Source organism: Ranitomeya variabilis, chromosome 2, assembly GCF_051348905.1.
Source record: "Ranitomeya variabilis isolate aRanVar5 chromosome 2, aRanVar5.hap1, whole genome shotgun sequence".
Taxonomy (NCBI): Eukaryota; Metazoa; Chordata; class Amphibia; order Anura; family Dendrobatidae; genus Ranitomeya; species Ranitomeya variabilis.
In genome coordinates, this window is record NC_135233.1 from 488,787,445 (window position 1) to 488,859,533 (window position 72,089).

At 44.9% G+C, this 72,089-nt stretch overlaps 2 protein-coding genes across 2 annotated transcripts; both read left to right on the forward strand.

Annotated features, from left to right (window-relative positions):
• The first annotated feature begins 12,237 nt into the window (after positions 1-12,237).
• Positions 12,238-28,557, forward strand: LOC143806896 (cathepsin D-like). The gene is made up of 9 exons (XM_077287886.1): positions 12,238-12,409; positions 18,546-18,702; positions 18,855-18,978; positions 20,375-20,493; positions 21,635-21,834; positions 22,599-22,721; positions 23,139-23,283; positions 24,377-24,475; positions 26,687-28,557. Exons 1-9 carry the CDS (start codon positions 12,342-12,344, stop codon positions 26,846-26,848), a joined length of 1,197 nt encoding a protein of 398 aa, XP_077144001.1. The 5' UTR covers positions 12,238-12,341; the 3' UTR covers positions 26,849-28,557.
• Positions 28,558-37,688: 9,131 nt separating this feature from the next.
• Positions 37,689-59,287, forward strand: LOC143806901 (cathepsin D-like). Its single transcript, XM_077287906.1, has 9 exons — positions 37,689-37,856; positions 45,668-45,818; positions 51,195-51,318; positions 53,237-53,355; positions 53,566-53,765; positions 54,744-54,866; positions 57,591-57,735; positions 57,843-57,941; positions 58,022-59,287. The coding sequence occupies exons 1-9, from the start codon at positions 37,786-37,788 to the stop codon at positions 58,181-58,183; spliced, it is 1,194 nt and encodes a 397-aa protein (XP_077144021.1). The 5' UTR covers positions 37,689-37,785; the 3' UTR covers positions 58,184-59,287.
• The last annotated feature ends 12,802 nt before the right edge of the window (positions 59,288-72,089 follow it).

Sequence of the window (72,089 nt, forward strand, 5' to 3'; positions counted from 1 at the left end):
CAACTCCACGCCCTTCTTCTTCTCCTGCACTCCTCGTGGCGCTATAATGGTGGCAATTTTGGCGGGAATTTTGGCAGCAAATGGCAATACACAGTCTTTAGGCAAATCACAGTTCCAGTACAGTTCTGACACAGTTCTTAGGCACACATGACCCGATTTTTCAGGCTTAAGTAGATCCTGTTCGTGACGCCAAAAGAATGGATCGCCCCCACATTAAGGGCAATGGGGTACTCGGTACCGGGTCTGTCTCTCGGTTCTGGGGATGTCACGGTGGCTCGACCCGGTCCGTGGCCCTTTGAGGGACGTCCAGTAAAAGAGTTTATAGATAAGGGAATGGTTCGTGACGCCACCTGTGGTATTCGGTCAGGGTGACCGACGCTGCTTGGGGTCCGCTGGGGTGATGGAGTGGCAGCTAGATGGTGTACCTTCCCACAGGTTAAGTATGTCCCCAGGGCTTCCCAGATGTGTAGGTGGTGATGGTGGACGATGTAAGGCGCAATGAATAACGAGGACACAAAGGTTGCAGACTCTTTACCTTTTACTGAAGACTTCAGCGTCCACAGTCCAGAGTACCGTTCACAGGGCAGGCAGAGTCCAGCCGGTCTGAAGGCAAATCCAGAGCTCTCTTAACCAGGTGGACATCAGTAGCCTTCCTACTAGCGTCTGTGTGTTGTAGTACTTCCCTGCTGAGCACCACGGGATAGTCCTCACAACTTTCATAGATGTTTCTGATGTTCTCTCTCTCTCTGTCCCCCAGATGGTATGGATAGGAAACCCGTATGACTGGGATAGCCTGGGGCTTGTTTGTAGGGACCCTAGAGACGGCCCGACCCCCACAATTTGCCACCGTGTCTTCTTAGGTATTAAGGTCGGGCAGCCAACTTGGAATTGACTGTCCTGCCGGTCTCTGAAGTAAAGCGTAGAGTCTATTACTCCCTCGGTGTTCCGGCCACCGGCTACGAGCCTCAGAAGGAGGCTGCCGATCTTGGGGCAGGACTCCTCCCGGTATTATCTCCTTGTGCTTTGACTTCGTTTCTCACTCTCCACAATACAATTCCTTTCTTGTCCTTTCTTAGGATGCTGCCGCATGGGGTGCAGGCGCAGCTCCGTGTCTTTCTGTCTCGTGCTAGGCCTCTGTCAGGATCCCACTCCTGACAGGGACCCTCTGTCTGCAGCTCAGATGTTCCTCCTTTCCCTCTGTCTGCCTGACAGGTCTTGCCTGGGCGAAGCCCAGTCACCTTCTGACTAACTTCCTATCCAACCCACCAGTTTTACCCTATTGTGAGGAGTGCTCTAATAGATAGGAGCAAGGCTCCCCCTGGTGAACTGGAGTGTGAAGTGTAGTGTGTGACTTGTGATACCTGGCAAGGTGGACTCTTTTAGTGCCATCAGACGTAATATCACTCCCCCTGGTGGAAGAATGACATTACTGCAGCAACCAGGACTCTGGGGCGCTGCACTATGGCAGCTAGATGGTATAACTTCCCACAGGTGAAGTATATCCCCATGGCTACCGGTGTGTAGATGGAGGATTGTGAATGGTGCAGTAAAGAACGAGGACACAGGTTTGCAGTCTCTTTACCTGGTTTACTGAAGACTTCAGGTAGCCGCAGTCCAGGGTACCTGATCACAGGGCAGGCAGGGTCCGGCCAGCTTGGAAGCGAATCCAGAGTCCCCTTTACCAGGTGGAGTTAAAAGCCTTCCTCTAGAGCGGTGGTGTTGTAGTCCCTTACTGCCTATGGCTTCAGATAAGGTCCTCACAGTTCTTCTCTCTGTCCCCCATATAGGATAGGACAATACCTGTATGACAGGTAACTCGAGCCTTTTTACAGAGACTCTTTCACGCCCCCGGCTCTATGTGTTACTGTGTCTTCAGGTGTGTGTGGCGGTCAGGTAATTTGCAATTCAGCTGTCCTGCCGGTCTCTGATGTAAGTCTTAGAGTCCCTTACAACCTCGGTGGTCCGGCTACTGGTTATCTGCGCTTCAGAAGGAGGCAGCCTGCTCGTAGCTGGTCTCCCCTGATATCTCCTCTCCTGTGCTTCGCTCTCCTGCACACTCACTGAATGATGTCCTTTCCTTCTGTATGTCCCTTTCTCCAGGGGCTGTAGTACTTCAGACTACACGGCCCATTCAGACCTTCTGACACTCTGTCGGTCTGTTCTCTCCTGTCTCTCTGACAATCTAATCTCTCTTTCCCTCCAAACCACAATATATATAGGGGAGTCACCTAGGAATAGGATCTAAAGCTCCCCCTTGTGGCCTGGAGCTGGAGTGTGAACATATTGTGTGCATTGTGATTATCTGGTGAGTGTTATCTTTCATCGCTTCCAAATGTAACATCACTCTCCCCGTGAGGAAAGCAATGCTACTGTGACGGCCAGGACCCTGGGGCGCCACAGTTACATTTGGCCTTTGTGCTGCCTTTCTGATTAATGCCCTCCTTGCCCAGGGCTGAGAGTTTTGGTGGGTGGCCCTCTCCTGGCAGGTTTGTTGTGGTACCATGCTCTTTCCATTTGATGATAATGGATTTGGTGGTGCTCAGAAGATCATTAGAGATTGGGATATTTATGTAAAACCCAACCCTGACTTGTTTGGAGATCTCCTTGGTCTTCGTGGTGTTTGGTTAGCTGTGCCTCTTGCTTAATTATGTTGCAGGCTCTGTGGTCTTTCAGAAAAGGTAAAGTGTATATACTGACCGACATGTGACACATTGCACACAGGGGGACGTCCTCTCACTAAGCATGAGACTTACGAAGGGAATTGCTTGCACCAGAAATTATTAGGGGCTTCATAGTAACAGGTGTGAATACATATGCACATGACAATTTTTAGTTCTTTGATCCTATACATTTAATTTAAGACTGTTTTCTCACTTCAATTCATCAACTTAGACTTTTTAGTGCTGATGCATCACACACAAATTGGATTACAAAAATATTTAAACATAGGTTGTAATGTTACTGTACTGGGTTCTGCCCAGGAGTGGTACCTGGCGGCTACCTTCCACACCAGCCTGACCTCACCACTAGAGGCTCCAGTGAGCACCAAGGTAGCTGCTTAGTTACGCCCCTTCCTGGCTAGGCCCCGTCCTGTGGTACAATGGGTCCTCAAATCCACATGCGCCACGATTGGGCGTAATATGAAGTCACAGCTGCACAAGACGTGGCTCTGTTATCAGGATTTCTATGGGAGCTGATTTTTCTATTAGATACCCTAAATTAATTGAAACCTCTCAGTCGATTCATGTTGCCCATGCCACCGAGTACATGAATCAGAGGCTGGCAGCACAACTGCAACAAGGTATATTTTTCTCAAAAATGTATTTCAGAGAAAACACAGTTTGAAGGACCCCCAGCTGGTTTCTCCCGCACCTCTCTAGTTGATTCACAGGTCCCTAAAGTGGTGCAGGGCAGCACCGGGCTACTGTAAAAAATCTATATATTTTTTGCCATTTAAATAAACAAAAATGTACAATTTTGTTATTGCTGTAGTCGCGCTGACTTGGAGATTAATGTTGTCGGGTCAGTACAATTATGACTGCAGAATTGCAAGGTGTTTTTTTTTTTCTACCAATTCACCGCACTTTTTCCCACTTTGCTGTACAATATGTGATACACTGAATAGTGTCAATCAAAACTACAACTTTGTCTCACAGCCTCATACGCCAATGTTGATAGGTCTTGGAAGAAGGGAAAGAGAAAAAGGAAAGGGCAAAAATGGAAAAACCACCGCTCATGAAGGGGTAATGTTTGATTGTTGGGACCACTCTCAGTAAGCACATTGAGGCTATCACAGCCCCTTACGTGGGTACAGCGCCTGGTGTCCCCTGATTGCGCTAACTTGTAGGGTGTCCCTGAAGCCGGACCCATCAAATATAATATGGCTACTATATTCATAGGTTAATTACAGACTATCAATGTTCCAATCTGATGTCTACAAGCAGCTGTTTGTCTGATGACTTCTTATTTGTGTCTTTCTCTTAAATACAGAATTACTAAAAAAACTGCCTTATTGCATAGTGTTCATATGATTCAGCTAAAAGCACAATAAAAATGCAATTCTTTATATTTTTTTGCCTTTATGCTGGCATTTTTAGATGTGGTTGCCAATTACGGTAGTTAACTGCCTCCCAAATAATTTACAAATCTCAATAATGCATATGAGTCAAATGTATATGCATTTACTGGTAAAGTGGTGCTGAAGAGGTATTTCTCTAACATATGGGAAGGTGTGTATAATCTGAAATATATTTTCAATGGAATCTGTCAGCAGGATTCTGACAGCAGCTCTATTCCCCTCCCAGCGCCGCCTCCTCCTACTTGACTGAAAGTTCCTTTGCCTGAAGTCAAACAGCATAGAGGCTGTCAGTCAAACAGGAGGAGGCAGTGCTATGCAGGGAATAGAGCTGGAGTGACAGAGGCTTCAGATCTACAAATAGCTCTTTGCATATCAATTAAAATACAGATTTTTCAGAGGAACGGACCAGCCATGTAAAGGTATTGCTGGACTTGTCTTTGAAAGAGCTACATGTGCATGTAAATACTTTGTGGGGGGGATTATGGTCAGTTATACCGACCCTGACTCCACCAAAATGGACACCGACTCCACAACTGCGACTCCACAGCACTGCAAGCCAGACCTAAAAAAATAAAGCTCTTTGGGATGGGCCACACAAAAGTGTCTCCACACCTAAAGGGCTCTCTCTGTCTCCAAGAGAAAGTCATAAGCTCCATCCTTTCTACCATACAAACCCATAAAAGGGTTCTCCGATTCTTCTCTCCTAGTTCACACATCTGTACTATGCTAAACAGTAAAGGAAGGAGGGTTTAAAGGGGTTATCCAATCCAAGAATAAAAGCCAGCACTCACTTTATGTGAATGTTAACGGCCAAGTATGTGACACGCATACTGTCATGATTATCCTGTATTCCCTGTGGACAATCACGTAACCTTGTGTGTGCGATTTGTATACTTGCAGTCATGTGCCAACTAGACTTTCCTCCGCTAGATCATTGAGAAACAGAGAAAAGGCTAGTCGGCACATGACTCCAAGTATACATGTGTATCTACCCATTCACATGCGGAGTAGAGAGGAATCGTGACAATGTGCAAATCACACGCTCGCCAGTATGCTGTCACATAGAGTGAGTATAGGATTTTCTTCTGCAAAGGGGTTGTTCACTACTCCTCAATTGCTATATTCCACCGTGTAAAATAAAAGCAGTCTATACTCACCTCAGGTACTGGTGCAGTTCCAGATATGTCAGCGCTGGGTCTCCCATGCCTTGTAAGATGTTGCTAAGCCATGTGAACCCTACAGCCAATCAGCGGCCACTCATGGGTTGCTTCACTTTGACTTCCTTCCGTCAAAACTGAAATCTGGAAGAATAGAGCAGCTGTTACTCTTTGCTTCCACCGAATGTCAGTTACATCCAAAGGAAGTGATAGGGATGCAACCCATTAGCGCGCGCTCATTGGCTGCAGGGCTCATTTGGTATAGGTTGGCTCATCACTATTGGCAACCCCTTTAAGACTGGACAACTCCTTAAAGAGCATGAAGAAACTAACCCATTATTGTCTATCACATGTTCTAAATCTCTTAGAAAAACAATGTTTTACTATGTTACACTGCCTTGCGAAAGTATTCGGCCCCCTGGTACTTTTCAATCTTTTCCCACATTTTATGCTTCAAACATAAAGATACCAAATGTAAATTTTTGGTGAAGAATCAACAACAAGTGGAACACAATTGTGAAGTTGAACGAAATGTATTGGTTACCGGTATTTTAAATTTTTGCAGAAATTAAAAAAACTGAAACGTGGGGCGTGCAATATTATTCAGCCCCTTTAATGTAATACTTTGTTGCTCCACCGTTTGCTGCGATTACAGCTGCAAGTCACTTGGGGAATGTCTCTATCAGTTTTGTACATCGAGACACTGAAATTCTTGCCCATTCTTCCTTGGCAAACAGCTCGAGCTCAGTGAGGTTTGATGGAGATCGTCTGTGGCAGTTTTCAGCTCTTTCCACAGATTCTCCATTGGATTGAGCTGAATACTTTCGCAAGGCACTGTACATTGGTAAAGTGTAACAAAGCATATCATGTTATGATGTAAGTTACTATTCTGTGATACAGAACATTATACAATAATAACATTGAGAGGTACATCCACGTACTACTTTTAATCCTCTGTCCTCCATCAACAAATTGCAGAAAAACAAAAATCTCTTAAATCTTTTTACCCAGATTCCTCCACTTTTTCTAAATCCATCTATGGAGAAGGCAGCAAATTTGCATCTCTCATATGTGTTACTAGAAAATGAGAATATGGCTGTAATGTAGTCAGTAATCTGCTGGTGTTAAACTTCTATGTTTCCGATGACGCAACACAACAACCTCTATGCACGTGAGTGCAGGACATTGAAATTACTCAACATATTTTCAAAATCAGGATCCTGAAACAAGAAGTATTTGGAATTAGGTAATCAATCGTAACTGCCTCAACAGATTGGCCAACACCACGTCTCACCATTAACCCCTTCACTCCTGAGTCTGTTTTACACATTCCTGACCAGGGCCTCAATGGATCCTGGTGATTCTGAGTTTGGTTTTCCGCAACACATTGTACTTCATGTTAGTGGTAAATTTAAGCCTATATTTTTTGCGTTTATTTGTGAAAATATCGGAATTTTGGACAAAATTTTAAATCTTTCGCAATTTTATACCCTTAAATAGTTAATAAATAACATTTCACACATTTTTTTTTACATCAGCATCATTTTTGATTTTTTTTTTTTTTTGTTAGGAAGTTATAAGGGTTAAAAGTTGAAAAGTAATATCTAAATTTTCCAAGAAAATTTACAAAACAATTTCTTTTTAAGGGACCACATAATATTTGAAGTGATACTGAGTTGCCTATGTGACAGAAAAGTCCCAAAAGTGACACCATTCTAAAAATCACACCCACAAATGAGCTCAGAAAAGCCATCTGTCCTCAGGCCTCTTCGGTACTTGACTGCCGACGAGTGTCTCCTTGGTCCATATCCATGGGGCTAGGCCTTGACTGTTGACCGGCATTTTCTGGGTTGGGGACCTTGACTGGCATCGTTCTGGCCTTCTGTATTTGACGGTCGATGGGTGAAGTCTGGACCTTGACTGGCATAGCCCTGGTCTTCGGTGCTTGGCCATCATCGTCTGAGTCAGGGCTTTGCTGGTACCCGCAGCTGCGGCCTAGTGTCTCGGCCACTGAAGCTGCAGTTGGAGCACCTGCTACTTCCCTTGGCGCCAAATCTCCTCCCATTTTGGTGCGCTGGCCCTTTATATCGAAGCACAGATTTCCACTGGTCTAATGTCCATTCCTTGTGTTCTTTAGCCCAAACAAGTCTCTTCTGCTTGTTGCCTGTCCTTAGCAGTGGTTTCCTAGCAGCTATTTTACCATGAAGGCCTGCTGCACAAAGTCTCCTCTTAACAGTTGTTGTAGAGATGTGTCTGCTGCTAGAACTCTGTGTGGCATTGACATGGTCTCTAATCTGAGCTGCTGTTCACCTGCGATTTCTGAGGCTGGTGACTTGGATAAACTTATCCTCAGAAGCAGAGGTGACTCTTGGTCTTACTTTCCTGGGGCGGTCCTCATTTGAGCTAGTTTCTTTGTAGCGCTTGATGGTTTTTGCTACTACACTTGGGGACACTTTCAAAGTTTTCCCAATTTTTCGGACTGACTGACCTTCTTTCTTAAAGTAATGATGGCCACTCATTTTTCTTTACTTAGCTGCTTTTTTCTTGCCATAATACAAATTCTAACAGTCTATTCAGTAGGACTATCAGCTGTGTATCCACCAGACTTCTGCACAACACAACTGATGGTCCCAACCCCATTTATAAGGCAAGAAATCCCACTTATGTAACCTGACAGGGCACACCTGTGAAGTGAAAACCATTTCCGGTGACTACCTCTTGAAGCTCATCAAGAGAATGACAAGAGTGTGCAAAGCAGTCATCAAAGCAAAAGGTGGCTACTGAAGAACCTAGAATATAAGACATATTTTCAGTTGTTTCACACTTTTTTGTTAAGTATATAATTCCACATGTGTTAATTCATAGTTTTGATGCCTTCAGTGTGAATGTACAATTTTCATATTCATGAAAATACAGAAAAATCGTTAAATGAGAAGGTGTGTCCAAACTTTTGGTCTGTACTGTACATGCATACAATGATATATGCACATCAATGTTTAGGTTCGCATTATATCATAGTAAAGTCATTAGTGCATTGTACAAAAGTTATATAAATCATGACCAGATGTGATATTTCATACTGTTTGTTTCCAGATCTGAAAATAAATGACATTAGCACTTCATTATGGAAGACGAAAACATGACAATCTCTGGGGACACCAACACCAAGTCGCACTGCTCGTACCCTGGGGAAGCACTCCATATTATGTAAATGGAGCTGCAAAAAACTATGTGACATTGAAAGGCTCTGAAATTTGTATTAGTTAATGTATTTAGTACAATATAAGTATCACTGAGTCATAGTCTATCACACCGCTAGATGTTCCCAAGTCTATGGCTGGCCCTTAGGGCACATGGTTGGATTCAAGCTTATTTAGTGACTGCCTGTCGTGTCGTTTCTATTAAATACTTGTGTATAGTACCTGTGATTTACATGGTTAAAATTTCAACAGTCTATTTCGTGCAGGTCTAGTATCTAATTTTATTTACTGGGATCTTGGGCTTGAGATGTAGAGATCGAGTACTGGTTGACCTCCAAGACATTGTACAAAAGCAGAAGACAACATTATATTGCTGAGTGTAGATACATCTTATTATGAAATGTAGTATTTAGTTTGTATATTTAGGGTCATGTTTAATAATAAATAAATACACTTTAGATCAAAACATAGATCAACTATCTGCAGTATATGGGGTCTTCACTATAGATCATACATCTTGTGGCCAGAAAAAAAATAGACAATCTATTTTGTTTGTCCAGATGAGTTTATAGATGACCTTCCTCCAAAATGGTCACAATCTGTCACCATTATTTTCAAGTCTGCACAAAATGAGTTATACCATCCAAGTACAGGCGCTCGGTGCACCCTTGCCATGGCCAGACAGTTCAGTGCACCCTGCCATTTACTTGTTTTGGATGCAGTCAATCACATTGGCATCCTTTGTCCTCAGGTGTAAATGGCAACCCCAATAATGTTATTTTGGGGAAATGTTATGCTGTCACTTATTCAGTCCCAGAATTCTCATCAGCTGGTACCGCTGCCCCTTTTCACAGTTACTGCACCTTATTTAGTTTTTTTTTCCTGAGTGATAATGTGATTTTCTGGATAGGTTATTGCACATTTTATTGTGCGCATGTTTATATTGCTTTGATTGTGTTGTATACACTGGTCAGTGTGATCCCGTGTTCTCATTTACACTGGCCAGCAATCAGCTATGAGCGTTCGTAATATCTCTAGTTTCCTTGTATTTGTGCCTTGTAAACAGGCAGCCAGTCACCCGATGAACGAAAAAAACACATTCGTTGGGTTAAATTATTTTCAAGCTTGCATAGAAATCGTCATTTTTGACAGCACATCATCCTCTGCAAACTGAGGGCGTGCTGCCGAGAACAATGATATTCTCTGTGCCAATTAATCATCTTAAAGATTGTTCTGTGTGCATAGAAGTTGCCACAAGGAGGTTTTCTCAAACAGCTCCAACTGTCTTGGAGGGGTCAGGGTCTGTGGATTCCACAGGTTCAGACAATCCTCCTTGTGACTCTGTAGATAACTATGGTCAGCACAGAGTGACTCACGTGTCAACTTCTAGAGCTGCAGCTCCTAGGCAGGATAGAAGAAGTTTTATATTTTTTCTGGACATAGCTCGTAGATTTCCGGTGGTCACATGTGCAGGAGAACCAGTCGTGTCTGCTCTTTCCCTGTTTAAGCTGGCTCCACTGAGCACCGAAAACCAGCAATAGTTTCTCTATACTGGTCTAGGAGAGGTGGACATGTTCTGATATACTGGTTATTACCACAGTTGTTGCGCGCAGTGTTTGGTTAATCCTTTCCTTGTCCCATTAATATCTTTATATTACTTTGTTGCCTCTAGAGCTTTAAACTTAACGTACCTTTGTGTAATTCCCAGAAAGTGTGTTGTGTGACTGCTTCAGGTCTGTCCTGCCTGTCTTGTTTTGTATTTCCCCATACACATTTCAGACTAGTGCTGCTTAGGAGCATAGTAAGGAATGAGGCCCAGGCATCTCCACCTTCAGAAGTAATCCCTGGTACAGGGATAGCTAGGGACCCCTAGCATTAGGGTCAGACTACGAGCACATTTGCTATCCCACAGTCCCAAAAATTCAGTCTAACCAGGCTGCTAAACGATTGCTGATTGGCTTGCATGTAGCCGATTGGAAGCCATTTAAACAGCTGTGATGGGGCAGTGGAAATTAAGTTCAAAATATAAAGAAGAAAGAGATGGTGATGAAAGAATGGTAAGAACCATGTGTCAGCCACATGACATGGAGGCATGGATGAGAGGTCTTGTTCTCTATTGTGCAGTCTGGTGTAGTGTTAGGTGTGACCTGCTTAGGAGACTTGTTAAAAGCTCATACCTATAGCTGAGTTTAGGGTCAGGGTCTGAGAGGGAAGCTACATGGAGTGTTTCCTGGGGGTGTACCTGTCTTTGCCCTGTACCGGGAGGACATGTGGTATAGCAACAGTGAAACCACCTGTCACGGGGAGACTAGGTAGGCTAAGGCTGGTTACCCGGGCCCCTGCGATATCCCTCAGACTAGGGAAAACCCTGTCTGTCCCTCTCCCAGAATTTACACTATTGGTGTGCTTGTCTGGGCCACCAGGCCTGGCCCTGACTCCTGTTTCAGCCCTATGCTGAAACCACCACCCGCCACCCAGTGAAGAGACCACACACCAACCCCCACAGAAAGCACAGACAGGGAAAACTAAAAAAACGCACCATGCCGCAGACACACAGGAAAACACAATAATGTGCCCAGTGCAAAACAAATATAAATATAGGAAGGAGAAATATGACAAAGGATAATACACCACCAGATACGATATTTCTTCTCCAAGACCACTACTCCAGACCAGAATCACTAGGCATGAGGCACAAGCTATAATTGGCGACGCCCAAAGTCCAGCAATATTATTTAAAGGCCGTGGGCGTGACCAAGCCTCCAACCCGAGTACCAGCTAGATTATCCCTGGGCAACCTGGATATAAATCTAACCGACGCCACTGAGCGTATAGTGAACGAATGTGGAATTACTGCTGTCTGTCGGACACCCTAGTGTGAATAGCGTCCGACATTTCACAACCCCCGCCAAGATGCTGTCGCCCAGAGGAGGACATACCATAGGTGCAACCACACAGAGGTCCAGGTGGTCCACTGCTACCTTGTAAGCAGAAGAAATTTGTCATTATTATAAGCTATATGGCTGCAAAGGGCCCAGTTCTATTCTTGTTCAGGGACCCTCTTTAGTCTGTGTCCGCCAGTGCTGCCACCTGTTACTGAACTGCCAAGAATCTGTGCTGGCGTGACCTGCTAGGAGATTACATCTCATGGACGTGAAGTCGCCTGTTGCTTGCACAAGCCGGTGTCATGTACTTGTCCACAGCTTGGCCATGAGTTAACCCTTAATGTTCCATACACAGCAGACTAATATCGGCAGCACCTGCCGATATCGATGGGTTCAGCAAACGGTTTAATGTGTATGGGGCCGCTGAACGACTGTTGATCGGGAGAGCTGACGATCACGCATGTCTGATTTCAGACTACTGATCAAATTGTTCTGCTGTCGATAAATCGCCAGCAGAGATGTCAGGAGGCAGCTTGCTCATAGAGAACACAGGAGTGTGCAGACGAACAGGCTCTCCTGTGTATGGGTGAGTCGGCTAAGATCGGACAATGCATCATTTGGCACGCCGATGTCTAAATTATATAGCTGGCTTTAGAGATCTGGGTAAATCTTACAACATCGGCTCCAGAATGTCACAATGACACTTTTACAAACTTATAGTGTTGCACATGAATTGAAAGAAAGGACAATACTAAACATATATAAATATCAATGAAGTCAGGTAGGAAGGCGTGAAAGAACAGAGACCATACAGTTATCCTGCAGAGAATACCATTACCAGCACACCAGTACGAGGAGGATTAGCGAGCCTTGTGCCCCCCTCCTCCTCATCACGTGATGGCGGGATCAGCTGACACTTCTCATGAGATGCCTGAGACTGCTGGGTCATTGCTGACAACAGAAGAACCACAGCGGACATAAGTATATATACAGAACAAAGGTGACAACACACCCTGTCACTATGGACGTGCCAGTAGTGTGGGCTCTTCTGCTCTGCATCCTGCTCCACGATGGATCAGCGCTCGTCAGGTGAGAGATACATGGAATATACATCAATTATTCTTCACATATGTTTCTGCATGGCACATTGTAACAATATTGAAACATTGTTTTCTGTCCATTGTTTATCTAATATATCTCACATTTCATCCTATGTGATGCTGTACAGTAGCATGTAAAAGTATGGACACCCCTGGTCAAAATTACTGTTATTCTGAACAAATAAACAAGTTGAAGATGAAATGATCTGTAAAAGGCCTAAAGTTAAATATGACAAATTTGCTTTGTATATAGGCACAAAAAATATACATATATTTTTCATCTTTTCATAAAGAAAAATGGGGCGATGCAAAAGTATGGGCACCCTGTATGGATAGTGCCTAGTAGTACCACCTTTTTCAGGTATCACAGTTTGTATTCGCTTTTTGTAGCCAGACAAGAGTCTTATAATTCTTGTTTGAGAGATTTTCATCCATTCTTCCCTGGACAATTCTTGCAGTTCTATGAGACTCCTGGGTCGTCTTGCATCCTCTGCTATTTTGAGGTCTAGGCACAGATTTTCAATGATGTTCAGATCAGGGGACTGAGGGCCGTTGTAAAACCTTCAGCGTGCACATTTTGAAGTTGTCTATTGTGGATTTTGATGTGTGTTTAGGATCATTACTCATTTGTAGAAGCCATCCTCTTTTCAACTTCAACTTCAGCATTTTTACAGATGGTGTTATGTTTGCATCAAGAATTTGTAAAAATTTAATTGAATCCATTCTTCCCTCTACCCGTGATATGTTCCCCGTGCCATTCGCTGCAACATAACTCTAAAGCGTGATTGATCCACCCCCATGCTTAATAGTTGTCCAGATGTTATTTTCCTGAAATTCTGTGCCCTTTTTTCTCCACACATACCTTTTGATCATTATGTCCAAAGCATTCTATTTTAACCTCATCGGTCCACAGGACTTGTTTCCAAAATGCATCAGGCTTGCCTAGATGTTCTTTTGCATACTGCTGATGACGGATTTTATGGTGAGGACACAGAAGATGTTATCTTCTGATGACTCTTTCATGAAGGCCATATTTATTCAGATGTCCCTGAACAGTAGAACAGTGTACCACAACTCTAGAGTCTGCTAAATCTTTCTGAAGGTCTTTTTCAGTCATGTGGGGTTCTGATTTGCCTCTCTATCAATCCTACAAGCAGCTCTCACTGAAATTTTGCTTGGTCTTCCAGATGTTATCTTAAACTCCACTGTTCCTGTTAACTGCAATTTCTTAATTACATTTCGAACTGAGGAAAGGGCAACTTGAAAACTCTTTGCTACCTTCTTATAGCCATCTGCTTTGTGGGCCTCCACCATTTTCAGTGTGCTATGCAGCTGATTAGAAGAACCCATGGCTGATTTTTTTGTCACAAGATTAGAGGAGACTGGGTTTTTATAAAGCTGGGAAATTTGCACCACCTGGCCTGTCCTAACAATGATAGTGAACAAGCCATAAGTCTAACAGGCTAATTAAGGTCTGAAACCTTGGTCAAAGTTCTCTGAGCACACAAATCTCCAAGGGTGCACACACTTTTGCATTAGCCCATTTTCCATTTTGTAATTTTTAAAATGTAAAACAATTTTTTTTTGCCTAAAATACAAGGAAATGTGTCATTTAACTTTAGTCCTTTTAGAGATCATTTCATCTTCAACTTGCTTAAGGGCCCCTTCACACTGTGCAATCAAAGTCTGAACGAGCGTTCGATTTGTGACGTTTATCCGTCCTCGTTCCGAGGTTGCAAAGTGTGACATGGCGTTACGATTTGCGACGCAGCCCAGCATCGTACGATGTGAAAGAAAGAGCAGAACTTTCTTTCGTCGTAAATGTCCCGCTGTGGCGGTCGAAATCGTAGTATGTGACGGCGGTCATACGAGCTCGTAATGCGACTACGTGGGTTGGGCTTCCGCATACCTGTCTCCTGATTGGGCGTGACGTTTTAGCACGCCCATGCTGGTAATACGTCACGCTCGGAGTCGTAGGACTATGGCGGTGTGAAGGGTAGCGTACGATTGCGACGCGTGACGTTCACATCGCAACTACGTCAGAAAAAGCGTTAACATCGTAGAGTGTGACCGCTGGCTACGAGCTCGTACTGCGATGTCGAATATGACGCAAATGCGTCGTAATCGTAGCAGAATCGACCAGTGTGAAGGTACCCTAACTGTTCACAATAACAGTAATTTTCACCAGGGGTGCCAAACTTTTACATGCCACTGTATATGTTCTGGTATGTGTGCAGAAAGCCACAGGGATTTCTGATTGTTTGGTTTTACTCCACTTTAAGGGGATCAAGTTACTTTACAAAGCTCAAATATCTGATCATATCTAATGGGCATAAATAATAGCCTTACCCACAGAAAGGATCTGAAGATCAATGCTTGGGGATGTAATATTATTATATCTGGATGCATATCTGTCAGAACAACTACTCTGGTTTTCTTTCTTTTGTTGCACAAAATTCCCCACTAAAAAAAGTTGATCATCACAAAAATATATTGACATTGCTATGTTAGGGATAGGATTTACATGCTATTAGAGCTCAGGTATATGGACTATGTTGTAGAGAAAAAATGAAACCGTATCAAATACTGTATGTTACACATTGTTTTATAAATAATGTTACAAATATTTCACAAAAAAATACAAATATGTGATTTTTCATCCAATACTCAGTGGGCAGAGCAGATAAGCAATTTTTTAGGGGAAAAAGGATTCAGCTAGTCGGTTTTTAATCACATGATGTCATAGACCTAATGGAAAAGAGAAGAATTAACTGGGTAGAAAGGCAAAATGAGCAATTGTAAGTACACATTACTATATAATATGGTGGTTTCAATATTGTATGGGTAATTATGATCTGTGAAGCCAATAAAAAAAAATTGGACATATCTCCCTAATTATTTTGTGGACACGCAGCGCTCCAAAAAATGTGCACATATGAGCAGCTCCATAGATCACAATGAGTGTGTTCTATTCATCAAAACATGGTTAGAAGATATCCATGAAAAGCGGACGTCTGAATAAGGCTGGATTAACGCATCCGTGTGTCAGTCATAGACCGGTCGTGGGTCTCCAGACCTGAACTCGGCAGACTCATAGTCACAATCTGTGCATCGCAATGTGTAACATGACACACGGAAGTGTGAATTCGGTCTAAGGGTACTGTCACACTATACGATTTACCAACGATCACGACCTGCGATACGACCTGGCCGTGATCGTTGGTAAGTCGTTGTGTGGTCGCGGGAGAGCTGTCACACAGTCAGCTCTCCAGCGACCAACGATGCCGAGGTCCCCGGGTAACCAGGGTAAACATCGGGTTACTAAGCGCAGGACCGCGCTTAGTAACCCGATGTTTACCGTGGTTACCAGCGTAAAAGTAAAAAAAACAAACAGTACATACTTACATTCCGGTGTCTGTCCCCCGGCGTTCTGCTTCTCTCCACTGTGTCTGCGCCAGCCGGAAAGCACAGCGGTGACGTCACCGCGTTACCGCTGTGCTCGCTTTCCGGCTGGCCGGCGCTCACAGTGCAGAGAAGCAGAACGCCGGGGGACAGACACCGGAATGTGAGTATGTACTGTTTGTTTTTTTTTTACTTTTACGCTGGTAACCACGGTAAACATCGGGTTACTAAGCGCGGCCCTGCGCTTAGTAACCCGATGTTTACCCTGGTTACAAGCGAACGCATCGCTGGATCGCTGTCACACACAACGATCCAGCGATGACAGCGGGAGATCCAGCGACGAAAGAAAGTTCCAAACGATCTGCTACGACGTACGATTCTCAGCAGGATCCCTGATCGCTGCTGCGTGTCAGACACAGCGATATCGTATGGATATCGCTGGAACGTCACGGATCGTACCGTCGTAGCGACAAAAGTGCCATTGTGTGACAGTACCCTAAGGGTATAAATGACAGCCAGACTCCTCTTGCTGAGCTTATTATCAGGAAACAAAGAACTAATTCAGATCTAACAGACTCAGGACTGGTTTCTGCTATTGGCGACTATATGGCTGAAGCAATAGAGATCAGACTGTTTATGGTTCCCAAATAAAGTCATTCTCTCATGTTTGGAGCCAATCTTAATTAGCCATTCTGGGGGAAAAAGTATTACACCAATATGCAATCTGAGAGCTAAACAGATGCCAATATTAAAGGGAACCTGCCAGCAGGATTGTGCTCGGCGCCGTCATACTGATTACAGTGATACCTGGTGATGAAATCCGTCTTGTGGTTGTTGTTGTTTAATCTTTATTTGCAGTTTTCAGTTAATGAGATTCTCATTCCTGGGGGCGGCCTGTGGGGGGTCTTCATGTGCTGCTCTGATTAGGTATTCATACTGATCGCTGCTGACAGGTCACTACTCACCACTGACCTTCCCCTAGTTTACATACTGAATATAATATGTTTTGACAAAAAATAAATCTCACATTCAGCAGGCAGGCTCCGGTGCCTGCGCTGTAGCATGATCACATCTATAATGTCCATGTAATTATTTTATTTGGTGATATACATGTATTCGGAAAAAAAAATCTCTCTCAAAATGGCACAGGCGGTGCCTGCACATCCAATAGATGCTACTGTGCAGGCACTGCTGGCGCCATTTTGCTAAAGGAAAAAAAAATTGTTTCCACCAAGATGGCGTCGGCGGCGCCTGTGCCATAGCATGTATTGGATGTGCAGGCACTACCGGCGCCATTTTGAGAGATAATTTTTATTTTTATGAATACATGGTGAGATGACACAATTTATATATAAAAGCAGCATTAACAACCTCAATACTTTGTTGCCAGGAAATAGCCATAAAGAAATGATTTCTCAGCTGGCTCAATCATAGATATTACTGTATCACATCAGTTCACAAACACAAGGTTTTGTCCTCACATACATGAACCATACAGGTTTTTAAAGGGGTGGTCTGAAATCCAAATTAATTTTCATCTTAAATCCCTATCTAATTCTATAGCCTAAACTATTTTCTAATATACTTGAATTAAAATCCCCCTATCCCTCCCTAACAACACTATCTGAATGCTGTTCTTTCTTTTTTCTACTTCCTGTTTGAGAATCCCAGTGCATGCTGGGATACTGAAATGAAGCGCCATCAGGGGGCAGAGGCTGCGGGCACTCCCGCTGCCTCTGCCCCCTCCCTGATACAAACCATCATCAATTATGCTCATTTAAGAGGCTGGTCTAGTCCCTGCGTGATGTGCACAATGACAGTGCACTCAATTTCTAGCTCTTTATTGCTGATTTGAGCTGGTTAGAGAACGCACTATCAGTACGTTGTGTCAGAATACCCGGCGTGCGGAGATCAGCGCCGCCCCTGCAAGTGACGTCTGACACATGCACTCTAATGCCAGGCAACCCATGCAAAAGGAATCTACCACCTTATCTGAGAACATCCTAATGTAGAGGCAAATACCCTGATTCCAGCGATACTTCACTTACTGGACTGCTTCCTGTAGTTTTGATAAAATTGCCTATTTATCAGCAGGAGATTATTATTAGAGGACTAGTAAACCTGCTGTCAGGTAGTCCTCCATATTCATGAGCTTTGGATAGCCCTGTCCCCACTGCTGATTGGCAGCTTTCTGCCTATGCACAGTGCACAAACAAAGCTGCCAATCATTGATGTGAGTGGGGTTATACAGAGCTCAACATTCAGAGAACTGCTAGATCTGCAGCAGAGAAAACATTGTTTTTTTCAAAAACCTAGTAAGTGACACACAGGTAGAATCAGGATCTCTGCCCTTACATCCCCTTTATTATACGGGTATTACACTTTGGTTTTCCTTTGATTATGGCTTTACACCTGTTTGCACATCCAACACTAACATCTGGGGTCTTTCACCTAGGTAAGAGCGTAGATACCATACAATGTGGTAGTACTATAAAGTCCTTGTAGAGAATTGGCTCAGTCCAAGTTGGTTCCAAGCACTTGCACAAACATGTCCATGACTCTGATCTACCTCCAGCATTGTAGGCAAACAGTGGAGGAGGGAAAATGGCAAAACTTAGTACCATAATAAGGTGACAGGCATAGATGATCACCAAGAAAAATGCCATAATGATCATCTAAACACTGTTTCTAAACTAATGATCGTATCTATCACCTCGACCCAGGATACCATTAACGAAGTTCACCTCCATCCGTCGGACGTTATCTGAAGCTTCTGGGGAAGTGGAAAAACTAATTGCAAGTGAAGGATACAAAAAATATTACTCTGGATTTCCACCAAATGGAGGTCCTACACCAGAGACGCTGAAGAACTATTTGGATGTAAGTCATAAAGTATATATAGAGTTGGTTATTATGTAAATCTTCCATTGTGTACAATGTACTAGACGCAGAAGCATGTGAAATAAACCCCTCTTTTATATGGTTTAGAAAACGGTGTGAATTCTAGTTTTCAATCTCGACATTTCTTCTAGGCTCAGTATTATGGAGAAATTGGGATCGGGACCCCTCCACAGATATTCACTGTGGTATTTGACACCGGCTCCTCTAATCTCTGGGTACCATCCGTACACTGCTCCTTTCTGGATATTGCTTGCTGTAAGTACTTTATGTCCTAAAATATTGCACCATATCAAAAAGATGATCTGGTAAAGGGTTATTCCCATGATCATGTTGGATACTGCTTGTAAATCTTATTTGGTGTTTATTACATTAACTTTTTTTTTTGCTTACAGCTAGTTGCTTTGGAGACCAACCACCGCTGCTAGACAGCAGAACATGCACAGAACTTACAATCTCTTTTCTGTTATCCTTATAAGCACCCAGGATTGCTGGAGAGCACTGGTAGTTCCTAATCTTGGCCAGCTGGAGAGCACTGGTACTTCCTAATGTTGGTCAGCTGGAGTGCTCTGGTACTTACAAATCTTGACCAGCTGGAATGCACTGCTACTTCCTAATCTTGGCCAGCTGCAGTACATTGTAACTTCTTAATCTTGGCCAGATGGAGAGTACTGCTATTTCCTAATCTTGGCCAGCTGGAGTGCACTGCTACTTCCTAATCTTGACCAGCTGGAGTGCACTGCTACTTCCTAATCTTGGCCAGCTGGAGAGTATTGGTATTTCCTAATCTTGGTCAGCTGGAGTGCACTGCTACTTCCTAATCTTGGTCAGCTAGAATTCACTGCTACTTCCTAATCTTGGCCAGCTGGAGTGCACTGCTATTTCCTAATCTTGGCCAGCTGGAGTGCACTGTTACTTCCTAATCTTGGCCAGCTTAAGCACAGGGCTTTCATTTTAGACAGCAGCCGTGGTCGGTCTCCTAGGCATTATGCCAAAAAGAAAAGTGTTAATATCTTAAGAAAGGCTGAAAATTTTAATAATCAGTAAATTGCAAAAATGCTTGTTTTTACAAGCTCTATCCAACAAAATTTATTTAAAGATGTGATTAACCCCTTAAATTTGTGATATCACAAGTTATGTTTTTATGTAAAGGGTGACAAAATCATGAAAAATGCAAAAATGAGCATGTTTGTGTGAAACACTTAATGCAAATGGCACAGGCACTTGTGTTGAAAACAAGAGGTTATTGTATTTCGTCTCTTGAAGCTAGACACAAGCTTAATGGTCACACATTTAATGGGAAACAGTTTCTTCAATAAAAGAACCATTAACTGAATGCGGCTTACTAGTGCCTTTGGTACAAGAGACACACTGCACACAGAAGTTTAATGGAGCGGTATTTAACTATACAGATTTTCTTTCCAGGAGTCTACGGTATTTGGGTAAATGTGAAACTCCGTATTATGGTTCTGTGCCAGATTATCGGATTTACTGGATTATCAGATTAAGGGAAATTCACTGGATATGGGACAGTCTGTAACATAAAATAAAAGCTTGTTGTCTACAGTACATACATAACACAAAAACATGTTTTTGTGATATCTCAATAAATAATTCTATGCTATAGACAATAACTTGGAAATCTCTTTTTCAGTACTACACCACAAGTACGATTCGTCCAAATCTTCCAGCTATGTAAAGAATGGCACCGAGTTCTCTATCCAGTATGGCAGCGGCAGTCTGTCTGGGTACCTGAGTCAGGACACACTGACGGTACGTTTTTAGGCAGAATTACGCATGGTATGCGTAAGGCTACGTTCACACGCTGCATTTTTGGCAAAACCTGATCTTTTGGCAGTAAAGAAGCTGTTTACAAAAAGCGAGTTTTTCCAGCTGTTTTTTGTTGTTGTTGCATTTTAGCTTCTTGCATCATTTTTGCTGCGTTTTGTGGATGTGGTTTATATGTAATTTATCTTCAGTTTTAGTTTTATTCACCAAAAATGGAACAAAAATGCAGCAACAATGCTTGGTTGATCTCATTGTTTTCTATGGTTGAAAAAATGCTGCAAAAATGGTGAAGGAAATGACGTGCTACAGATTTAAAATAACACAGCCGTTTTCCAATTCAGTCAGGGAAACAAAAAACAATCGTGTGCATGAGATTCCTAAAATCTCATAGCTTATACTATTACTGCAAACAGCAGCTTAAAACAACTCCGAAAAAAAGCTGCAAAAACGCAATATGTGAACATTGCCTACGTGTTATTGTTCTCCGCACCTTTGAGCATAACAAACCACAAATGCTACTGACATAAGAAAAATGTTACGAAATAATAATTTTACAATGTATAGACATTAATAATGTTAAAAAGTCCCCACTAAATGTATCCACAAATCATAGACCTAAGATAGCCCTGATGTACTGACATGAAATCACTTTTAAAGGGAATCTGTCACCAGGTTTTTGCTACCTCATCTTAGAGCAGCACAAAGTAGGGGCTGCTTGCTGTCATTTTGATAAAATCCCTGTTTTCTCTGCTGCAGATCTAGCAGTTCTCGGAATGCTGAGCTCTGTATAACCCCGCCCACACCACTGATTGGCAGCTTTCTGTGTGCACTTTGCATAGACAGGAAGCTGCCAATTAGTGGTGGGGGCGGGGTTACACAGAGCTTATGACTATGGAGGACTACATGGCAGCGGGTTTACTAGTCCTCTAGTGATAATCTCCTGCTGATAAAACACTAGAATAGCCTTTATGACAATAAAGTAACATATACATAATACTAATATATACTTCATATAATATAGGAGCATTGGGTGCTGCTGCAGACTTAAGGAATCACTAAAATCTAACTATTTGGAGAAGTAGTGATACTATGATCTGTCTCATGCATCTTCTCCACCACAATCCAGATTGGTAACCTGGCAGTGAAAGGACAACTTTTTGGGGAAGCCATCAAACAGCCCGGAATAACCTTTATAGCAGCCAAGTTTGATGGTATTTTGGGAATGGCTTACCCACGAATCTCTGTGGATGGGGTCACTCCTGTTTTTGACAACATGATGCAGCAGAAGCTCGTGGAGCAGAATATTTTCTCCTTTTACCTGAACAGGTAAGAACAGTATCCTTACCAGAAAAAGATATATTTACTTGCAGCTGGTGACAAGAAGTTCTGTGATTAGACTTTTTGGCACAGCGATGGGGTCAATGTTCACCTTCTTTGGTTGGAACAATTACTTTACCTTTTGTAAATTGTCTCTTTTGTAATAGTCACTTCGTTAAATGTCACACTCTAGTTTCTAAAGGAACAGAGATGAATTGGAGCTCACGTGGAAATGAAAAGTAACTGTGGAATACAACGTTCAGCATCCAACATATGAGTAGAATTAGGAAAGTTCAGTTCAACCCAATTGCTCAGGAATAGGATTCACAAACATTTCAGATGCAACATCGACTTCATTCGATTCTTCCTAGCCACATTTCTGTAGCTTTATATCTAATAAGGTTTATGTTAATCAGCCATGTTATATAAACCCCAGTAACTGGCTCAAAAACTTCAACTCCAAATAGGTTCATCTCTTGCTAGACCTTTTAAGACCCATTTTTGTGCCAGAGTTTGGCCTGACTGGTTGATCCTCTGGCACTTTGGTGGACCAGTATGACCCTTCACAACGCAGCCCGTGTTCCCTTACCACCCAAAGGAGGTTCTCATTGGCTTCAGATCATCTCCTTTTACAAAGTAGCTGTGGACGAAGCTCTTATTTCATGCCCTAATGTGGCTAGGAAGCAAGAAGATGGACACCATCAGCTCATGGAGACAGTGGACTCCTGGCAAACCTAATGTGATTTGATCAAATGTTAATTTATTTTTTCTAGGAACCCAGAATCACAACCTGGTGGTGAGCTCTTACTGGGTGGCACCGACCCTAAGTATTATACAGGAGACTTTAATTACGTGAATATCACCCGTAAGGCATACTGGGAAATTCACATGGACCAGTAAGTAGTAGACAGAGTGTTATATGGCTATGTTTTTCAACTGAAACTGAATATTGGCATTTTATGGAAGCATGCAAATTCTAAGGGCTCATTCAGAAATCAGTCTCTCTTTGAAGAGTGCTATGTATGTTTTTGATGGATAGTACTTGTACCTATGATATTCCATGGTGCTGTCCTCATGTCCATTTTTTTTTTCCTCTGAAAACTGAGACATGTCCGATTTTGATCTGAAGGTTGGACCAAAATTGGCAATGTGAGTCTATGGGTCCATGAAGACGCACCACCATTTTATTAAAAAAAACACATTATACTACTCTTCCTCCCCAAAACTTATGGTGTGTCTTATGGTCTGGTGCATCTTATAGTCCGTCAAATACGGTATATGGTTAACTGTGCTGTGTCTTCTGATCCCTATAGATTGAGTGTCGGGGATCAACTCACACTTTGTAAAGGTGGCTGTGCAGCTATTGTAGACACAGGGACCTCACTGATCACCGGCCCAAAGGAAGAAGTGGTTGCCCTGCAGAAAGCTATTGGAGCCATCCCATTAACTCAAGGAGAGGTGAGGGATTTTTTATGAACCCATTACTCAGATATTACTGTATATTCAATGAAAATCAGTTACAAATATATGACGAATATAACGGTAAAAGCCTAGAAAATCCTTTTACATATGACGATGCATATAACTTTTTACAATTACCCAACTAATACAGACAGCTTCTCCTCTAACTTTGGATTTGAGATTGGACCTATTTTATAACAAATCTATATTAGAAGAAGTGAAGAATAAAGGCAAATAGTTATGTAAAAACTTGAAAGTTAAAGCATACCTATAATTTCAGAAAAAGCTCTCTTCTGTGTGTGCACATGAGGAATAACGCTATTTTTTTTGTATCCTGCTTTGTTACAAGTTTCCCCTATACAGGCTCTATCTCTCATTTTAAGTTCTCTCCGAGCTAGTAGGGGGAGACAAGTTGGTATGATGTTTCCCACGCACTGCACACAGAGTGTTGGATTCCAGGTCATCTTTCTCTGCAGCACACAGACAGAAGCAGCATGGAAGACATTATGCAGAAGTACTGAACTGTGTGGCTGTGAGTCCAGCACTGAAGTAAAATCCAGTTGCTGAAGGCTACAGCTCAATCTGCTTGTGTCTTCCTGGTCTCTCACTGTGCTATGTGTTCTTCATTACTGCTTCAATAGGTCCTGTAACCTGATACTTTAATGAGCAGTCAGTCCGTCTTCCTTTGCAAGGACAGATTTTAGCTGTACAGATGTAGAATTTCTTAAAGTAACACACAATAAAGATATCACTAAGCAGAAAGTTAACACTTGACATTTAACACAATAAAAGCCATTGACCTTGTATAGTTAGGGGTCAGTTTACACTTTTCTGCATCGGCATATTTTATTACATCATGGTATGTTTGTCATTTTAATGAATTATACATTTATTATACATCTATATTTCAGAATGGATGACGAGTTCAGGAAGCATAGGGGAGGGGAATAAGTGGCTCATAAGTGGAGATAAGACATATTGCAAAGTTTCTTACATGCGTTTATTCTATTGATTTACACCAATTTTGTTGAACCACAAGTGACTATTCAAGAATATATTGCAAGTTCATTAAAAAAACTTTATTTTACAGTACATGGTGCAGTGTGAAAAGGTCTCCTCATTACCTGTCATCTCTCTGAGGCTTGGAGGGCAAGAGTACACCCTGACAGGAGAACAGTACACACTGAAGGTAAGTGACTGCAGCTGCTGGAAACTACTAGAAGAAAAGCTCATATATAGGGGGAAGAGGTCACAGTTGCACTTGGATCCTGGTACCTCAAAAGACCCCTTTGCTCCATAAGAGATATTAGGGTGGGGGCCATGTCACAGATTTTGCATTGTAGCTCAGACTCGTCAAGTGACCCATTAAAGGAGTATTCTCAAGTTGCCTCTTGAGCAGCTAAGACCAGTGCAGTTTGCTTGCTTCCTAATATCTAGCAGGGTTCACTTTCCTTCTTGAGTAAAAGATATGGTGAAGAGTAAAACTATAGTATTTGTAGAACTATAAAGCTCAGCAGAACTTCTGCTGTAACACATTCAGTTATCAGTGGTTTGTTTTAAGTCTACATAGTTATCACTATGCTTATATGGAGCGCCCCCCTAGGGCTATGGGGAACTCGGTACTGGGTCCTTCGGTTCTCAAGGGGGATGTCACAGTGGCTTGACCCGGTCCGTGGCCCTAGGGACGTCCATTGTAAATGGGGGAAGGTCTTTAAAGGGATATGTTTGTGACGCCACCTGTGGTATTTGGTCAGGGTGACCGACGCTGCTTAGGGGTCCGCTGGGGTGATGTTATGGCAGCTAGATGGTATACCTTCCCACAGGTGAAGTGTATCCCCAGGGCTTCCCAGAATGTAGATGGTGAATGGTGGGAGGCGCAGTGAAGAACGAGGACACAAGGTTGCAGTCTCTTTACCTTTACTGAAGGCTTCAGCATCCACAGTCCAGGGTACAGACCATAGGGCAGGAAGAGTCCGGCCGGTCTGAAGGCACATCCAGAGTCCCCTTATCCAGGTGGAAATCAGTAGCCTTCCTCTAGCGCCTGGGTGTTGTAGTACCTCCCTGCTGAGCTTCTCGGTAAGGTTCTCACAACTGATGTTGGTGTTCTACATGTTATGTCTCTCTCTCTGTCCCCCAGATGGATAGGAACAAACCCATATGACTGATGGCCTGAGGCTTTTTACAGGGACTCTACCATGCCCCGGCCCCCACAAGTTGCCACCGTGCCTCCTGGGTATAAGGTCGGGCAGGTAACGTGGAATTAGCTGTCCTGCCGGTCTCTGGAGCAAGGCATGGAGACTATTGCTCTCTCGGTGTTCCGGCTACCGGATCCTGCGCCTCAGAAAGGAGGCAGCCTTTTGCAGGGCAGAACTCCTTCTGGTTTCCTCTCCTTTTGCTATGACTTCGTTTCTCACCCTCTGCAATACAATTCGCTGTTTGTGTCTCTTTCTTGGGATGCTGCCGCACGTCGGGCAGGCGCAGCTCCGTGGCCTTCTGTCTAGGCCTCTGACAGGATCCCATCCCTGTCAGGGGCCACCCTGTCGGCAACTGCTAGATGTTCCTCCTTCCTCTCTGTCTGCCTGACAGGTGCTGCCTGGGTGAAGCCCAGTCAGCTTCTGACTAACTTCTTATCCAGACCACCAGTTTTACATAATTGTGAGGAGTGCCCTAATAGATAGGAGCATAGCTCCCCCTGGTGGACTGGAGTGTGAAGTGTGTTGTATGGTTTGTGATACCTGGTAAAGAGATCTCCTTTATTGCCTTCAGACGTAGCATCACTCCCCCTGGTGGAAGAAAGACATTACTGCAACGACCAAAACCCTGGGGCGCTACATATACATAGGGTATTTGAACAAGCTTCCTGCTCCAAAAAGCAAGAGCAGAGAGCCGAGATTAGACCTGCTCTAAATGCTGCCAGGCTGGTGATGTTACAAAAGAGGGAGACATACAGGGAGGTGAGCAAAAACTGATGTATAGAAATCAATGGGCTGGAAAAAGGTGCTTGGTATGTTAAGAGTTGACCTCACTCCTGGAATGTAGCTACTGTGCACACTAGGCCAGGGTCTAGAGGCCAAGCTCTATGGAAACCAGTTGTTCGCTATAAAAGACAAAAAGCTTTAATTGCAGGAAAATGACAACCAATAGAAAAAGAAAGTCAATTGCAAACTTATTATCATGCTGTCTAATTAATAAAAGTAATTTAAGAACTTGAGAAAACCACTTTAAGGAAGATGCTATGTGTTCTGCAAAAAAATAAGGACTAATGACTAGCCAGAATCTTACTATAATACATACTATTTCTTACTCATTGATCCCTGAGAGTTGTATGTGTGTTGATCGTTATCTAATATCTGTTGGAGTGCTGGATATAGCTAGCCTGACACTTGTTATATTCCAACAGGTGACTCAAGGAAGCCATAAAATCTGTCTGAGTGGCTTCATGGGTCTTGATATCCCTCCTCCGGCTGGACCCCTCTGGATACTTGGAGACGTCTTCATTGGCCAATATTATACTGTATTTGATCGCTCTAATGACCGGGTTGGATTTGCTAAGGCTAAATGATGGACATACCCTACAGAGTCCCAGGAATTTCAGATCTTCCCATGAACTCAATGCCACAACTACCAACTATCTGCCTAATAATAATGCACTTTGGGAATGTTTTAGCGGGTTCAATTGACTTGTTTTAGTTGCACCAAATTAGTCTTTACCATTCATCCTCGACAAAAAAATTGCCTCTATCCTAGTGATTAGGTGAAGACCTTCTAGTCACTCAATGCCTTTAGACTGCATATAGAAATGGTACAAGTAGCGCCTATCAATTAATGATAAACGCCAATCTGGGGTACCACATAGTGATGTTGCACTTGTTTTGTGATTGTATCTCGTACCAACACTGCCAGTTGTGTACAAAGTAGCAAGGTTTCATATGTTTCCCATTATATGTTTGCGTTCTTCATGCATAAGAGGTCCATAAAAAAACAAATCATATAAACTTGTTTTGCTGTATGGGACAATGTATAGCTAGAAAGTGTTTTGTACGCCGAACCCAAAATTTATCAGCCAGATGTCCAATATGGCTCCACTAGAATGTAACTGAGCTGAATTGCATCAACTATGTGTCTTCTGCCATTTTTACCCATGACAATCATCACTGGTCAAAAACACTTCCAGTCCTTAATGCCATGGAAAAAAATAATTAATATTAGGCAGGTTGCTATTCACAAAAGCAATAGCAATAGGTCTACGTATAGGTGGCCAGTCTCCAAGAAAAGACTTCTAGAACAGATCATTAGAATTGTAATGTAAGTCAAAGAAATTGGTGGCCTGGCACTGAGATCTCCTCCAAATTCTGGAATGAGGGGAGATCTTGTTCCCCATTCTCAGTGTGACCATTCTTGGAGGTTTCCATAACTCTTATCCATATCAGTGGAGAGTAAGGAACCCATATCATCTGACTTATGATATGACAAAAAAAAGCAAAATAAATATAATCTGATACATCCTGAAAATGGGAATGAGGCACATCCACTAGACAAAGAGGGTATTGTTCCATGTTCTGTGAGACACAATACCCCTCAGATTTCTCACTTGTATGCTGCGTGTTCGCTTTCAGTCGTGATGTCCAAGTCTAATATTATCTTCATAACACTGGTTTGATCAAGGGTCACATTTTCTGGCAAAACTGGTTGGATTGTTGTAGGTGATTCATATATGGTGAAGAGGGGATGAGGAAAATTTGATCTATGACTCTTACAGACGTCTGCAGATCTTGGTCCCATTACGGACCGCAATGCACGGACTGGCCAACCCAAGCATGACAGCCTCATCGAAATGTATGAAGCTCCGGTTAGGAGACCTGCGGCATTGCAGTCCGATCTTGGTCCCTTGTATACAGCCTTCTGTGCCCTAAGTGTAGAATAGGTGACTTGCCATCTTTGTTGTTGGTAAATTTTTGCAAAAATGCAACAAACTGGTTTGCCAGACAATTGCTTAATGTGTTTAAAGCCATACTTATAGGAGCTTGTAATATATCTTAGGTGCTGATTATGGTATTATTGAGGTATAGGTGATACCAAAACTTTCATCTTAATGACTACTAGGAAATGACAGAAATATGTAAAAACAAAGGTTCGGTGTACCTGATTACTGTGTTAGAGGTGCCTTGAACTTTTGATGGGGGCCAATGGTATAAGACCACCTATATGAAGGTTCTAGCCTGATATATGGAAAGTAATGCCGCAATAATAAAGAACAAATCTTCCCATTGTCTCAGTTGTCCGTACTTTTTTACTGGTGTCATGGGCACAACTGAAGAAGTAACTCTGAGGCTACTAATGGGTGCTGTAAAGGTAAATATCAAAGTGTAACGTGTCTAACAGATGGACCAAACTTATCAATGTGGTTACCGGTAGTTTGGAAAATCCACAGACTGCCTGATCTGTTTACACTGCCTCAATATTATACAGGATAAGAGATGAGAGGATCAATTCACGGGAATCTGGTCCAGCATCTGGGTCAATGGTATATGGCGGCTAGACGGGGGGACCGCAGCTTTTGTTTAGCCAGGACTTGCGCAGTCAATTATGTGGAACATTGAACAGGATATTTAAGGTACCTTCACACGAAGCGACGCTGCAGCGATAGCGACAACGATGTCGATCGCTGCAGCGTCGCTGTTTGGTCGCTGGAGAGCTGTCACACAGACCGCTCTCCAGCGATCAACTATGCCGAGGTCCCCTGGTAACCAGGGTAAACATCGGGTAACTAAGCGCAGGGCCGCGCTTAGTAACCCGATGTTTACCCTGGTTACCAGCGTAAAATCTAAAAAAAACAAACAGCACATACTTACATTCACGTCCCCCTGCGTCCACTTCCTGACTGACTGAGCGCCGTACAGTGAGAGCAGAGCGGTGACGTCACCGCTGTGCTGCTTTCACTTTCACTTTGCGGCGCTGAGTCAGAGGAGGAAGCAGACTGCAGGGGACGCAATGTGAGTATGTGCTGTTTGTTTTTTTTACATTTTACGCTAGTAACCAGGGTAAACATCGGGTAACTAAGCGCGGCCCTGCGCTTAGTAACCCGATGTTTACCCTGGTTACCAGTGTAAAATATCGCTGGTATCGTTGCTTTTGCTTTCAAACACAACGATACACAGCGATCGGACGACCAAATAAAGTTCTGGACTTTATTCAGCGACCAGCGACATCACAGCAGGATCCTGATCGCTGCTGCGTGTCAAACGAAACGATATCGCTAGCGAGGACGCTGCAACGTCACGGATTGCTAGCGATATCGTTATAATGTCGTTTCGTGTGAAGGTACCTTTAGTCAACAGAACTTCTTTAAAGTGGTTGTCTCATCACAGATATCCCCTTTACTGTGATCATTGTGAGTCCAGGTGCCAAGATTTTGCCAGGAGAAGTTGCGATCAGTAGCCACTGCAGGGGATGACTAAATAAACAATCTCAATAATCTTCACCTTTTAATTAAAAAAATGTAGAATATTTTCAAAGTGTAGTGATTATCCCAAAATGGATTAATATTGTGTCACGCTGGTGGACCGTGGACCCACTATGCCATGGGTTGGGCTACCCTGGCGTGGCTACATGGTGTTCACTAGAGCCCCGATGGTGGAGTTAGGGTTGAGCTGCAGGTAGCCACCAGGTGCTACTCTGGGGAGTCCCCGATATTACAGCCGATGACCCCAAGGGTCAGGATCGCAGACACTAACTTGGAGTCCTAGACAGGAAGGGCACTTGTGCTGGTTCAGACAGTGTGGATTCTGGATTACCAGATAGGAAAGACAATGGTGCTGGTTCAGACAGTGTGGACTCTGGATTACCAGATAGGAAAGAAAACGGTGCTGGTTCAGAAAGTGTGGACTCTGGATTACCAGACAGGAAGGACACTGGTGCTGGTTCAGACAGTGTGGATTCAGGATTACCAGATAGGAAAGACAATGGTGCTGGTTCAGACAGTGTGGACTCTGGATTACCAGATAAGAAAGACACTGGAAGACAAGGCAGGTTCAGGGAGGCAGAACTGGTTCAGGTTTGGGTAACATGACAGATACAGGGAACTGACAGTGGACTAGCTAAACACTAATGCTGCGCAGGCATCGCCCTGCAGGGGAGGGTGCCTTAAATACTTAATTCCTCCCAGCTATTAGTTGGGGGCATTTCCAGGATGCGCACACTGCCCATTTAAGAAGGGGGAGCATGCACATGCCCTAAGCTCACTGCCAGGAGACCTGCGCAACATGCCCAAGCCCTGGGAACGGGAAGCCGCAAGAGCAGAAGGAGACGCTGATGAGTGGCAGTGGCGGTATGTTGCTATCTCTGTTGGGAAGAGGGAGAAGAACCATGTTGGCATTACATAAAGTTTGGAGAGAACTAAATATAGATACATATTATGCACGCAAGCTGCCAAAACCACAGGCTGAATGAAAGCAGTCAGGTAAATGATCTGGTGTTTCAGATAAAATATACTTTGAGGATCCTATTGCTGCTAGAGGTGATTGACAGGTCTCTCCCTATGTACACGCGGGACAGAGACATGTCACCTGCAGAGGCACTAGGAAGAGGTGGCCAGGGATAGAGCCGGACTAGTCTCATTTCTGGCTATGGTTCTCAGCCTTTTTGTTTCAGAGAATAATATATCTGGCTGCAACCAAGTAGCTGAGCTCTGACTTATTCTTCTAGCGACTTGGGAAGAATGGATTATCTGACATGTTCCCTTTAAAAAAAAAAAAGGGACAGTAGCATTACAAAAAGCCTTTGTAGTTCCAATCTAAGATTTCTGTGTTTAAAATAAAGTTCTTTTATTCTGCAGTTTGATATATGTAAGCCCAGAGAAGCATTACTTCCCTGCTTTGGATCCTTTAATCACGCCCCTCAGGCTACGACTGACATGCTTTACACAATCCACTTCATGGTAGGACCTCTGGCATGTGCAGAAAAATCCCCACCTATTACAAATAAACCTTTATTAATAACAATTAAAAAGGAACACAGAGGGGTAGAGGCAGATCACGTTCCTATAGAAATAGATGGCAAGAACAAAATAGCAGATGATCCCCAAGTCCACCTCATTTATCCCTTACTGAACTGCCTCATCGGCCTCACGACCGTTATCTTCCTTGGCATCGTCTCCTTTTCTAGAACAGAGGGCACCTCTTCCCTGGGTAGGGAAAGGGTACAGACTGAGGGCGGAGTCAAAAGCTAAGGCAAGGTACGTGGCCCCGGCTTCTTCACTATCAGAAGTAATCTGGGTAGTAGGGGAATAGGGCAATCTAGGGTGCCCCTAGCATTAGGGACAAGGAAGGAGCCCCTAGTTGTGACACATATCATAAGAACGCTTCTTCATCCATTATCTGTCAGTGTAAACGCAGCTTGATTGGAGCTATACTTTTGTTTGCAAAAGAAACTCCCTTATTATCTAAAGTGCCATCTTAGTGTATACGGTCTTCCCTTGTTATGTTCAGTGCTGTACGTAAGGGAAAAAAAAATTCTTTCTTCCATAGCATCCCCTCTTGTTATGTGTAGCCCCATCCCTTATTACACTGCATCCCCTCTTGTTATGTATAATCCCGTCCCTTATTACATAGCATCCCTTCTTGTTATGTATAGCCCTATCCCTTATTATATAGCATCCTCTCTTGTTATGTATAGCCACGTTCTTTATTACATATCATCCCCTCCAGCCTCTTGCTATGTATAGCCCCATCTCATATTACATAACATCCCCTCTTGTTATGTATAGCCCCATCCCATATTACATAGCATCCCCTCTTGTTATGTATAGCTCCATCCCATATTAGGCTACGTTCACATTTGCGGTCGGCGCCGCAGCGTCGGGCGCCGCAGCGTCGCCGCATGCATCATGCGCCCCTATATTTAACATGGGGGCGCATGGACATGCGTCGCACTTGCGTTTTGCGCCGCATGCGTCCCTGCGGCGCCCGCGTCCGGGCGCAGAGGACGCAGCAAGTTGCATTTTTGCTGCGTCCAAAATCAATGAAAAAAAGGACGCATGCGGCGCAAAACGCAGCGTTGTGCATGCGTTTTGCTGCGTTTTTGTTTGCGTTGTGCGTTGCGGCGCACAACGCAAATGTGAACGTAGCTTTACATAGCATCCCCTCTTGTTATGTATAGTTCCATCCCTTATTACATAGCATCCACTCTTATGTATAGCCCCATCTCTTATTACATAGCATCCCCTCTTAATATGTATAGCCCCATTTGTTATTACATCGCATCCCCTCTTGTTATGTATAGTCCTATCACTTATTACATAGCATTCCCTCTTGTTATGTATATCCCCATCCCTTAATACATAGCATCCCCTGTTATGTATTGCCCCATCTGTTATTACATAGCATCCACTCTTGTAATGTATAGCTCCATCCGTTATTACATAGCATCTACTCTTGTTATGTAGAGTCCCATCCCTTATTATATAGCATCCCCTTTTGTTATAGTCCCATCCCCATTACACAGCATGCCCTCTTGCTATGTATAGTCCCATTGCTTATTACATAGCATCCTCTCTTGTTATTTATAGCCCAATCCCATATTACATAGCATCCCCTCTTGTTATGTACAGTATAGCCCCATCCCTTATACATAGTATCCTCTCTTTTTATAAATAGCCTGGTTCTTTATTACATAGCATCCCCTCTTGTTATATAGCCCCATCTCTCATTGCATAGCATCCCCTCTGTTATGTATAGTCCCATCCCTTATTACATAGCATCCCCTGTTGTTATGTATAGCCCCATGTTATTACATAGCATCCCCTCTTGTAATGTACAGCTCCATCTGTTATTACATAGCATCCCCTCTTGTTATGTATAACACCATCCCTTATTACATAACATCCCCTCTTGTTATGTATGGCCCCATCCATTATTATATAGCATCCCCTCTTGTTATGTATAGCCCCATCCGTTATTACATGGTATCCTCCATTGTTATGTAGAGCCCCATCCCTTATTACGTTGTATCCTCTCTTGTTATGTATAGCCCCATCCATTATTACATAGCATCTCCTCTTGTTATGTATAGCCCCATCCCTTATTACATAGCATCCCCTCTTGTAATGTATATCCCTATCCCTTATTACGTAGCATTCCCTCTTATTTTATATATACCCATCCCTTATTACATAGCATCCTCTCTTGTTACGTATAGCCCCATCCTTTATTACATGATAGGTCAGATTCTGGAGATATTTTTAAAATACAGGTGACATGCGCGAGTGATCGGATATAAGGAATGAAGGAAAGTTGTGTGTCAAATATGACAGGACGAGCGAGCCACTTGGGAGTTATGGTTGAACTCTCCAAGGTAATTTCACTATCAGGTAGAGTTAGGTTAGTAGAGGGAGGCAACACAAGATGTTCAGTTTTGGATCTATGAAACGTTTGTATTTTATATGCCAGTCCTCATCAGATATGTCAACTTTTTGAAAAGTGTGTGGATGGAGTGTGGTCAAGCCTACCTGAAAAATTAATCACAAGTTACTCGACAAAAGTCTGAGCTGGTGCACATTTCAGGCTCTGGTGAGTTGAATAATGTGCCAAATTTATTAAGTAGCAAAACACCATCCTGAATGAATTGGGGCCACTAGATCAAGAAAATCTCTGTCTATAGCTATCTATATACTGTACAGACTATATTGAATGAGCTGTTTGATGTAAATTGGTCATTAGGCAGTCAGCATTTCACAAGATGGCACTTATCTGATGTGAAGCTGTGCTTATATATGTCATCCATGCACACATCAAATACCGCACAATTTAAAGGGAACCTGTTACCAGGTTTGTCCCAAATGAGATATGGCCACCACCTTTCAGCCCTCATACACAGCATTCTAATATTCTGTATATCTGCCACCGATCCGGCCTGCAACAAAAGAAAACACCTTTTATTATATTCATGTGCGTGGCGGTCGGGTCCGATGGGCATCGCTGGTCTTGGTCTGGCGCCCCTCTCTTCTTACTATGCCGTCCTCCTTCTTGCTTCGTGTGGATGACATGACTTACATCAACCTCACAGTCCCCTTGCATTGTGCTCCTGCGTAGGTGTAGTTTGCTCTCCAGAGGTTAGTGAAATGTATGGGTCATGCACATTTTATGCATTTTTTTGCAACCAGTAGCCATTAGGGTGGGGTCACAAAACCGATTTGTCCACATGGTAGACAAACAGTTGGATTATGCTGATCAGAGTATCATCAGTTTTTCTTTGAGGTGGAGGCGAAAATAAAAGGTTTCTCCACCTTCTTTATTCTATCAGTCTGTAAACATCGGACCGCACTCATATGTCATCCGTGTGCGGTCCCATTTTTTTTCACGGACCCATAGACCCGGATCCAATATTCGGGTCAAAATTGGACGTCTCCATTTTTTCCACAGAGGAAAAGATCTGACACGTGCAGAACCCTATAGAATATCATAGCTACAAGTGCTGTCTGTGAAAACCGAGGACAGCTCTCGTCCGAGAAAATCAGTCATGTGCACGAGCCCATAGACTTACACAGGCTTGCACCCATGTCTGTATTCTTTCTCATTGTAGCAACGCATTTATGGGTGCTCTCAGAATAATAATCTATAGTCATTGATCTGTGCCTTAAAGATCCCTCAGCAGGATCAGGTGAGAATAACAGAAAGGCATTTCCCACGATGAGTATTGCGTGCGTTTTTTTTCTGCTGTGCATTTTCATGCCCAGAAAATGCGTCTTTTGTTTTGTTTACTGCTCGTTGCCTTGGTTACCGACCACAGTTTGACAGCAGAGGTTGAGTATGCCCTGTGCCTACAATGTCACACTCACGGTGAGCCTGTAAGGGTATGTGTCCACGGTCAGGAAACGCTGCGTGTTTGACGCTGCGTGGGGCCGCAGCATCAAACACGCAGCGTCCAGATGTTCCAGCATAGTGGAGGGGATTTTATGAAATCCCGTGTCCACTATGCGTGGAAACACGCACGCGGCGGCCCTGCGACTCCGGACATGCTGCACGTCTTTTCAGATCACAGCATGCCCGTGTTCCTTGCGGCGCCGCTGCGCCGCCGCAAGGAATAACACAGGGCGCTATGCGAGGAGTGCGATGATCCCGGATGTGTACAATGAACACATCCGGCATCATCGCGTCCCAGAAGGGGGCGGGGCTTAGCGCTGAGCGGGTTTGCCGCTCCGACGATACCGCCGGCCATCCTGAACGTGGACACATACCCTAAGAGCCGTTCTGGAGCTGGTGGATCACTGGAGTGCTTTGTTAGGTTCTGCTCCCCACCCGCTTCAGTGCCCCACGCTAATCAGATGTTGCACAGGCAAAGCCGCCCCATATATCAGCACCAGGGAGCACATATGGACCAAAGATGTCGCTGGTCCAAACCGTTAATAAATCAGGAGTGCACTACTCTTTCCTGAAAACTGATGACGATGGACGACCCCTTTAATTGACGTTTCCAATGCCCACTTCAGACAGGCCGTGATTTCCGGACCAGCTGCACATAGGCAGATACGAGGCTGTGCAGTCAGGAGACATTATGATCTGTATACGGACTGTGAAACACTGATCCTGGGAGTAGGGAGCACCTGTATGGACCTGTGGGGGGCGCTCACAGGTGGGGATCTCTGTGGGTGGCCTTCTGCCATGTTCCCAGCATTACAGGCTACAGCCACGTTCACACACTCAGTATCTGGCAGGAATTTAATCTCAGCATTTGTAAAAAAAAAAAAAAAAAAAAAAAAACAGTAGCGGACCAGTGAGAGGAAAAGTATAATAGAAACACGTCACCACTTCTGTATTTATCACCCACTCCTGGTTTTTGCTTAAAAATACTGAGGTAAAAAAACTGACAGTGTAAAAGCTGTAAATTGAATCTTTGCCCCAGGGGAAGTGAACCTGAGGCCCCTTCTCTTGGAAGGGAACATGGCTGCCTGCTGGGGGAGTTTCTGGTAGTGATGGGTAGTTCGGGAGTGAGTAGTTCAAAATGAACTAATCTTCAGAGTGAACTAGTTCATCTAGTTCACCATCCTGACAGAGATTAGTTCATTATGAACTAAACAGGAAGTGGGAGGAGACAGAGAGTGATCCCTCATACAGCTCCTCACACTGAAGATCCCTGGTCTCACACTTGCTCTTTATAGCTCCTGATGCTGGAAAAGAAGGTAGTAAAACACTATACCACACATCAAATACAAATATAATAGTAATAATAAAAACTGAAATTGTACAGTAGACAGACACAGCTCATGTGTGTATGAGAGAGTGATTCTGTGGTGTGGTTCATGCCCCTCACCAGTCTTTGTGATAAGATCAGCCTCCTGTAGAGGATCAGCCTCCTGTAGAGGATCAGCCTCCTGTAGAAGATCAGTCTTGCTAAAATCTTTACCACTGGCTCCTGTTCTGTTCTCAGGATGCTGAACGGCTTCTCAGCTCCCTCATACGCAATCATTAGGAGTCAGTACTCTACACTAACACAGGGGGAACTGCTGCTGGGCTCAGTGAGAGGCATCACGTTGGGCTGTCCTGAGTCATTGTCAACAGAACATCTAGTTCAGCAGTTCATATAGTTCATTTAGTTCACAGGTCACATGATGCATTTCCAGTGCTCTGGGACACACAGCAGCTGAGCAGCACTGGGAGGCTTGAATATTTCACAAAGAAAGAAAGAAAAGAAATTACTAAGGCTACGTTCACATTTGTGTTGCGTCGGCCGCAGGTTCGGCGACGCATGCGTCATGCGCCCCTATGTTTAACATGGGGGCACATGAACATGCGTTGTTTTGCGTTTTGTGACGCTTGCATCTTTTTTGGTGCACGCGTCAGGGCGCAGAGGACGCAACAAGTTGCATTTTTTTTGCGTTGAAAAAATGAACGCAAGCGTCACAAAACGCAGCGTTGTGCATGCGTTGTTCGTGCGTTGCGTCGCCGACGCAGCACCGAACAACACAAATGTGAACGTAGCCTAACTTGAATAAATAACTTGAATTTTTTTTTCTCCAGACTGGGTAGTACCCCTTTAACAAGAGTTTGTTATGTAATGATCAGATGTATTAACTATTTCTGATAATTTTAACAAAACTATAACTCATCCTAGGAGCCAGAGCTTCTGTGTAACGAACTAGAACTGATCCATCTCTTCTCAGCAGAATCCTGAGAAATACTGAACTAAATGAACTAAATGAACTAATCTTTTGAACTAATCTTTTCAGTGAACTAGTTCATGGTGAACTAATCACCAAAATGAACTAGATTTCCCATCACTAGTTTCTGGTAACGGCTCCTGCTGCTAACAGCACTGATGACAGAACTTCTACATTACGGCCACCGGAGGGCGCTGGTGAGCACAAGTCATGCTGTAAACACATCAGCCGGTCAGGTGACGGGCGGGTCAGGTGACAGGTCGCGTGGTAAAAGAGGGCGGGGAGTGATCGCCGGCAGCTGACCCCTTGTGATCGGTGCGCAGTAGTGGAGGATAATCGCTGCTGTCATGGAGTCGCTGCTCGTATGGACGCTGCTCCTGTGTGCGCTGGCGGTACAGCCCGGGTCTGCGCTCGTCAGGTGAGAAGGGTAATCAGTGTGCATAGCCGCCGAGCGACTACACCTCCCAGCATGCCACCAACAGGCGTCAAGCTGGGGGTTTAGTGACGTCTGCTGTGCTGCCCCCTGCAGGTCACACAGGTACCTAGGGCTTTGTGACTACCTTATCCCCGTCCATGAGGCACAGGGGGATTTGCGTGGTCGCTGGTGGGTGTGTGAGCTGGATGAGGTGCCCTGTAGCGCCCCCTGCCTGCCACTGCAGGTCATCAACACTTGTTTCCTATGGTTCTTACAAACTTGTCTAAGGCTACGTTCACATTTGCGTTGTGCGCCGCAGCGTCGGCGCCGCAGCGCACAACGCAAACAAAAACGCGGCAAAACGCATGCACAACGCTGCGTTTTGCGCCGCATGCGTCCTTTTTTCCATTGATTTCGGACGCAGCAAAAATGCAACTTGCTGCGTCCTCTGCGCCCCGACGCGGGCGCCGCAGGGACGCATGCGGCGCCAAACGCAAGTGCACCGCATGTACATGCGCCCCCATGTTAAATATAGGGGCGCATGATGCATGCGGCGCCGCTGCGGCGCCCGACGCTGCGGCGAGGACCGCAAATGTGAACGTAGCCTAACTCTCCCATCTCCGCCCACAAGACTACACGATGATCTCAGTGCTGATTTCCTGATGTCAGAAGAATTCTGATGGAAAACTGCATGTAAAGGTTTACTGGGTGTGTGGTGAATCCTGACAGTGCACCGTCCACACAGCACCAAGACATCTGACCGCAGGTAACCTGAGGGGGGCGCCATCCGCACAGCACCAAGACATCTGACCGCAGGTAACCTGAGGGGGGCGCCATCCGCACAGCACCAAGACATCTGACCGCAGGTAACCTGAGGGGGGCGCCATCCGCTCAGCACCCAGACATCACAGTGTGACCGCAGGTAACCTGAGGGGGGCGCCATCCGCACAGCACCCAGACATCACAGTGTGACCGCAGGTAACCTGAGGGGGGCGCCATCCGCACAGCATCCAGACATCACAGTGTGACCGCAGGTAACCTGAGGGGGGCGCCATCCGCACAGCACCAAGACATCTGACCGCAGGTAACCTGAGGGGGGCGCCATCCGCTCAGCACCCAGACATCACAGTGTGACCGCAGGTAACCTGAGGGGGGCGCCATCCGCACAGCACCCAGACATCACAGTGTGACCGCAGGTAACCTGAGGGGGGCGCCATCCGCACAGCATCCAGACATCACAGTGTGACCGCAGGTAACCTGAGGGGGGCGCCATCCGCACAGCATCCAGACATCACAGTGTGACCGCAGGTAACCTGAGGGGGGCGCCATCCGCACAGCACCCAGAAATCACAGTGTGACCGCAGGTAACCTGAGTGGGGCGCCATCCGCACAGCATCCAGACATCACAGTGTGACCGCAGGTAACCTGAGGGGGGCGCCATCCGCACAGCATCCAGACATCACAGTGTGACCGCAGGTAACCTGAGGGGGGCGCCATCCGCACAGCATCCAGACATCACAGTGTGACCGCAGGTAACCTGAGGGGGGCGCCATCCGCACAGCATCCAGACATCACAGTGTGACCGCAGGTAACCTGAGGGTGGGCGCCATCCGCACAGCATCCAGACATCAGTGTGACCGCAGGTAACCTGAGGGGGGCGCCATCCGCACAGCATCCAGACATCACAGTGTGACCGCAGGTAACCTGAGGGGGGCGCCATCCGCACAGCATCCAGACATCACAGTGTGACCGCAGGTAACCTGAGGGGGGCGCCATCCGCACAGCATCCAGACATCACAGTGTGACCGCAGGTAACCTGAGGGGGGCGCCATCCGCACAGCATCCAGACATCACAGTGTGACCACAGGTAACCTGAGGGGGGCGCCATCCGCACAGCATCCAGACATCACAGTGTGACCACAGGTAACCTGAGGGGGGCGCCATCCGCACAGCACCCAGACATCACAGTGTGACCGCAGGTAACCTGAGGGGGGCGCCATCCGCACAGCACCCAGACATCACAGTGTGACCGCAGGTAACCTGAGGGGGGCGCCATCCGCACAGCATCCAGACATCACAGTGTGACCGCAGGTAACCTGAGGGGGGCGCCATCCGCACAGCACCCAGACATCACAGTGTGACCGCAGGTAACCTGAGGGGGGCGCCATCCGCTCAGCACCCAGACATCACAGTGTGACCGCAGGTAACCTGAGGGGGGCGCCATCCGCACAGCATCTAGACATCACAGTGTGACCGCAGGTAACCTGAGGGGGGCGCCATCCGCACAGCATCCAGACATCACAGTGTGACCGCAGGTAACCTGAGGGGGGCGCCATCCGCACAGCACCCAGACATCACAGTGTGACCGCAGGTAACCTGAGGGGGGCGCCATCCGCACAGCACCCAGACATCACAGTGTGACCGCAGGTAACCTGAGGGGGGCGCCATCCGCACAGCATCCAGACATCACAGTGTGACCGCAGGTAACCTGAGGGGGGCGCCATCCGCACAGCACCCAGACATCACAGTGTGACCGCAGGTAACCTGAGGGGGGCGCCATCCGCTCAGCACCCAGACATCACAGTGTGACCGCAGGTAACCTGAGGGGGGCGCCATCCGCTCAGCACCCAGACATCACAGTGTGACCGCAGGTAACCTGAGGGGGGCGCCATCCGCTCAGCACCCAGACATCACAGTGTGACCGCAGGTAACCTGAGGGGGGCGCCATCCGCACAGCATCCAGACATCACAGTGTGACCGCAGGTAACCTGAGGGGGGCGCCATCCGCACAGCATCCAGACATCACAGTGTGACCGCAGGTAACCTGAGGGGGGCGCCATCCGCACAGCACCAAGACATCTGACCGCAGGTAACCTGAGGGGGGCGCCATCCGCACAGCACCAAGACATCTGACCGCAGGTAACCTGAGGGGGGCGCCATCCGCTCAGCACCCAGACATCACAGTGTGACCGCAGGTAACCTGAGGGGGGCGCCATCCGCACAGCACCCAGACATCACAGTGTGACCGCAGGTAACCTGAGGGGGGCGCCATCCGCACAGCATCCAGACATCACAGTGTGACCGCAGGTAACCTGAGGGGGGCGCCATCCGCACAGCACCAAGACATCTGACCGCAGGTAACCTGAGGGGGGCGCCATCCGCTCAGCACCCAGACATCACAGTGTGACCGCAGGTAACCTGAGGGGGGCGCCATCCGCACAGCACCCAGACATCACAGTGTGACCGCAGGTAACCTGAGGGGGGCGCCATCCGCACAGCATCCAGACATCACAGTGTGACCGCAGGTAACCTGAGGGGGGCGCCATCCGCTCAGCACCCAGACATCACAGTGTGACCGCAGGTAACCTGAGGGGGGCGCCATCCGCTCAGCACCCAGACATCACAGTGTGACCGCAGGTAACCTGAGGGGGGCGCCATCCGCACAGCATCCAGACATCACAGTGTGACCGCAGGTAACCTGAGGGGGGCGCCATCCGCTCAGCACCCAGACATCACAGTGTGACCGCAGGTAACCTGAGGGGGGCGCCATCCGCACAGCATCCAGACATCACAGTGTGACCGCAGGTAACCTGAAGGGGGCGCCATCCGCACAGCATCCAGACATCACAGTGTGACCGCAGGTAACCTGAGGGGGGCGCCATCCGCTCAGCACCCAGACATCACAGTGTGACCGCAGGTAACCTGAGGGGGGCGCCATCCGCTCAGCACCCAGACATCACAGTGTGACCGCAGGTAACCTGAGGGGGGCGCCATCCGCTCAGCACCCAGACATCACAGTGTGACCGCAGGTAACCTGAGGGGGGCGCCATCCGCACAGCACCCAGACATCACAGTGTGACCGCAGGTAACCTGAGGGGGGCGCCATCCGCTCAGCACCCAGACATCACAGTGTGACCGCAGGTAACCTGAGGGTGGGCGCCATCCGCACAGCATCCAGACATCAGTGTGACCGCAGGTAACCTGAGGGGGGCGCCATCCGCACAGCATCCAGACATCACAGTGTGACCGCAGGTAACCTGAGGGGGGCGCCATCCGCACAGCATCCAGACATCACAGTGTGACCGCAGGTAACCTGAGGGGGGGCGCCATCCGCACAGCATCCAGACATCACAGTGTGACCGCAGGTAACCTGAGGGGGGCGCCATCCGCTCAGCACCCAGACATCACAGTGTGACCGCAGGTAACCTGAGGGGGGCGCCATCCGCTCAGCACCCAGACATCACAGTGTGACCGCAGGTAACCTGAGGGGGGCGCCATCCGCTCAGCACCCAGACATCACAGTGTGACCGCAGGTAACCTGAGGGGGGCGCCATCCGCACAGCACCCAGACATCACAGTGTGACCGCAGGTAACCTGAGGGTGGCGCTGTCTGGGTGGTGAACATTGAGAGAAGCGTCAGGGCTGCACAGCTGGCACTAGGGAGGAATCCTGACAGTGTGCACAGTCACAGCGAGCGGCCTGCAGAGATGGACCTCACGCCCGGACACCCCTTTGTCTGTATGGAGATTCGGTGGTGTATGTTGTCTCTATCTTTGAGCCTCTCTTGCTGCACAAGGCATAAGGCTGTGTGCACATGTTGTGGTTTTTTCGCTATAAAAATGCATAAAAAACGCTATAAAAACGCATACATTATGCATCTCATCATTTAGAATGCTTTCCGCAATTTTTGTGCACATGATGCGTTTTTTTCCGCGAAAAAAACGCATCGCGGTAAATAACGCAGCATGTTCATTAATTTTGCGGATTTTTCGCATTTTCCCGCCCTTTAATGCATTGGGAAGCTCCGGAAAGAAACGCAAAAAAAACCGCATGCGAAAATGTCCGGTTTTGCTCAGGAAATTTCTGCAAGAAATCCTGAACGTGTGCACATAGCCTTAAAGGATTTTGATTTTTTTTTTTCCTTAATCCCAGAACCTTTTTAAAGGGATCCTGTCATCAGAGAATTGGACCCCTAACTAAAAGCATGGTTTTTAAAGCCCCCTCAATGCGCAGGCTCAGCAGACGGGGCAGTGCACACGCGGATTGCTACAAGCCCGGCCTTTGCCCCCTCTGAGAGGACTGCAGGCCGTGATTTTGTGCAAATCCTCACCTGGGGTCTGCTCATCAGATGGGGGGGGGCATGCATGTGCCACCCTCTTGCTAGAAACCTCTATGCACTGCCCCTTCTGAGGAGACTACTTCAGGCAATGAGTCTATGCCTCATGAAGAATGAAGAAAGTGATGTCAAAGACTGAAGGCCGAAAGCAGGCGGAGAAATAAGGAAACCGCCATCAGAGCTGGAAGCGCACTGTCCGCCCCTGCACTTGGGATTAACACTCCAGAGATGGCTTGTTTTCAGCAATTTCCAAACTAAATACTAAAAGAAAAATCACCAGGTCCTTGCTACCAGAGAGCAGCATAATGTAGAGGCAGAGATCCTGATTCCAGCGACATATCACTTACTGGGCTGCTTACTGCAGTTTTGGTTAAATCCCTATTTTATCTGCTGCAGTTCTCTGAATTCTGAGCACTGTATAACCCCACGTACCTCTGATTGGCAGATTTGTGTATGCACTGTGCATAGGCAGAAAGTTGCCAATCAGTGGTGGGGGCGGGGTTATACAGATCTCTTGACTGTAGAGGACTACTTAGCAGGTTTACTAGTCCTCTAATGATCTCCTGCTGACAAATCTTTTTATCAAAACTACAGCAAGCAGCCCAGTAAGTGACACATCACTGGAATCAGCGTCTGTCTCTACATTTTACTGTTCTCAGATTATGTGGCAAAACCCTGGTGAGTATGAAGGGCCTTTATAAACATGACGCTGGTTAATGGTCCGCTCTCCTGGTGATAGGTTCTCTTTAAGGATACATTGTCTAGCACATAAGCCAAATGTGTAACCCATCCTTAAAGGGAACCTATCACCCCGTTTTTTTCGGTATGAGATAAAAATACTGTTAAATAGGGCCTGAGCTGAGCATTACAATAGTGTAGTTTGTGTACCCCGATTCCCCACCTATGCTGCCGAAATACGTTACCAAAGTAGTCGTTTTCGCCTGTCAATCAGGCTGGTCAGGTCGGATGGGCGTGGCTTCTTCCCCCAGATATTGCGTAGTTTTCCGTTGGTGGCGTAGTGGTGTGCGCATGTCCAACGTCCCCAATCCTGCACGGGGGGGTGAAAATAGCAGCGATGTCCGTTATTCCATTGGTGGTCGGTGGGCGCGGCCATCTTCCTTTGGCCGCGCGTGCGCAGAAGCGGCGCTCTGCTGGCCGCGGCTTCAGGAAAATGGCCGCGGGATGCCGCGCGTGCGCAGATGGAGATCGCGGCGGCCATTTTCCTGAAGCCGCGGCCAGCAGAGCGCCGCTTCTGCGCACGCGCGGCCAAAGGAAGATGGCCGCGCCCACCGACCACCAATGGAATAACGGACATCGCTGCTATTTTCACCCCCCGTGCAGGATTGGGGACCTTGGACATGCGCACACCACTACGCCACCAACGGAAAACTACGCAATATCTGGGGGAAGAAGCCACGCCCATCCGACCTGACCAGCCTGATTGACAGGCGAAAATGACTACTTTGGTAACGTATTTCGGCAGCATAGGTGGGGAATCGGGGTCCACAAACTACACTATTGTAATGCACAGCTCAGGCCCTATTTAACAGTATTTTTATCTCATACCGAAAAAAACGGGGTGATAGGTTCCCTTTAAGCTGCCGGTGTAATGCAGGGACTTTCCTGGTCCTTCGGAGGCGCTATAATCACCATTCTGATCGGTCACTGAATGTTGATTATTTCGTTACCAGAGTATTTTGGACTTTCTTGGTATAATCTGTATTATTTTGGCCTTTTGCCTTCTGGATGGGTTTATATGACCAGAGTCCTGAATTGGAAACGGTGCTCGTAACTAAGCTTTTCCTGATAGGATGTAGTCGTATGGGTGTAAAGATGGTCTCCACTTTTAATGATGGAATTCTATTCTCTTAAGGCTGAGAAAATAGGATAAAGTCCAGAATGTATCTGTGGCATAGGCGATGCAGAGCCCCATGATTATCAGCGCGCGTCGGGGTGGTGTGTTAATATTTAGAATGGAAGGATAAATTGTGCATGCTGCATTTTCTTCCTTTCTAAGAACTGATCCAGAATAATCTGTGTGGACCCTCCCCTGTCTGCACCAGGTATGTAGCGGACATTGCCAGATAAGTGTGACCGCCGCCTTACCTGTGGGGGGCTATAGGAGGAATGTCGAGTACAGGAACGTCGCAGATAAGGAATGTTTGGTATGTCCATACAGCACTGAACAAACATGACGCTGTGCAGCTGTCAGCATGCTGAGACTTCTAGTTCTTCCGGACCTGGTGCTGCAGCCTCTCTGGGTGTGTTCACAGGCTGCCTGATGGTATAATTTAGTAATGACTGTTAATTCCCTGGTGGAAGAACGAGTCCGTGTGCTGCTGCTAACTCAAATGCTGCGTAGTATAGCAGTAATAATGGCCCCTTTACTGTACTTAACCTCCGGCCTCTTTGACCTTCATGATACCCTGCTGGGCTCCGCTTTGTATTTGGGGCTCCCCTGGATTGGTTTTATGTACAGATATTTTGGCTTTTTTTGTGCTCCATTTTATAATAAGTTGCAATAAACAGACCATTTTTGTCTTTGCACATAATTTATAAACCGGGTGCGCCATTTTGGAGAATTTGGCCGAAAAAGGCAACTGATGCCACAAGACAATAGAGAAGTAACGTAATAAAAATGCAAATGATTGATCCGCGCTATTGTTTCTAATCCGTGTGTCTGAATCTTTCACTGCAGGATCCCTCTGAAGAAAATGCCGACGATCCGCCATACCATGGCGAGTGCTTACCCTGACCTGCAGCAATTGGTGGGAAGAAATGGCAAATATTATACCGGATTTCCAGCCGCTAAAGATCCCACCCCAGAGAAACTGCTCAACTACTTAGATGTAAGTGTGGGGTCCCCGCGCCTTTTTGCAGCACTCGTCTATTACCTTTTCTCTGATGTTACAAGGTGTAAGACCAGAGGCGGCGGTGTATTGCTAGAGATGGTGCCAGTGACTGTTGACTCAGTGCACCGGTGTTATTGGGAATGAATCAATCGCCACCTGTACATGGTACATCTTGCCACTTAGGCCAGATACACATATACTTTTTTTTTTTTTCCGTCATATGGGTATAAAAAAAGAAAAAGGTGAAAAGGTGTATGACTAAAATAACAGAACCCGTGTGCAAAAAAAAAAAAAATATATATATATATATATATATATATATATATATATATATATATATATATATATATATATTTTTTTTTTTTTTTTTTTCAGACAAATATTGGTATGTAGAATGTCAGCCATCAATGCAAAGTAGGATAAACAAAATCCGAAATTGATGTTTTTCAGAAAAAAAAAAGAATACCGGTATTCATTATATTTTTTGTTTTTTTTTTGTTTTACTGCTACAACATTCAAGTGTATATTTGTGTGTGGTTTTCTTGGAGGCTGATGTACTTTGCATACCTTGTTGCTTGCCTGATTATGATGATGATCCAATGTACTTTGTCACTTCTAGATTACATTAGTACCTATGGTCATATCTTACCAGAAACATTCCTGCCGAGGTGCGCTTATCTTATAGTTTGTATCCTGTTGGAACCGATTGACATTATCTTTTATCAAAAGGGTTATGCACAGTCCGTAAAAAAAAAAAAAAAAAAATTAGGAAATTGTCTTGTATACAAAACAATGTTTTGGTGTCATGGACTGACTGTGTAGGGACACGGTCTGATCATACCACCCCTCCTGGGCAGGGGAGGAAGCAAAAGAGGATACAGGCAGGACAGCATGGGATCACAAATGGTTCTTTTTGTAATGTAAAACATTTTCCTTTCTGTATTTAAACAATGTTTTACTTCAAAGAAAGAATCATCTCACAGATCATCCTGTGCTGTGCTGTCCTGTCCTGTCTGTATACTCTTTTGCTTCCTCCTCTGCCTAGGAGCTGTGGTATGATCAGACCATGTTCCTGCAGTCAGACACAGCCATTACACAGTACACAGCAGGGGCACATTTATAAGATTATATCAGCACAGGAACACTCTTTTCAGGCACAGAACAGCTGATCTGTGCCCCTAACAGCAGCGGGTGGAAACACGATCCACCTGCCGCTGTTGGTATGTTAAATGCCTCTGTCAATCTCTTGACAGCAGCATTTAACTCGCACGTACCAGAAGCACGTCACTAACCCCCGTGTCTGATGTTCATAGGATATCATTTCTGCTACACATAAGGCTGAAGCCAGATGATCGCTGCTTCAAGGGTAGGTGCACACAGTCAGTAAATGATGCGGGTTTAACGCTGCGTACATCCGCAGCGGCCAGATGTTACAGCATAGTGGATGGGATTTCTAGAAATCCCATCTCCACTATGTGTGCACCAACGCTTCCAGCTTCCCTGCGGAGACGGACATGCGGCGCTTCTTTTCAGACCGCAGCATGTCTATTTGGCCGCCGTCACACATGCGAGTTTTACGGACGTAAGAGCGCAGAAACTACGTGCGTAAAACTCGCATAACATACGGCACAATGCTTCTCAATGGGTCTCGTCCTATCAGCCGTATATTACGGATCCGTAATATACGGCGTTCTACGGCCGTACAAAATCAGCGTATTGCGCAAAAAAATCGCCAATGAAAGTCTATGGGGGCGAGAAAAATACGGATTCCACACGGACCTGCAGTGTGACTTGCGAGAAATACGCAGCGGTGTTAGTGAAAAGTCGGTAATTCAATTGCCGGCTTTTCATTTCTCCTGCCTAAACCCGACAGGATATGAGACATGGTTTACATACAGTAAACCATCTCATATCCCCTTTTTTTTTTTTTGCATATTCCACACTAATGATATTAGTAGTGTGTATGTGCAAAATTTGGGCGCTGTAGCTGCTAAAATGGTTAAATCGCAGAAAAAATTGGCGTGGGCTCCCGCGCAATTTTCTCCGCCAGAGTGGTAAAGCCAGTGACTGAGGGCAGATATTAATAGCCAGGAGAGGGTCCATGGTTATTGGGCCCCCCCGTGGCTAAAACCATCTGCCCCCAGCCACCCCAGAAAAGGCACATCTGGAAGATGCGCCTGTTCTGGCACTTGGCCACTCTCTTCCCATTCCCGTGTGTGTGTGTGTTTATTAACCCTTTCAAACAATTGGATTAATAATGGATAGGTGTCATAATTGACGCCTCTCCATTATTAATCTGGCTTAATGTCACCTTACAATAGCAAGGTGACATTAACCCTTCATTACCCCATATCCCACCGCTACAGGGAGTGGGAAGAGAGTGGCCAAGTGCCAGAATAGGCGCATCTTCCAGATGTGCCTTTTCTGGGGTGGCTGGGGGCAGATGTTTTTAGCCACGGGGGGGCCAATAACCATGGACCCTCTCCTGGCTATTAATATCTGCCCTCAGTCACTGGCTTTACCGCTCTGGTGGAGAAAATTGCGCGGGAGCCCACGCCAATTTTTTCCGCCATTTAACCCTTTATTTCAGCAGCTACAGCACTGAAATTTTGCACATACACACTACTAACATTAGTAGTGTGGAATATGCAAAAAAAAAGGGGATATGAGATGGTTTACTGTATGTAAACCATGTCTCATATCCTGTCGGGTTTGTGAAGGAGAAATGAGAAGCCGGCAATTGAATTACCGGCTTTTCACATATATCGCGCTGTATTAAATATAAATACAGAATATATATGTGTCTCAATGATAGAGATATATCTCTATCTCTATCTCTACATTTGAGCACATAAATCCATTAGATGTCGGTTTTGCAAGCCTGCGCGAAAATATCACAGTACGGATGCCATAGGGATTACATACGGAGGATGCCATGCGCAAAATACGCTGACACACCCTGACTACGGATCACTATTTTGGGAACATTTCTCCGTATTACGGCCGTAAAATACGGACCGTATTGTCTTACGCTGAGTGTGACGCCGGCCTCTATCTTGCGGAGATGCTTAGTCTCCACAAGATAAATAACGCCCGTACAATGTATTGGGCGCAGTGATTCCTCACAGTTCAATGAATACATGCAGCATCATCTGCGTTCAAAAGCTGGCAGCACTTTGGACTCGGGGGGACATGTGCTGCGACCAAAGCACTGCCGATACTGACCATGTGCTTTGTACCCTACCCTACCCTACGTCTCTCCTAAGGACACTATTGAAGCAAGTAAAAGTATATAAGGTTTAAAAATAAATGCATACATACATACACCCCCTTTTGCCCCATTCAAAATAAAACAATAAAAATAAAGTGCACACTTGCTATCGCCACGTTCCAAATCAAAATATAAAAAGAATTAATCCAGTAGGTAAGCGGTGTAACCAGAAAAATAAAAATCCAGAATAAGGCCATGTGCACACGTTCAGGATTTTTAGCGTTTTTTCCGCGTTTTTTTCCGCTATAAAAACGTGATAAAAAAGCAAAAAAAACGCTAACATATGCCTCCTATTATTTACAGTGTATTCCGCATTTTTTGTGCAAATGTTGCGATTTTTTTTTTTCCGCGAAAAAATCGCATCGCGGAAAAAAAAGCAACATGTTCATTAAAAATGCGGAATTGCGGGGATTCCGCACACCTAGGAGTGCATTGATCTGCTTACTGCCCGCACGGGGCTGTGCACACCATGCGGGAAGTAAGCAGATTATGTGCGGTTGGTTCCCAGGGTGGAGGAGAGGAGACTCTCCTCCACGCACTGGGCACCATATAATTGGTCAAAAATAAAAGAATTAAAATAAAAAATAGTCCTATACTCACCTTCGATGTCTTCCCGCCTCTCACTGCTGCATGCTGCCGCTTCGGTTCCTGTAGCTGGTGTGCGGTGAAGTACCTGTGATGACGTCACTGTCTTGTGATTGGTCGTGAGCGGTCATGTGACCGCTCACGTGACCGCGACGTCATGGAAGGTCCTGCCCTCACACACCAGCTATAGGAAGAGGAACGGACGCCGCTGAGGTCTGCGGGTGAGTATAACCCTTTTTTTTATTTTTTATATTACTTTTAAACATTCTATCTTTTACTATAGATGCTGCATAGGCAGCATCTATAGTAAAAAGTTGGTCACACTTGTCAAACGCTATGTTTGACAAGTGTGACCAACCTGTCAGTCAGTTTTCCAAGCGATGCTACAGATCGCTTGGAAAACTTTAGCATTCTGCAAGCTAATTACGCTTGCAAAATGCTAAAAAAAAACGCGAAAAAAGCGGAAAAAAAAAAAAAAAAATGCGGATTTCTTGCAGAAAATTTCTGGTTTTCTTCAGGAAATTTCTGCAAGAAATCCGGACGTGTGCACATACCCTTATGCTTTTTTTGGCCGCCTCAACATTGCAATAAAATTCACTAACAAGTGATCAAAACATTGTATTTACCATAAAATAGTATCAATAAAATCATCAGCTCCGCTCGCAAAAAAAAAATAAAAAATCACCCAGCCCTTGAAAAATGTAGCCGCTAAGGCTCATGGGAAATTGTTTCTTTGTGTTATTTTTTTTTTTTCTGTGATTTTGTCAGGGAACATTTTGTCTCTTGTGCATGCTGATAAAGTTTAGTGCACCAAAAAAAAAGTCTGGTTCAACTTAATCAGGTTTTGGCACCAAAAACACAGCACCTATTGCTTTCAATGTGTGAAAAATGCTGAAACAAGTGACATGTTGCATTTGGCAAAAAAAAAAACAAGGTGTGTGCATGAGATTTATTTTACTTGCTGGTGCTGTGAAACGCAGCTGAAGATTTGCATTAAAAAAAAGCTGCAAAAACGCAACATGTGAACACTGCCTCCAAGCCAGCAATTGCAGGGGCCTGCGCTGGTCGCCCACTGATCTGGTTGCAGCAGCTGGAAGAAGAGTGAACAGATCAGCGGCTAGCTCCGTGTGCCCATTTCCTCTGGCTTGGCTTTCAGGTTGCTTCATGTAACAATCGTGGCCACAAATGTTTCATCACCTCTGGGCTTTCCCCACAACCGTCCTATCTTTACCTCTTGCAAATATATCAGTGCCCCCTGATGAGTGTAACTATCTCCTAAATTCAGCTTTGATTTCCAATTTTTGTTGTTTATTTTGCAATGATGGTTGACATGCCAAAAAAAAAAACTGATGGGTGGATAATTGACCATGAATTCTGTATACGTAGACGTCGTTGAACTCGTAACTTCTTGTGCGATCACTGCTGCAGTCACTTGTTTATAGGATGTGTGGGTTGTGTTTTATTTGTTGTTTTGGTTTTAGACTGCATTTATTTGTCTTCTCTCGCTTTCTTGTCAGGCCCAATATTATGGTGAGATTGGCATCGGAACCCCTCCACAATCCTTCATGGTGGTCTTTGACACTGGTTCCTCCAACCTCTGGGTGCCATCAGTCCACTGCTCTTTTACAGACATTGCCTGCTGTGAGTTTGCTATTGTTCTAGGTTTTTAGACTATATCCTTTTAATAGGATTTTTATTTATTGCATAATCTGGTTTGTAGCCAGCTCCTGACTTGTTCCAAATCTCCTCCATCTTCCTACAAAGTAAAATTAAAAAAATATATAATAAATTTAAAAAAAATAAATGTGTATACACAGCCCACGTAGTATATAACACAGCCACGTGGTATGTTGCCCAGCCACGTAGTATATAACACTGCCCACGTAGTATATTGCTCAGTCACGCAGTATGTAACACAGCCCACGTAGTATATAGCAATGTGGGCACCATATCCCTGTTTAAAAATAAAAAATAGTTATATACTCACCTTCCGGCGGCCCCCGGATCCAGCCCAGGCGTTTAGCAATGCTCCTTGCGACGCTCCGGTCCCAAGAATGCATTGCGGCAATAACACGTGATGATGTTGCTGTCTCGCAAAACCGCTACGTCATCATCTCGCGAGACCGCTACGTCATCTCCGGTCATTGCCAAAATGCATTCTTGGGACCGGAGCGTCGCGAGGAGCGAGAAAGGCGCCAGAAGGTGAGAATATATTGTGTTTTTTTAATTATTTTTAACATTATATGTTTTTACTATTGATGCTGCATAGGCAGCATTAATAGTAAAAAGTTGGTTATACAGGGTTAATAGCAGCGTTAAGGGACTGCTAAAACCCTATGTGGCCGCTGACTGGAGGGGGCACTGACTGGAGGGGAGTAGGGAGAGGCCAATTCGCTTCTGGACTGTGCATGTCGGTGATTGGTCACGGCCGGGCCGGCTGGGCACGACCAATCAGCGATCCGGGATTTCTGCGACAGACAGAAGTACCCCTTAGGATCTATCCATCTCCCGCAAAAACAAAGTTGAGCCTCTGATCACAAAATCTTAGTTTTGCCTGTAAAGCTTTCACGTAGCATCTCGAACTCACAACTAGTCTTGTCATTGAGTCTCTACCAAAACCTGGCACTCTCCAGTAAAGGCCCACCTTACCCCATCACCAGATAGGCATCAGTAGCCCATGTTCCCTGTGTGTTGTATATTACTTACTGGTGCTTATCAGATCTCTCACTGTGATCTTGTGACCACCGCTTTAGCTGTCTCAAAGTCGGAGCTAACGGTCCTGATGTCTCGATGTATGTCTGAGAGCCTTATTCTGGCTTTCGTAGACTTGCACTGAGAAATGGCTTTTGGTCCAACGAGCAAATGCTGGAGTGATCCGGTAGGTCACAAACTGCTGGAGACCAACAGGAGTGGTGGCGAGAACAGAGGACTGACCAGTAAGTGGCTTACTACACACAGTGAACATACATTAGTAATACCTATCCAGTGATTAGACCACCACACCTTCCCGTTCCAGATCCATGCCATCGGTCAGGTCACCGCTCTCAAGCGAAAATGGAAAAAACCAGGGATATGTAACTTCATTCTGTCTGCAAACAGGACACGGTTATACAAAAGAAATAAAGGCCTTGTTTCATTTAATGTGAATTCCTGCCGGCACTGTCCTTGGTGCTCGTGTCTACGGTTGGCATCCCATTGAGAAGATCGGCACTCACTTGTAAGTTTACAGAATTTATTCCATGCTCTTCAAAAGACCAAATATTATGTGTTTCTCTTGAACATAAGCCTTTCTCACATGGACTGTTTGAAAAAGTCTTGTGATCAAGCCGAGACCCAAAACATGTTTTGTCTTTTGAAGAGCATGGATTGAATGAATTCTACACTTACAAGTGAGTGCCGGCCTTCTTGTGTTTAAGGCCTGGTTTCAATTTACAAAGGCTAGGGGTTATTTGTATGAAAGCGGTTGCCTTCTCATGATCTGTACCAGGGCTCATTGTATTAGTACTATTAGATGGTTTGATCATTCATTCTGCCTGCTTTTTCCTTCCTTTTTGCGTAGGGCTGCACCATAAGTATGATTCCTCCAAATCCACAACTTACGTTAAGAATGGTACAGAGTTCGCCATCCAATATGGCAGCGGCAGCCTGTCAGGATACATCAGCCAGGACACCGTGTCGGTAGGTTGTACCTTGGCTGGGGCTTTATGTGGGTAGTGTTGAGAAGTAGTCGGACAGAGTTTTAGAACCTTTGGACCTTGTCCTGTTGCTCTACTTCCTGGGACATTTCATGCCACAAAGCTTATATGATCTTAAGTAAAAGTGTGTGGGATTTTTTTTTTTTATGACTAATACGGACCGAAGGTAATTAGACATTTGCGTCTCTTTCAGATCGGAAGCCTTGCAATAAAAGGCCAGCTCTTTGCAGAAGCCATAAAGCAACCCGGTATTGTATTTGTGGCAGCAAAGTTTGATGGCATTTTGGGCATGGCCTATCCCCGAATCTCCGTGGATGGAGCACCTACTGTTTTTGATGACCTCATGGATCAGAAGCTTGTAGATGATAAGGTCTTCTCCTTCTACTTGAACAGGTACAAATCTCCAGTAGCCAACTCCTCTCGTAATAAGACTGGCCCAAAACCTCACCTGAAATGCATCTTGTACCCTTTTTTATGTTATTGACTGTAAGAACATCATAGTACACTAGGGAATTGGGGTTCATTAAGTCTGACTTGGCGCCCAAAAGGTTTTAAAGTGAAGCTGTTGTGTAAAATAAAAACTTCATTATCCTTTCGTGTAAATCTGCAGGGTAATGGCCCTCTAAAGTCAAGTGGCCTTCACACTGAAAGCCCAACAGCTGGGGGGAAACTGTATTCCTCCTGGGCATCTCCAGTCCTGGAGCTGTGGCTTCAGTCACTGCTTGGTACTTGGTGAGCAGCGAATGTATCCACGCCCTGGCACTGACTGACAGCCGGCTCTGTACTGATTCACTGCTGTGTCGGCTGTCAGTCCGTGCCGGATCATGAGTACAGCCACCGCTCACTATGTACTGAGCGGTGACTGAAAGCCAGAGATGGCTGGGAGGAATAAAGTGCATTTCCTCCTGGCAGTGGGACTTACAGTGCGGCGGCCACATGGCGTTAGAGCGCTACTAACCTACAAATTAACTCCATATCTGCAGGTTAATAGTGTTTTGAGACATGACTGGTTCCCTTTAAGTGAGCACTGTAGCTATTGGTCTTTAGCTCATTTCCAATCCAAAATAACATAGCACATCAGTAATGGTTAAACATGTGAGCAAAATCTAAACAATTCATTAGTTTTCAAGCACAAGCTTCTGAATCTTGCACACATCAAGATGTCTGGTTTCCACAGTACATTTTGCCTACAGAACATTCCAAGCTGAAAGTTTATAATTTTTTTTTTTTTTCTCAAAAGCTGGCCTACAATAGATTAGAATATTTGATTTTCCTTCTCACAGGTAGATCTTACCTTGCATGCTGGGAATATGAATTGTGTTTCTTTTTATACTGTTTTTCTAATGGATTTTTCTACAATCCTTTCCTTAGGAACCCAGACTCTGAGCCTGGAGGAGAACTGTTACTTGGAGGCACTGACCCAACATATTACACTGGAGACTTCAACTACTTGAATGTGACTCGTAAGGCTTATTGGCAGATCCGTATGGACCAGTAAGTATAGTGGGAATAGTTTATGATGGACTGAATTGTAAGAGCGTGTTGTCACGGGGTGCAGACTTGGACTGGACCTTGGGGCAGCTGGTAAATTCGCTGGTGGGACCACACACCTTCCAGTCTGTACATACTCGGGCCATAAAACTGGACTTTATACTGTAAAAGATGTATTCCCATTCATTTAAAGAAAAATAATCTGTTAAATTTCTGCCATTCCTTTCCCCTTCATCGGGTACTGTAACTCCCAGCATTCTCTTACAATTGCAAACATCAGGACCTGCTGGAAGTTGTAGTTTTCTGGAAACCTTGCATTCCACAAAGGGAACTTAATAGTAAGTTCATACGTAGCAGCCAGAATACCACCACGGTGTGGTCAAAAACTGCACAGCAAAGGGTGTCAGGAATCTGTGAACGAGGGTCAGGTATTATTCCATGTAGTGTAATAAGAGTGGTGGGCCCTGGCACTTCAGTCCTATGGGGACTATATGGAGCTACATCACATGTGAGTGACTCCCCAGCCAACCAGCAAATTTATTTATTTTTTATTTTTTGAGATCAGAGTTGTCCGGGAAAAAAGGTACTTGGTGGATCAAATGCCGCGCCATGCTCCCGGGTGAATACATTTCTCACTTTTTACCTTGTATCTGTGAGTGCTGCAGTTAATCTACATTTATAGAACCGGGCGTTTTTCAGTTTTTTTGTTTTTTTTTCCTCCTTCCAAGATCCATGATTTGCTTTTCCGTCTACATAACCATATGAGGCCTTGTTTTTTGCGGGACAAGTTTTGCTTTTGCATGACACGTTCATTTTATCATGTGATGCCGTAGAAAGGGGAAGACAATTCCAAGTGCATTGAAATCACTAAAAAGTGTAATTTCACAATTGAATAGGTTTTGTTTTTTTTTTAATTACTTTGTTCACTATATGGTAAAACTGACCCGGCAATATGATTCTCCAGGTTGGTGTGCATACGCAGATACCAAAATGCATACCCTTTTTTGGATCAACAACACTAGAGAATAATTTAACTAATGGCTCATATGTGGCTATTCACTGAATAATTGAACGAATCTACTAAATAGTGAATGGACACCAACAAAATCAATAAAAACATTTTTTATTACAACGAAGATAAACTGTAATAGAGTAGAATACATATAGAGGGGACACAGTCCTGTATGGGGGAAAAAAAATCTCATCGAAATGTATATGCGGTGGGTATAGTATAGTATAGTATTCGCCCTGCCTCATGTAACACGGAGACAGTATTGAAAGTGAATTACACACAAATATCACATAATAACCTTATAAAATGTCTCATACTCCTTGAGAAAGCCACCTGGCAAAATGTATGCTGGAGTCCTGGGCTCATACGTCTGGTAACATACTCTGTTATTCTATATATTTGTATAAATTGATTTTATTATTATATTTTATCTATATCCCATAACTTCCTAACAAAATGTATTTAATAGTTCCCTTAGGGGACTTGAATCCAGGGCTGTGTAGTCTGTAAGCCACACCTCCGACTCCTCAATTTCCCTGACTCAGACTCTGCTACCTCACTACTGAGCATGTACATAAGGTGCAGCACAGATTCATCTCCTCTACGACCCCACAACACTGGTCGCTACTGAGCATGTACATAAAGTGCAGCACAGATTCACCTCATCTACGACTCCACAGCCCTGGTCACTACTGAGCATGTACATAAAGTGCAGCACAGATTCATCTCCACTAAAAGCCCAGATCCTTAGATCGGGAACAGAACAGACATATAGGACATTTCATAACTTTCCCAAATTCTTATGAAAACCTTTACAGGCAGCACATCCTGCACTGAACTACAGTACCCAATGTATATGTTTTAGGAGTCGGTCCATTTTTATTCCGACTCCTCCACAGCCCTGCGTAAATCTGTGATCATCAGTTTTTCTGCTATACATGGCACAAGTGATCTCCTATGAATGTTGGCCTCTTGCGGGCTTTCACAGGATGTAATGACAGACCCCCGCTGCACCATGATCATTTCAAAGGCGTGCCGATGGACTGGTGGAATGATACACGCTGCTCTTGCCATTGCGTGTTAAATTCTGTTGTCAGAGATTGAGAGCGGTATTTAACAGGTTATGTGAGTCGAGAACAAGACCTTTGACATACATGTACATCATAGGTCGTGAAGGGGTTAACATCTGCTATCAAGGCAGTCCTTTGGCACCTAGGCTCATTAGATAGTTGTTCAAAACCTTGAATTTTCACTGGTCTGCCACATTGTAAGAATTGGCTGTGCTGTAAATCTCTGCTGGGTGCCGGCTTCAGAAGAAGGACGTCTATCAGACATTTATGGCATAGTAGTGATTTTAGTTTTAAAGGGATTGTCTGGACTGAAACTCCAAGTCTGCAGTCACTTTGTGGCTGCCAACGTGTGGATCCTCACATCGCACTTACTGCATGCTGTGAGGATCCTGGGCACTGTCAGCAGTGGTCATGTGCGATCTACATACTCCCGACTGGATGCGAGTGACTTCGCTCAATGCAAGTGAACTGAGCGAGGCCGGAAACTGTCTGACCGGGGTATGTATATTGCACGTGACCGCCGACACTGGAGAATCCTCAGTGCTGCATGCGCAAAGTGAGGATTCACAAGTATGCAGTTACACAGTGACTGCTGCCGACTTGTAGTTTAGACCAGAAGCCAAGTAACCATCTCCTTTCCTGCAGACTGGGTGTTGGCGACCAGCTGGCCCTATGTAAAGGTGGCTGTGAAGCCATTGTGGACACGGGGACCTCGCTAATGATTGGTCCAGTGGAAGAGGTGACTGCGCTGCAGAAAGCTATTGGAGCCATTCCGCTGATCCATGGAGAGGTACGGTCTGACCGTGGAGGAGTAGACTGGATGCAGTGCTCATGTTAGTCCGGTGTGGGGGGCTTCTACACGGCAGCTCCTGCTGATACGCATTTTGTCTCTTGTAGTACATGGTGCTGTGTGATAAAATCCCATCAATGCCGGTGGTTACACTCAGACTCGGAGGCCTGGAGTACAGCCTGACGGCAGAGCAGTATGTGCTGAAGGTGAGGTTCTGAAGGTGCACACTTGCATGTATAATACTAGTAAGTCATTGGCATCATCATGCTTTGTTCTTCTTCTTCAGGTGTCGCAGTTTGGCCGTACCGTTTGCATAAGTGGCTTCATGGGCCTCGACATTCCTCCTCCGGCTGGACCACTGTGGATCATTGGAGATGTGTTCATTGGCCAATATTACACAGTCTTTGACCGAGCAAATGATCGTGTTGGGTTTGCAAAAGCCAAGTGATTTCATCAACTCCTCGGAGAACCCTGGCCCACCTATGCTTGTTTTGGGATTCTTAGAAAAAGCAATTCTTCAATGCCCTTGTGTTCCCTCTTATGGCTTGCCATGTCTTGCACTCCTCACCTCCTAGCGCATCTGGTGGCATTATCCAAATCATGTCTGTACCTGTGGTCTGCCGCTCTACAAGCAGGGTGTTGTGTGCCAGACTAGATATCCAGAAAAGTCTAGATCCATTACTGCCCCAGCTGGGAAAGAAGAAATTGCATCTTTAGATTTATTCTTCTGCAGATGTTTTTTTTTTTTTTTTTTTTTTTGGCTAAATTTCTTTTGGGGTATGTGCACACACGTTTATCACATGGGTCTGCTCCGTAACCTGCCCAAATAAGGGCTCATGTAATGTAAGGAATGGACATTAGAATCATGTTCCAACTTTTCAACTTCTCTTAACCACTTCATGTTTTCAAAGAAATGAAGTGGTTAAAAGTGACCTGACCATTCTTCGGGCGGCTTCCTCTTGGAAGGCGTTCGCTAATTTAATTTAAAGATACAAGCCTAAAGAAAAGATGTCTGTAGCAAGGCCACCGAAAACACGACCGAGAAAGCTGGCGCCATGTGGGGTGTGTGTTTTTCCCCCTCACCCCCGTTTGTTTTTGTTTGTTTTTTGTGGGGGTGGGTGTTGGAGTTGATATTTCTAACCATTGGGTACTGGTTGTGGCGTTTGCGTAAATTATCAGCATTTTCTTCTCTCTTTAGAATATGGCAACTACAGGGTATTTTGACTCTCAAACAAGCAACAACAAAAAATTCTCTATCCATTAAGTTTTATAAAAATACTTTTTTTGTTTTGTTTGTCTTTATGATTAAAACTTCCTAACAGAACTTTAGTTTTGTTGCATGCATAATTATGTTCAGCTCAATGGAATTGTTTAATAATTTTGCAAAGTAATAATAATAATTTTGTCTTTAATAAAATGTAACGAGCGCTGAGTATCTTTAAGATGTAGCGCATTCAGAAAGAATTGTATAAAATGCTGTCAGTTATTGAATGCTTTACACCAATTAGTATTTGTCTCTTGTGCATCTCAGGAATAAAATATCTTTTGTGTAGATTTATTTACTTATTTTTAATTCTTAAGTGTTCTTACTGCTTTATGACATTCTCAATAATTTCACATGTAGTAGCCATGTAGCGCAAGCAGCACAAGTATATGTAATAAATATAACATGAGGAAAAACTAATGGAGGCCAAAAGATAGATCCGCAAGTAAAGCAACATGTGTAAAGGTTCATAAAGACATCTTGAACCTTCCAGGACATCCGATTGTCTCTGGCGTAGGAGGCCTATGTGATATGGCTTGCAAATTTGTCAATTACTACTTGAAAACGAATAGTTGCCCTCCTATATCAGAGACGCTATGGACGTCCTTACAAAGGTGAATGGCATGTACATGGACTAAATATGATCCTGGTTACCATTGATACAGAATCTTTGTTTACTCTACATGCCATAAAGATGGGTTATGGGCTTTTTATTTATTTATTTTTTTCCCCCTTCCTTGGGATGGCCATTTGTGAGAGTTTGTCCTGGAACTACTAGTTTATTCTTATGCACAACTTTTTAATGTGTTTTAAGGACAGATTCTACATTCACAACAAGGGACAGCCATGGGTGCGGCTTTCACTCCGTCGTATGCAAATCTGGGTTTTTGGCAGAGACAGATTTTTCTATGGTGACTAGGTGCACGCCCCTGACCCAGTACACGGCTGGTTACGTTATATAGATGATGTTCTCATGTGGACGAACTCGCACAATGTATGCATAGTCTGAATGTTGAGTTCAATATTTGATACACTTCTATGTGGCACAGGATGAGGATTGAATTCCTTGACATTCAGCTCTGCATCGACAAGGATGGTTCTATTCAGACTGTCCTTTTTCGTAAGGAGACCTCAACCAACGCTTTTTTTTTTTTTTTTTTTTTTTTTTCTCCATGCCTCATCAGCACCTTCTCATCCAGTTATTAGGGCCATCCTTGTTGGTCGGTTCCTAAGGGCCCGATGCATCTGTTCGACTGATGCCAAATTTGAACATCAGCCAAAGCGAGTCCACGTAATGATTTACTATGCCATTTACCTAAAAATGACAAAGGGAATAAGGATGTAAATTTTATATCTACTTCCAGTTGTCATTGGAAATATATTTGGGCCATTTTAACCAAGCATTGGCCAATTCTTCACATCGACAATATTTTGGCTCAGAATGAGACCACAACCCTAGGCTAATACCCCACAGGGATAGAAATCTGAAGGACTGCCTGGTGCATAGCCATTATGTGACCAAGAACACCAACCCTTTCTGTACCAGGGGTCCTATTCTGGGTTTCTACCCCTGCAGTAGTTGTCTAGCCTGTCCAAACACTAGATCACTGTCCTTCTGCTCCTCTGATGGGACTCAAGAAATTATGATTAACTCCTCTGCCATCTGATGTACTATTCTGTTCATGTGACCTGGGACTTAATTCCCATGGATGGAATAGTATGTCACGTGTGATCAGCTGCGCTCCTTGGGGGAGCGTAGCCGGGTGTCAGCTGATTCTCACAGCTGACCCCTGGCACCAAGTTCCAGGAGCAGTCACGGACCGCTCCTGGCACTTTAATTCCCGGAACACTGCGATCAAACAATCACAGTGTTCCGGTGGCATAGAGAGCCATCGTGCAGGGAGGGAGCTCCCTGTGTGCTTCCCTCTGAACAACGCGATGTGATCGCGTTGCTCTGAGGGTCTCCCTGCCTGCAGACCCCAGGATCCAAGATGGCCGTGGGGTCCTTCGAGGTCCTCCAGGGAAGTGGCTTTTGCAGTGCCTGCTAAGAGCAGGGCCTGAGAAGCCTCCTTCACTGCCTGTCATCGCTGATCTAACACAGTGCTGTGCAAAGTGTCAGATCAGCGATCTGACTTTATACAGTGATGTCCCACCCTGGGACAATGTAACATTTTATTTATATATATATATATATATATATATATATATATATATATATATATATATATATATATATATATATATATATATATATATATATATATATTTTTAATTCCTAAATAAAAAAACAATAAGTACACATATTTAGTATCACCGTGTCCGTAACTACTCTACCTATAAAACTGTCCCACTAGTTAACACCTTCAGTGAACACTGTAAACAAAAAAAAAAAGGTAAAAAACAATGCTTTATCATACCGCCGAACAAAAAGTGGAATAACACGCAATCAAAAAGACGGATATAAATAAACATGAAATCGCTAAAAATGTCATCTTGTCCCACAAAAAAATGAGCCACCATACATCGTTATCGGTGAAAAAATGTTATAACCCGCAGAATAAAGCGATGCAAAAACTATTTTTTTTATGTAAAACCGTTTTTATTGCAAAAATGCGCCAAAACATAAAATTATATAAATGAGGTATCGCTGTAATCATACTGACCCGAAGAATAAAACTGCCTTATCAATTTTACCACATGCAAAATGGTATAAATGCCCCACCCAAAAGAAATTAATGAATTGCTGGTTTTTGTAAATTCTGCTTCCCAAAAATCGTAATAAAAAGCGATCAAAAAATGTCACGTGCCTGAAAATTGTACTAAAAAAAAATCTCAACTTGTCCTGCAAAAAACAAGACCTCACATGACTCTGTGGACAAAAATATGGGAAAATTATAGCTCTCAAAATGTGGTGATGCAAAAACTATTTTTTGCACGAAAAAGCGTCTTTTAGTGTGTGACAGCTGCCAATCATAAAAATTCGCTATAAATAGTAAATAAAACCCCTCTTAATCACCCCCTTAGGAAAAATAATAAAATAAAAAGTATTTCCATTTTCCTGTTAGGGTTGGGATTAGGGTTAGGGGTGTGGTTATGGTTAGGGTTGGGATTAGGGCGAGGCGTGTAGTTATGGTTAGGGTTGTGATTAGGGCTAGGGGTGTGGTTAGGGTTAGGGGTGTGTTGGGGTTAGGGTTGGGGGGTTTCCACTGTTTAGGCACACCAGGGGCTCTTCAAACGCGACTTGGCATCTGATCTCAATTCCAGCCAATTTTGCATTGAAAAGTCAAATGGTGCTCCTTCCTTTCTGAGCTCTGCCGTGCGCCCAAACAGTGGTTTCACCCCACATAAGGGGTATCAGCGTACTCAAGACAAATTGGACAACAACTTTTGAGGTCCAATTTCTCCTGTTACCCTTTGGGAAAATTAAAAATTTTGGGGCTAAAAAAATCATTTTTGTGGGAAAAAAAATTATTTTTTATTTTCACGACTGCGTCATAAACTTTAGTGAAACACTTGGGGGTTCAACGTTTTCACAACACATCTAGATAAGTTCCTTTGCTGCTCTATTTTCGAAAATGATGTCACTTGTTGGGAGTTTCTACTGTTTAGGCATATCAGGGGCTCTGCAAACATGACGCCCGCAGACCATTCCATCAAAGTCTGCATTCCAAAACGTTCCTACTTCCCATCCGAGCCCCGATGTGCGCCCAAACAGTAGTTTTCTCCCACATATGGGGTATCAGCGTATTTAGGACAAATTGGACAACAACTTTTGGGGTCCAATTTCTACTGTTACCCTTGTGAAAATACAAAATTGGGGCTAGAAATTCATTTTTGTGAAAAAAAAAAAAAAAGATTTATTTTCACGGCTCTGCGTCAGACTTTAGTGAAACACTTGTGGGTTCAAAGCACTCACCACACATCTAAATAAGTTCTTTTGGTGGTCTAGTTTCCAAAATGGTGTCACTTGTGGGGGGGGTTCTACTGTTTAGGCACATCAGGGGCTCTCCAAACGCGACATGGCGTCCATTCTCAATTCCAGCCAATTTTGCATTGAGAAGTCAAATGGCGCTCCTTCCCTTCCGAGCTCTGCCATGCGCCCAAACAGTGGTTTACCCCCACATATGGGGTATCGGCGTACTCAGGACAAATTGTACAACAACTTTAGGGGTCCAATTTTTCCTGTTACCCTTGGTAAAATAAAACAAATTGGATCTGAAGTAATTTTTTAAGTTTTATTATTATTATTTTTTTTTAACATTCCAAAAATTCCTGTGAAACACCTGAAGGGTTAATAAACTTCTTGAATGTGGTTTTGAGCACCTTGAGGGGTGCAGTTTTTTAGAATGGTGTCACTTTTGGGTATTTTCTATCATATAGACCCCTCAAAGTAACTTCAAATGTGATGTGGTCCCTAAAAAAAAAAAAAAAAAAAATGGTGGTGTAAAAATGAAAAATCGCTAGTCAACTTTTAACCCTTATAGGTACCGTATGTGCACACGTTGCGGAATGGTGTGTGGATTTTTCTGCACTGATTTTGGTAAATCTGCACTGCGGAATAACCGTGGTTTTTGTGCGGATTCCTATTGAGGAGCAGGTGTAAACTGCTGCGGAATTGACATGCTGCGGAATAAACAACGCAGCGTTTCCGCGCGGTATTTTCCGCACCATGTGCACTGCGGATTTTGTTTTCCATAGGTTTACATGGTACTGTAAACTCATGGAAAACTGCTGTGGATCCGCAGCAAAATCCGCAGTGTGTGCACATACCCTATAACTCCCCTAACAAAAAAAAAATTTGGTTCCAAAATTGTGCTGATGTAAAGTAGACATGTGAGAAAAGTTACTTATTCAGTATTTTGTGTGACATATCTGTGACTTAAGGGCATGAAAATTCGAAGTTGGAAAATTGCAAAATTTTCAAACTTTTTGCCAAATTTCCATTTTTTTAACAAATAAAACTCAAATCTTGTCAAAGAAATTTTACCACGATCATGAAGTACAATATGTCACGAGAAAAAAATGTGAGAATCACTGGGATCCCTTGGGCGTAAAGGGGTTAAATATATTACATGTAAGGGTATGTGCACACGCTGCGGATCCGCAGCAGTTTTCCCAAAGTTTACAGTACCATGTAAAGCTATGGGGAAAAAAAAACGCTGTGCACATGCTGCGGAAAAATCCGCGCGGAAACGCAGCGGATTATTTTCCGCAGCATGTCAATTCTGTCTGCGGATTGTGCAGCGGTTTTCAACAAGCACCAATAGGAAAGTGCAGTTGAAAACCCGCAGAGGAATCCGCAGAAGAAACCGCGAGAAAATCCGCAGTGAAAACCGCAGTGGTTTTGCACTGCGGATTTTCCAAATCCGCTGCGGAAAAATCCGCAGCAGAATCCGCAACGTGTGCACTTACCCTGAGACTACATTTGGGGTATACTGCGCCACATATCCGTATAAGGAGACATACATTGGGCTCACTTCACTTGAGCTCAAAACGCACTAGAGAGCATGTTAGGCCGGGGTCACACTTGTGAGTGATACGAGAACTCGCACGAGTCTCTTGCTTCATGCGGCTGCATGTATTTCTATGCTACTGAACACTCTGGTCCCGAGTGCCGGCGGCAGTGCCGAGTATTGATGCAAGAGACTCGCGCCAGTTTCTCACATCACGCTCGCAAGTGTGACCCCGGCCTTAGGGACATTGTGGCTGCAAAAGGGGTTCCTGACCTGTCCCTATTGAAAACTGCCCAAACATTTTAAGTTATTTCATGGATGTCATCCTCTGGGACGGGGCATTGATAGGGTTAACAGTGGCATTAGAGGGGGGGATAAGACTAAAAAGATACTGGCATAGTTGGCAATGCTGCTGGATCTCTATAATTAGATACACTGGTACCATTAGGCTTGAATGAAAAAAAGTTAGCTTTGCCCCTTCTTACAGTGTGCTTTCTTTCCTATGTGATCTTGTCCTTCGGTCATCAGTGTCCCTTGCAATTCTTTTTATTGTTTCTGTTCACTTATTTTTTGTGTCTTGTTCATGTTTTAGTATTACCACTATAGTCTTGATCAACCCACAGCTGCCACTTTATCTGCTGCAATTAAGATTATCATCTGCTGCTTCAATACTTTTTCATGAATCATCCGAGATGGAAAGTTGGAATAATCGAGACATACAGTATCTCCTCCTGTCTATTATATACATCAACTTCTTATTGACTGTATTCTATTTGCTGTTCCATGGAGGGAAGGGGAGGGCTCTCTATATACAGTGTGTGTATATATATGTACAGTGCCTTGCGAAAGTATTCGGCCCCCTGGAACTTTTCAACTTTTTCCTACATATCATGCGTCAAAAATAAAGATACCAAATGTAAATTTTTGGTGAAGCATCAACAAGAAGTGGAACACAATTGTGAAGTTGAACGAAATTTATTGGTTATTTTAAATTTTTGTGGAAATTCGAAAACTGAAAAGTGGGGCGTCACTTGGGGAACGTCTCTATCAGTTTTATACATCGAGAGACTGAAATTCTTGCCCATTCTTCCTTGTCAAACAGCTCATGAACCAATAAATTTCGTTCAACTTCACAATTGTGTTCCACTTGTTGATTCTTCACCCAAAAATTACATTTGGTATCTTTATGTTTGAAGCATGATATGTGGGAAAAGGTTGAGCCGAATACTTTTGCAAGGCACTGTACTGTGTATATGTACATACATACATATGTATGTGTATATATGTATGTGTATATATGTATGTAGCTCTGGCAGAAATTAAGAGACCACCACACCAAAACCCTGTCATGGGCAGCCCAATCTCCAGACCTGAACCCCATTGAAAACCTCTGGAATGTAATCAAGAGGATGATGGATAGTCACAAGCCTTCAAACCAAGAGGAAGTACGTAATTTTTTTGCCCCAGAAGCAGTGTGAAAGACTGGTGGAAAGCATGCCAAGACGCATGAAAGCTGTGATTAAAAATCATGGTTATTCCACAAAATATTGATTTCTGAACTCTTCCTGAGTTAAAACATTAGTATTGTTGTTTCTAAATGATTATGAACTTGTTTTCTTTGCATTATTTCAGAGCACTGAGTTTTTTGTATTTTGACCATTTCTCCTTTTCAGAAAAAAAAACTGCAAAATGTATTGCTTGGAACATCGGAGACATGTTGTCAGAAGTTTATAGAATAAAAGAAAAATTTACATTTTACTCAAAAATATACCTATAAAGAGAAAAATAAGACAAACTGAACATTTTACAGTGGTCTCTTAATTTTTGACAGAGCTGTGTGTATGTATGTGTGTATATATTGTAGCGTGGCTAAAGGGTGTCTAATCGACGGGAGATATGTGTCGCATAGATGGCTTGCCGCTGTGATGTAGCCATAGCTACCTAAATGTCTGTCAGGACCTGTGGTAATGTCACAACCACATGCCTGATCATGTGATGGGTTCTGGGTGTGGTTAGACCTATAAAAGAAAGCCTAATACTTAACACAGTGGATATAGGTGGAGCTGCTAGCTTCCAGAGTGTGTTAAAGTTCCAGGTCTGAGCCTGGTGGACTGGACACTTTGTTTTTCCTTTTCCTGAACTAAAGGCTATTTGTTTGCTGTTATTTTGCCACATGGTTTATGATGTAATAAACCTATGAACTGTTTAAAGGAACGTGCCTCCTGAAGTGTCAGCCATCGCACCTGAGTGAGTGAAATCCCTGCAATTGGTGGAGAATGCGGGCAGCGTTCCCAGCGGAGACGAAAAGTCTGTTATTGAATGTCCTGGGTCAAGTCTGTTGTAAGCCAGCCGGGGAAAATGGAGGAACTGCTGAAACACTTGGTCCAGTTGCAGTCACAGCAGGAGCAACGGCAGCAGGTACAGCAAGAGACCAACAGGCTGATGCAGTCACAGCAGCAAGAGACCAACAGGCTGTTGATGCAGCAGATACAACAGAGCCAGCAGGAGCAACGGCAGAGCCAGCAGGAGCAACGGCAGCAGATGCAGCTTCTGGCAACCGCCATCCAGGGCAAGATGAGTGCCCCAACCCCAGGTTTGGCTGATGACACCCACGTCCGGAAGACGGTAAGACACGCATTACAGAAAATGACTCCCGGGGATGATGTTGAGGCCTTCCTGACGGTGTTTGAGAGGGTCGCTGAGAGGGAAAAACGTCCGCCAGAGCAGTGGGCAGAGGTGTTGGCACCTTACCTGACGGGGGAACCTCAGAAGGCATACTATGATTTGACCTTGCAGGATGCCAAGGAGTATGACAAATTGAAAGCCGAGGTTGTCGCATGTTTGGGGGTGACACTGTTAGGGCACAGCGAGTTCACTCCTGGGCTTATCACCGGGACAAACCGCCTCGCTCCCAAATGTTTGACCTGTTGCACCTGGTCCAGAAATGGCTGCAGCCAGAGTCCTCTACGCCTGCACAGATGGTAGAACGAGTGATGATGGATCGGTTTGTGCATTCCCTCCCGAGGTCCATACAGACTTGGGTTGCCCAGGGTGATCCCCAGAAAGCCGACGAACTGATCGGACTGGTCGAGAGATACCAAGGGTTGGAAGGCTCCTCCGGGAGACAACCCATGCCGTACTGGGGGTCCCAGAAGAGAGCGGAGTCCCAAAAAGGGGTGGTGCGTCCAAGGTCACAAAGGGCGGGGGAGGTGGTGCCCAAGGTCCGTACGGGTGATATTATTTGTTGGAGGTGCCACGGGCCAGGACATATAGCTGCCCGTTGTTCCCAGACCACTGAGCAGATGGACTGCAGCATGGGACGCCGTTGTTCATACTATGCGTATCCAGCCTGTAGTGTGAACTCTCCGCCCAACGAGGGGCCTCAAGCGTGTCCCGTAAAGGTGAACGGTCGAGCAGTAACGGCACTGTTAGACTCGGGGAGCCTAGTGACCCTGGTGAGGGCCACTTTTCCTCTCCACCTGCTCCCGGGAAAGAAGGTCAGAGTGCGGTGCATCCATGGTGATGCAAAGGACTACCCTGTGGCTAGGGTGGACATTGAAACGGCATGTGGCACTGAGTCCCACATAGTCGGCGTCGTGCAGGACTTGTTGCACCCTATAATTATTGGCCGGGATTTCTGTTTGTTTTGGGATTTGTGGGGAAAAGGTTCTGAGCTCCCTAGCAAGAGTAGGGAACCAGTGAGCCCTGGAAGGGTGTCACCACACCCAGAGACAGACAGGTTTCCTTTTTGTGTGCTGGTTGGGGATGAGGAGGAAGTGTCCCCTGCATCTGACACTATGGAGTTAGAGGTAACCGGTGAAAATTTTGGGACTGCCCAACATAGGGACCCCACTCTGAGGGAAGCCTTTAATAATGTCACAGTTATTGACGGGGTGGTACAGGAGCCGGGGGCAGACACAAGGTTTCCCCATTTTCTGATGAGTGGAGAGTTGTTGTACCGGGTCACGAAAATAAGGGAGGAGTTGGTAGAGCAGTTGGTAGTACCGGGTCCATATAGACGGAAGGTGTTGGACATGGCCCATTGACACATCTTGGGTGGACACCTAGGGGTGGAAAAAACGCAGGAACGGGTTGTGCAGAGATTCTATTGGCCTGGGTGTCACCGAGAAATAGTGAACTATTGCAGGTCCTGCCCTACATGTCAGCCAACTGCTCCCACTCCTCATTTCCGGAACCCCCATGTGCCACTGCCCATGATTGAGGTACCGTTCGAGAGAATTGCCATGGACTTGGTTGGTCCCTTAGTTAAATCAGCCCGGGGCCATCAGTATATATTAGTCATCCTGGACTTTGCCACACGCTATCCTGAGGCAATTCCCTTGAGAAATTCTTCCTCGAAGTGTATAGCCCGTGAGTTGGTCCATGTCTTTTCCGGGACAGGTCTGCCGAAAGAGATCCTGACTGACCAGGGGACACCTTTCATGAGCAAGGTGATGAGGGAGTTATGCAAAGCCCTGAAAATCTCCCAGTTGAGGACCTCGGTGTACCATCCCCAGTCAGATGGTCTTGTTGAGAGATTTAACAAGACACTGAAGAGCATGCTGAGAAAAGCTATAGAGAAAGACGGTAGAGACTGGGATTGTCTCTTACCCTATCTGATGTTTTCCATTTGTGAAGTTCCACAGGCCTCCACAGGGTTCTCACCGTTTGAGCTTCTATATGGCCGACATCCGCGAGGACTCCTGGATGTAGCCAAGGAAACCTGGGAAGCCGAAGCCACGCCCCACAGAAGCGTCATTGAGCATGTGGCCCTGATGCAGCAGAGGATTGCAAAGATGATGCCTATCGTGAAAGAACACCTCCTCCAGGCACAAGAAGCTCAGGCCAGAATCTACAACCGGTCTGCAAGAGTGAGGCAGTTCAATCTGGGAGACCGAGTTCTTGTGTTAGTTCCGACGGTGGAAAGCAAGTTCTTGGCCAAATGGCAAGGGCCATATGAGGTTGTCAAGAAACTTGGTGAAGTAAATTATAAAATTCACCAACCAGGAAGACGGAAACCATTCCAAGTATACCATGTCAGCCTCATCAAGCCGTAGCAAGATAGAGAGCCGACAGTAACTCCATCGTTGTTAAGCAACCCAGAAGGTGAGGTTGGAGCGGTTACTATAGCGGAGACGCTATCGAAGACCCAGAAACAACAGTGTCGGGAGTTACTCCAGAAAAACAGGGACCTGTTTTCAGAGTTGCCAGGACACACGAAGGTCATAGCGCACGAGGTCCTAACAGAGCCACATGTGCGGGTGAACGTGAAGCCCTTTCGTATTCCTGAGGCTCGTCGAGAAGTTATCTCCAAGGAAGTGGAGCGTATGTTGAAGCTTGGAGTCATTGAGGAATCCAAGAGTGGTTGGTCAAGCCCAATTGTCCTGGTCCCAAAACCTGATGGAGAGTGGAGGTTTTGCAACGATTATCGGAAGTTGAATGAGGTCTCCAAGTTTGACGCTTATCCCATGCCCCGCGTTGATGAGCTCATCGAAAGGCTTGGACCTGCCAGGTACATAACCACCTTGGATTTGACGAAGGGGTATTGGCAGATCCCCATGGCACAGGAAGCCAAGGAGAAGACAGCGTTTTCTACACCAGATGGATGTTTCCAGTATGTCCGGATGCCGTTTGGCCTACAGGGAGCTCCGGCGACCTTCCAGAGGGCTATGGATAGAATCCTTGCACCCCATAAGGCATACGCTGCTGCGTACCTGGATGATATCCTCATCTTTAGCCCGGACTGGGAGAGTCATCTGGAAAAGGTCCAAGCGGTGTTTGATGCTATAAGAGAGGTCGGTTTTACAATAAACCCGAATAAGTGTGCCTTGGGTAAAGAAGAAGCTAAGTACCTTGGATACATAGTGGGTCGTGGAGAAATAAAACCCCAAATCAGTAAAGTGGAGGCAATTCAAACATGGCCAAAACCAGTTTCCAAGAAGCAAGTTAAAGCCTTCCTGGGAATCGTGGGATATTACAGGAGGTTCATCCCAAACTTCGCCACGATGGTTGCGCCTCTGACTGACCTGCTAAAAGGGACAAAATCAGTAATGGTTAAGTGGTCCGAAGAAACAGAGTCAGCCTTCCAAGGAATGAAAGAGGCTTTGTGTAAGCAACCCGTTCTGATGGCTCCAAACTTCAAAAAAGAGTTTATTCTTCAGACAGATGCCTCAGATGTCAGGGTGGGAGCAGTCCTTTCCCAGGAGCTACATGGGGAGGAGCATCCTGTCCTCTATCTGAGTAGGAAGTTGTCCTCATCTGAAAAGAACTACTCAGTCGTTGAGAAGGAGTGCTTGGCCATAAAATGGGCAGTGGACACATTACGGTACTATCTGCTGGGACGTAAATTTAGATTGATATCCGACCATGCCCCACTTAGGTGGATGAGGGAAACGAAGGGTAGAAATGCTAGGGTCACCCGTTGGTTCTTAGCCCTGCAGGACTTCTGTTTCCATGTGGAACATAGGGCCGGAAAGCTGCACGGTAATGCTGATGCCCTGTCAAGAATCCCTTGTCTAGTGGGCGAAAGTGCCAAGCCCCACGGCTTTAGGCAGAGGGGGGAGGTATGTAGCGTGGCTAAAGGGTGTCTAATCGACGGGAGATGTGTCGCATAGATGGCTTGCCGCTGTGATGTAGCCATAGCTACCTATATGTCTGTCAGGACCTGTGGTGATGTCACAACCACATGCCTGATCATGTGATGGGTTCTGGGTGTGGTTAGACCTATAAAAGAAAGCCTAATATGGATATATGTGGAGCTGCTAGCTTCCAGAGTGTGTTAAAGTTCCAGGTCTGTACTGTATATATGTATATGTACATACATACATATGTATGTGTATATATGTATGTGTATATATGTATGTGTATATATGTATGTAGCTCTGGCAGAAATTAAGAGATCACCACACCAAAACCCTGTCATGGGCAGCCCAATCTCCAGACCTGAACCCCATTGAAAACCTCTGGAATGTAATCAAGAGGATGATGGATAGTCACAAGCCTTCAAACCAAGAGGAAGTACGTAATTTTTTTGCCCTAGAAGCAGTGTGAAAGACTGGTGGAAAGCATGCCAAGACGCATGAAAGCTGTGATTAAAAATCATGGTTATTCCACAAAATATTGATTTCTGAACTCTTCCTGAGTTAAAACATTAGTATTGTTTCTAAATGATTATGAACTTGTTTTCTTTGCATTATTTCAGAGCACTGAGTTTTTTGTATTTTGACCATTTCTCCTTTTCAGAAAAAAAAACTGCAAAATGTATTGCTTGGAACATCGGAGACATGTTGTCAGAAGTTTATAGAATAAAAGAAAAATTTACATTTTACTCAAAAATATACCTATAAAGAGAAAAATAAGACAAACTGAACATTTTACAGTGGTCTCTTAATTTTTGACAGAGCTGTGTGTATGTATGTGTGTATATATTGTAGCGTGGCTAAAGGGTGTCTAATCGACGGGAGATATGTGTTGCATAGATGGCTTGCCGCTGTGATGTAGCCATAGCTACCTAAATGTCTGTCAGGACCTGTGGTAATGTCACAACCACATGCCTGATCATGTGATGGGTTCTGGGTGTGGTTAGACCTATAAAAGAAAGCCTAATACTTAAAGGGAACCTGTCACCACGTTTTTGG

Excerpts from the sequence above, each read along its gene's own strand:
- LOC143806901 (XM_077287906.1), top strand. The coding sequence starts at position 37,786 with ATGGAGTCGCTGCTCGTATGGACGCTGCTCCTGTGTGCGCTGGCGGTA. Across the intron at positions 57,736-57,842 it reads TTCCGCTGATCCATGGAGAG|TACATGGTGCTGTGTGATAA; the intron begins GTACGGTCTGAC and ends TGTCTCTTGTAG. Across the intron at positions 57,942-58,021 it reads CAGAGCAGTATGTGCTGAAG|GTGTCGCAGTTTGGCCGTAC; the intron begins GTGAGGTTCTGA and ends CTTCTTCTTCAG.
- LOC143806896 (XM_077287886.1), top strand. The coding sequence starts at position 12,342 with ATGGACGTGCCAGTAGTGTGGGCTCTTCTGCTCTGCATCCTGCTCCAC. Across the intron at positions 18,979-20,374 it reads CTTTCTGGATATTGCTTGCT|TACTACACCACAAGTACGAT; the intron begins GTAAGTACTTTA and ends TCTCTTTTTCAG. Across the intron at positions 21,835-22,598 it reads TTCTCCTTTTACCTGAACAG|GAACCCAGAATCACAACCTG; the intron begins GTAAGAACAGTA and ends TATTTTTTCTAG.